This window comes from Monopterus albus, unplaced genomic scaffold, assembly GCF_001952655.1.
Source record: "Monopterus albus unplaced genomic scaffold, M_albus_1.0 scaffold470.1, whole genome shotgun sequence".
NCBI classification, from domain to species: domain Eukaryota; kingdom Metazoa; phylum Chordata; class Actinopteri; order Synbranchiformes; family Synbranchidae; genus Monopterus; species Monopterus albus.
In genome coordinates this window covers 5,741-73,759 of record NW_018128350.1, presented here as the reverse complement: position 1 = coordinate 73,759, position 68,019 = coordinate 5,741, and the positions used below count along the sequence as shown (strand labels likewise).

General features: G+C 40.6%; 5 protein-coding genes across 8 annotated transcripts in view; 3 read left to right on the top strand and 2 right to left on the bottom strand.

The window, feature by feature from the left end:
• Window positions 1–10,275, top strand: part of itfg2 (integrin alpha FG-GAP repeat containing 2) — a 13,633-nt gene extending 3,358 nt beyond the window's left edge. The window contains exons 6-13 of one of the 4 annotated variants that reach the window (XR_002273784.1): window positions 117–265; window positions 354–448; window positions 624–677; window positions 1,348–1,439; window positions 2,730–2,847; window positions 3,804–3,977; window positions 4,071–4,279; window positions 7,395–10,275. Coding sequence is in view for 3 of the 4 variants with exons in the window: in XM_020587658.1 (XP_020443314.1) it covers window positions 117–265; window positions 354–448; window positions 624–677; window positions 1,348–1,439; window positions 2,730–2,847; window positions 3,804–3,977; window positions 7,395–7,462 (750 nt within the window). In the remaining variant the exon portion in view is untranslated. The other 3 variants (XM_020587660.1, XM_020587658.1, XM_020587659.1) reach the window with 3 other exon arrangements.
• Window positions 10,276–18,034: 7,759 nt separating this feature from the next.
• nrip2 (nuclear receptor interacting protein 2) lies at window positions 18,035–38,279 on the bottom strand. The gene is made up of 7 exons (XM_020587663.1): window positions 38,078–38,279; window positions 37,670–37,942; window positions 26,267–26,578; window positions 23,682–23,764; window positions 23,075–23,181; window positions 20,252–20,304; window positions 18,035–18,769 (listed from the first exon to the last, which is right to left on the bottom strand). Exons 2-7 carry the CDS (start codon window positions 37,823–37,825, stop codon window positions 18,653–18,655), a joined length of 828 nt encoding a protein of 275 aa, XP_020443319.1. The 5' UTR covers window positions 37,826–37,942; window positions 38,078–38,279; the 3' UTR covers window positions 18,035–18,652.
• Window positions 38,280–39,867: 1,588 nt separating this feature from the next.
• klhl42 (kelch-like family, member 42) lies at window positions 39,868–43,943 on the bottom strand. Its single transcript, XM_020587664.1, has 3 exons — window positions 42,790–43,943; window positions 42,069–42,262; window positions 39,868–41,535 (listed from the first exon to the last, which is right to left on the bottom strand). Exons 1-3 carry the CDS (start codon window positions 43,551–43,553, stop codon window positions 41,081–41,083), a joined length of 1,413 nt encoding a protein of 470 aa, XP_020443320.1. The 5' UTR covers window positions 43,554–43,943; the 3' UTR covers window positions 39,868–41,080.
• A 943-nt stretch (window positions 43,944–44,886) lies between these two features.
• elapor2b (endosome-lysosome associated apoptosis and autophagy regulator family member 2b) lies at window positions 44,887–62,750 on the top strand. The gene is made up of 22 exons (XM_020587662.1): window positions 44,887–45,160; window positions 48,576–48,696; window positions 48,777–48,966; window positions 49,830–49,977; window positions 50,602–50,691; window positions 50,789–50,894; window positions 51,122–51,271; window positions 52,368–52,456; window positions 52,692–52,872; window positions 53,312–53,440; window positions 54,483–54,573; window positions 55,042–55,144; window positions 55,539–55,676; window positions 55,862–56,134; window positions 57,390–57,563; window positions 58,200–58,389; window positions 58,475–58,571; window positions 58,764–58,865; window positions 59,117–59,243; window positions 59,935–60,113; window positions 61,237–61,399; window positions 62,235–62,750. The coding sequence occupies exons 1-22, from the start codon at window positions 45,053–45,055 to the stop codon at window positions 62,304–62,306; spliced, it is 3,021 nt and encodes a 1,006-aa protein (XP_020443318.1). The 5' UTR covers window positions 44,887–45,052; the 3' UTR covers window positions 62,307–62,750.
• A 2,201-nt stretch (window positions 62,751–64,951) lies between these two features.
• LOC109952526 (tetraspanin-9) overlaps window positions 64,952–68,019 on the top strand; it is a 5,857-nt gene continuing 2,789 nt past the window's right edge. Inside the window, exons 1-4 of the mRNA XM_020587652.1 lie at window positions 64,952–65,150; window positions 65,747–65,790; window positions 66,608–66,649; window positions 67,859–67,936. Of these exons, the coding sequence (XP_020443308.1) occupies window positions 67,874–67,936 (63 nt within the window). The 5' untranslated portion in view covers window positions 64,952–65,150; window positions 65,747–65,790; window positions 66,608–66,649; window positions 67,859–67,873. The remainder of the gene's footprint in view (window positions 65,151–65,746; window positions 65,791–66,607; window positions 66,650–67,858; window positions 67,937–68,019) is intronic.

The window sequence follows — 68,019 nt, the reverse complement described above, 5'->3', positions numbered from 1 at the left end:
CCAATGTGCTAGAAAGAGCTCCCAGAAAGATAAATTCAGTTCGGCTGCCACATAGTTATCTATGCTTATAAAACTAAATAAAGCCACAGTGTATAATGCTAGTGCCTGTTTTGCAGGTTGACAGTCTGTCAGTGAACCCCGGTCCAGAGGGATTACCAGAGTTGATGGTTTCCCAGCCAGGCTGTGGCTATGCTATTCTGCTGTGTTCCTGGACACAACAAGACTCCAGCGGCTCTGGAGAAGACGGCCCTGCCACCCCCGGGAGGTACAGTACACAGCGTGATAGTACAAGAGGTATGAGTGTTAGAAAGTGAGATTTGTTATTCATGGCATGCTGACTTTTCTGCTTGCAGTGAGGGCCCCTCCAGAGATGTAGTTCTCCACCTGACCACTGGGCGGATACACAACAAGAACGTTTCCACTCATCTCATTGGAAGCATAAGCAAAGGTACACAACCATGTAAACCTTGTGTAAACGAGTCCTCTGGTTTTTCTTTACTAAATTCCACACTTTTTATGGGTAACTCATCATTTATAGCTTATAAAAACACAAGTGTAACCATAACTGAGCTCCAGATATTTTGGTAGATAAAGTTTGATAGATGGTCTCTGTCTTTCAACAGGCTCAAAAGAGGAATCATCTAAATGTGGACTGTTCGCTCTGTGTACTTTAGATGGTAAGCTCTAAAATTTACCATAGTGAAAACCTTTTCTGTCACAAGTCTTTAAAGCAGCGTTTGATGTTGTGAGATGCAGTTTTTGGACTGAACTCAGGGAGGAATTCATTAATTCATTCATTTCTTTTCTTAAAATCGCATTGGTCTATATTCTGGATTTGTGGTTTTGTATGCCTCTGTGCCAGTGATGGCTGTGGCCGGAGGCATTACGTTTTCTGATGATCCGTCTGTCCATCTGGCTCATTCTCATGAACGTGATATCTCAGAACCACCTCAAGGGAATTTTTTCAAATTTGGCACAAACACCCATTTGGGCTCAAATATGATTAGGTTTTGTGGCCATGTTTGTTCCATTCCTGTGAATTTGACTGGTTAGCAGAGGCATACAGCTGTGATGCCGTAATTCTAGTTGATTGTTGCTCTTTCCATTTTGACACAAAAATCTTACACTTAAATTATTTCATTTGTGAAAAGAGCCATGATAACAAACTTCTCAGAATTTGTGATGTTATCAGAAGCATGCGTGTTCAGAGTATTTCCTTTAATTTGTTGCTTAATTCTTTATATTAAACAGCAGTTTTAAAGTTAAAGGTCATTTGCTGACCAAATGGAATTGTCACAGCTATTCTTTAATTTTTCCATTTTCCCTTTTTCCTTTCACATGTTAAAGGGACCCTGAAGTTGATGGACAGCTCTGAGCAGCTGTTGTGGTCTGTCCAGGTGGATCATCAGCTCTTTGCTCTGCAGAAGCTCGATGTCACAGTCAGTTTGTGTGCATTTATGCAGGGCTTCAAATAAGTGTTGTTATCAGCTGATTCTGTTTTTCATCGAATCAACAAATCATTTACCGTATTTTCCGCACCATAAGGCGCACCGGATTATAAGGCGCAGTCTCAATTACGGGGTCTATTTCTGTACTTAACCCATACATAAGGCGCACCGTATTATAAGGCGCATGCTAAAACGTAACAGAAGCAAAACAGTGAGTTTAGTTGAATGTGCCTCGTAAGCATGTCTCTTCACTGGTGCCATTTTCGGGGGTCCTTAGACCGGTTTAGACTGGTTTATCGCTGCCAGCGTACGTAGTGTACGTATTACGTCCCTGTGTCAGCGGGAAATGGTCCGACAGTCAATCAAGCGGAGCGCTTACCAAAGTCGCACGACAACATTTTTACAGATTTTGGAACTCAGTGCACACATAAGGCGCACCGGATTATCAGGCGCACGGCCGATTTTTGAGAAAATTTAAGGCTCTTAGGTGCGCCTTATAGTGCGGAAAATACGGTAATTATATTAATGTAATAAAATGTTATTTATAACACACCTTTTAAAACAAAGTGCCTTTCATAGAAAAAAATCTGTTTTAACGCTACAGTTGAATAAAATCAGACACAAAGTGCGGAGCATAAAACAGTACAATAATAATCATTAATAAAATAAGAGCAACACAATGCCATAAACATAAGATGTTGTTATTTTAATGGTTTTCTTTATAGGGACACGTACGTAGCATAAACCAGTGCTACATACCACAGCTAATTTGCAGTGCCCATATCTAGGCCTTCAAATTACTCCATCTATCCCACGCAGGCACAGGGAAAACATGAAGACTCCACACAGAAAGACCCCGGGTCGGCCCGGGCTCGAACCTGGAATCTTGTTGTGAGGCGATAGTGCTAACCACTACGCCACGATGCTGCCCCCTTCAAAATACTGAACAATAAAATACAACAAAACAGCACTAAGAAATACACACGCACAGGTAAAATGACCATATACATATCTAAATAACCAGATAAATACCAGAAAAATAAAAAGGTCTTTTTAAAAATTAGGTTTTGTCAAGTGATTAATTCAAATCTCTTAAAATAAAACAGGATATAAAAGACTGAGAGACACAGCAGATATTTGACAGTGTTTGGCTTTTTGCTTGATATAAAGAGTTGTTTCTGGTGATTGGTCAATTGATCGATCAACTGTGTTTATGTATCCAGCACAGTGGAACATTTCCACTGATTTTAAGACTCTGTACCTGTGTTTGTTTCCCCCCAGGGTGACGGCAGAGAGGAGGTGGTAGCCTGCGCCTGGGACGGTCAAACCTACATCATCGACCACAATAGGACAGTAGTGCGGTTCCAGTTCGATGAGAATGTCAATGCCTTCTGTGCAGGTGAGAGGCCTTGAGTTTCTTTGTGGCTCCAAATGATGAACAGATTTTCCCCTGTATGCTCGCCTGCCCTCTCTCACTTTGGACCTTTTTTTGCACCTTGGATTATTTTAATGTTGGCAGTGATAATACAGGTTTCTAGCCATGTTCACCAATTATTTAAGTTTAGGTTCTATACGTGACTCTGTTTATCCTGCCATAACTAAAATAAGCATTGACAGGACTTAGGGAACAATAAAGTAACCAAGTGTGAAGTGGGTGAGTGTAAAAATGAAACCGGGAGCTAAAAGTTGATTCCATCTGCTCTACAGTGCTCTACAGTATTTCATAAAGGGCCTTGGCTAAATATGATTTAAAAAACTGGATCTCTGTATGATGTGGTGTCCTTCACACAGAACATTACTGTGTCAGTATATTGTTATCAGGAGGGTTATGGAGAGGGATCGGGAAAAACGCAGCACAGACTGCCACATTCAAGAAGAGTATTCTTCAGTAGGTGGCAGCATTGAGTTGACATTCACTCAGTCTTTTTATTGCCCTCCTCCTTTCTTCTTCTGCCCTTTCAAATGTTTCTGCAGTGTGGGAACAAGCCACAGTTTATTTGAGGGAGCTACTGTGGCATGGACAGTAGCAACTGGATTAGAAAAACATGCCTGATTTGCCTAATTGCCCTGAGTTTTGTTTCTTTGCACCCAGAGTGTGCATTTTTGTGGAAATAGTCTGCTCCTACCTTGCACTCTACTCCCTGCCTGCTCTGTGAGACCATTAAGACTGATAAGATCAGTTTCTGTCTCTGCCACAGAGGCACATATTCGTAGCCCTGCAGCAGACAATTCCTGATGTGTACATTGGGATTCACACTAAGGGCTCTATCACTTCACTGCCTGCCACATCTTGAGTAAAATTGTGTAATATATGCAGTTTGAGTGTTATTTCTGTGTTTGTGTGTGCGGTTGCAGGTCAGTATACATATAAGGAGGGTAAGAACAGCCCGTGCCTGGTGTATGTCAGCTTCAGTCAGAAAATCTACATCTACTGGAAGGTGGGGCTAGAGCGTATGGAGTCCACCAACCTGCTGCGGGTACTGGAGGAAAAACCTGAGTTTAAAAGCCACCTGAAGGTGCTGGGAGTTGGTGAGTACACCAGCTTAGAGACAGTGATTTAGAAGCTGATTCAGTTTGGATTGAATTCACACCGACATCTCCTGTGTTTGTTGTTGGAATCAGACAAGGGGCCGACTCTGCCATCCAGTTATAACACTCAGGCTTTGACATGAATACCAGCAAGAAGAGAAGAGAAGAATGATCCCAAGATGACAGTTTACTGCTAACAAGATTCTGCTTGCTGGAAAGTTTTTATGGCCTTTATGCAAGAATCACGGGTACAAACGTGATCTCAGGTGGCACATCAGAGCAGTTTAAGAGAACTTGTACAGGTACAAACAGAATTCACAAGCCAAGGGCAACTGGTGTATTTGTTTCATTTCATACAGTCTCCAGCGCTTCATGTAACCGCCCGCTGCTGCTTTGCAAAAACTGAAAATGATCCACGCAGGAAAAATGAATTTCTGATGAACTATTATGCTCACCATAAACCTCGGTGGCAAATACGTAGCAATTTCTGCTTCACAGTAAAAGCCACCCCACCAGTTGAATGATTGGAACGTGAAGCAGCAACAGTAAGAAATGTTGGTTTAACATTACAATAAATTAGTCCAACTCTGATATAGTGTGGCTGAAATCTAAAAGGCAGAGCTGGCTGTTTCAAACTGCACTTATATGAGCAAGAATATAAACAATAAATGAATCATATTGAACCTGAAGTCAGTTTGCAACAGCGAGGATCAAATCAGTGAATCCCTTCTTCTTAGAGGGGCGCTCTGAATACGGCACAGCTAAATATGAAGCAGATAATATATAAAGAGATAAATGCATAGCAGAAATCCACTGAATGGCTGTTGACCAGCTTTTGAAAAAAGGGACACTGACATGTAGATGAAAAGGACCAGGAGGAAACGGGTAGCCTCTAACGCAGCGCTGTCCTCTCTACATCCAGCTGTATATAAATCCAGTCTTAAACCAGTCCTGAAAAGACTCAAGTGTTTTAGAGGCTGTAGTCCAGCAGCAGACAGACTGCAGAAGCTGAGGACACTGCTCTCTGACTTCTTTTATTTTTTATCCTCAGCTCTTTGGAGAAGTGTATTGTTGCAGTCCAGGGGCTCTCCACACACAATGCACAATGCTTAACCAAGACAGTAACTTGAATGTGCACAGTGCTTACTTATTTTCTGTTAATTTTCTTTTTGACTCTCTATTTGCAGTAGAACATTAATCTCGCCTGTGTTCACGTGCAGTTTCAGCCTTCATGCATGCCATATCTAAAATTTTCATGCAAGCCACAGACGAGGCTGTACTTTGTCTGCATGACCAGCTAGTCAACCACTTGACATCACAAAATTATTGTGAAATGAGTGGAAACCTATTTGTTTAGGAAGACTCACAAACACATGATTAGCATGATCTGCTGGAGCCTTATGACTTCAGATGAAAACTCAGGTTCCGGCTGTTTCTTTTGAGGCCCTGTGGTGGTGAAGCATAGCTTCCTGCTGTCTGATGAAAACGCAGGTTCTGGCTGTTTCTCTTGAGGCCCTGTGGTGGTGAAGCATAGCTTCCTGCTGCCTGTGATAATAATTCAACCTCTGGGCCTGTTGTGTTTCTTCTGACAATGATTTCACAGGTGCGTAACCTAATGCACTGTGGAAAATGTCTGACATAGCAGCGTAGGGAGAGGAAAGAGAGAAGAGGGCAGACAACCGAGGTTTGACAATAGTGTAAAAATGTGTTTGATTCATAGAGTGTGGGGGACGGTCCACAGGAGAACATACATGTCAAATCTTTGTTTACTATGCAGGCTTTGTTTACCAGAGCGGCTTGACGTTCATTTAATTTCATTTGTGGTTTTACTCAAACATTTTATTATTAAACACTCAAAATGACAAACAGAAGTATAAAAGGAAAGGAGGAAAGGAAAGCTCTGCTGCAGGTGTTAGCTGCCTCGCCCTGACCTCCTCCAAATGTCAGCAGCAGCTCTCAGGCTCTTCCCTGCTGTTCATTCATCTTAATATCCGCCCTTTAGCCAAAGGGTGGTTATGTAGGGTCTGTCAGTTCTCCATCACAGCGTGGGAAGGCTTCTAAATATGGACAGTTCTTCCTACACGGCCGTTGCCTGTTGACTTGTATTTGAGGATTTCAATCACCAGCTAGTTTCCACTTAACAGAATAGCATGTTGCAGCCAGAGATAATGTTGAACAGAGCAAGTTAAGCGATATTTTGTTACACTGAGACAGAGACAGGTCTTGTAGGCAGTGGCTGATTATGAAATGAGGCTTTTGTGAATGAAATAAAGATCCAACCTTTCTAATTTCAGTAGTTAGCTCAGTTAGTTTGTAGCTGTTTCACAGTTAATATTTAATATTACCCTGCATAAAAGCCAGTTTTTCTTTTTTGGAAACCTGCATTTTTTGGGAGACTCTCGAAGGACCGCAACATGCAAACAGTCAGACGAAGGCAGCCCAGGAAGGTGGTCAGCGTTAGCTTCTTAACCAGACTCCAATCTTACCCTCACCCTAACCAGTTACCTCTGTTTAAACCCGAGCTGCACTTTGTAACAGTCCTTCTATAGTCTTGTGCATTGTGCATGTTTGTGTTAACTTGCTAGAGACTTCAGGAAAGGGGCTGATTGTTGCCTTTTATATTAAGTCTCTGAAATGCTTCAGCGAGGCTAAATTTGCATGTAAGTATAGGGATAGAGCTTACAAATAGACTCCTCAGTGTTAAACCATTGGAAGCAGCCGTTTGTTGTAGGAAGGCAGAGCAAGACACACTGGTGTGTGTAAGTGGACTGTTGCCAGTGGTTTATGAAGAAGACTACGAGTCTACGGCCATTCCAGCAGCTCTGTTAGACTGCATTTAGATGCAGCAGCACTTTGAGCATCAGCATGCTAACGCAGTTATATTCAAAATCTTAGCTTTTAGCATTGTCATTAGTTTTGCATATTTTATCATAAACCAAAATATAATTGACAAATAGAAATGATGATGGTACTAAATGAAGTTAGAGGATCAGTTCATCCCTGAATGTGAACCTCATGGTGGCACTAGAGGAAAAGTGAGTGTAAATGTTTGTATAAAATAGATATTTCGGTCTAGACCAGTGTAGACCAGATAATCGGTCCTTAGGGCATGACTGGAAAGAAATGTGGGAGCATTTGTGAGTGCTCCTCCTGTACTTATATGTGGCAATAGTTTGACTTCCTGATCTTTGACAACACTTGATCACTTTATCCTAATTATATGATTTTTACTGGATTAAGCTAAGATAATAAAAGCCTAGATATTTGACAGGGGAAAGCCAGTAGTTTGGTTTCTTAAATCAGTCCAGTGTGCTGAAGAATTGGTTTTCACTATTTAGAAAGCACTCGTGATATGTATGTGGTCACACTCTGGGTGTCCCTATTGGTCATTTGTACATCTGTATTTTCCCTTCACAGATGCTGAGGATCCAGCTGCAGTCAGAGCACTGGTGGCAAATGTTCTCTACAAGGATGCACAGTCATAGCACAGTGTCCCATCAGCACACTGCCGACTCCGTTTTCCTCCCTGACTGTAAACACTGTTCATCCTGACTGCCCGTCTCTCGTACTGTTGGTCTTGTTATTTGTGTTCACTGCGATTTCAGCTTCAGGATTCAGATCTACTCGCTGCTGGCTGTAATGTCAGATGTACACACTGCCTCTGTCTTTGCTATTCTGCCTGCTAAGGTTGCTTTTAACAAGGCTCAAAGAGGATGAAATCATCAAACACAATGCAGGAGAAATGCTATACTGTTTAATCTGCTGTATTCACTGGTGAGTGGATTTGTGAGCGAGGAGGATCTGCAGAGGCGTTATTCTGCTGTCAATCAGCACTGGCATGGTAATGAAAAGAGTTCTCACATCTTTCTTTTCATCCCGTGTAGTCTCTTAAAAATGTCTCGTATCTTAGATAATAAAACATTTGTTACATAATGAGATTTGCATGGCAGAAAGGTGACTGTTGTTTGTCAGTCGAGCAGCAAAGGGCCCACGGGGTGTAACGATTGGAGCTACTGGGGGAATCACCCACTGTTCCCTAAGGGAGGATCTTTTAACCACCTCTGCTGACTGCCTCTCTTTTTCTCATGCAATATAAATGTGCGCGTGTGTGTTTGTGTTGGGTTAAGCAAATGTGTTTGTGTGCCTAAGGATAAATACAGGCTCAGGTGTCCTCTCCTGTGTTTCTGCCCTTTGAGACTTTGCCTTCTCGTGTTTTTGTCAAGAAAAATCCGCTTCATCGAATTTTCTAACGAAATAGTTCTTGCAGATGTATTTTAAATTGTGTGGAAGTTTGGTTTTGTTTTTCCACACAGCTTTTCAAATATAGATGCGACACATGGCTAAAAGTACTGTGCATGGACTCTTGAACATTGCAGCTGTAGGTTTGGTGTATGTGGGATAGACTCAAAATAGTCATGTGTTCATGGTAAATAGGGAACACGTCATCCAGTGCATCCACAGTGCAGCTCTGTGGCACAGAGGAAATAATCTATTCCTTTAGTAGGCGTTATTGTTAGTTTTGGTCATTTCAAGGGATTTAGATGTAAGAAATTATAATTAGACCTCCTTTAATTTGTGCTAAGCAGTCTGGAGCCCAAACCGTGAGACCAGGACCCAGACAAAAAGTAGTACATGAAAGTAGGTGACGGTTTGTACGGGTCATGGTCTTACACCATATTTACAGTGCAGTTATCAGTAGTAATAACAGATGAAATTCATTGTGGACGTGGCATAAAAAACTTCCAGTATGTGCAGCCACTTCTCAGCAACTGCTATCATTGATCAAAAATTCACAAATTAGCTATCTGAACACGAAAAGCTAAGGTAAAGGGAAAGTGAGTACATTAAAAACTTAATAAAAACACTCATGCAATAAACATCACAGGCTGAACAGCCATCTAGGAACCTCTCTCTACATTACTTGATGTGTTTGCTTATTGAGTTTCTTGCTGAGAGTTAGACGACAAGATCAATACCACTCCTGTCTTTATCACTAATCTTGTGAATCATGAAGTTACAGCCTGTCAGTCTAGCATAACATTTGGAAACGTGAAACGTCCAAACCAGCTCCTTCCTAAATTTAATCTCCCTCCCAGCACCTCTGAAGTGCACTAATTAACACCCATGAGTTTTAGAGGTGCTGGCAAGTGGATTTTTGTTACTTTTGTTTCCAGGTTTTGTCCTGGTTTTAATGCTAAGCTAAGTATTTACTGTACAGACATGACATCTGTCTTGTCATCTAAATCCCTGCAAGAAAGCAAAAAAATGTTTCTCAAAATTTCCACTTCTGTTAATCTCCATCTACTTTTTCATTATTATCATTTTAATAAGGGGATTTCATTAGAGCTAACAACTTCCTCTTGTCAGCGCACATCATGAACATTTTAAAAAATGTAAGTTTTAGTATGACATCATGGCAAATGTGTGTTTATATCAAGCAGTCATTTTCAGTAATATAAGGCTCATGCTTATGTCGCTGTGTGCAGTGGCTGTTTGTCTTTATAAATTTGGAGCATTCCTGTGCTGCAAGCTCACACCGATCTATGCTCATGACCATTAATGGTTAAGCAGAACCAGGCTGATACGTTGTGTTGTTGTTCTTAGGGATCCTATCTGTTCTACATGGAGATAGTTCTTTTGGTTTGGACTCCATTATGATTTCCCAGTAAAATGTCAGCCTGGTTAGTATCCAGAGTCCCCCCTGGTTTCCACCGATGAATCCTGTGTGACTGTGACTTTTGCTCTGATATTTTCCCCTGGCAGGCTGGACATAAAATATGTCTCAAAACATCTGACCCCAGGACATGCCCACACAGGGTTAATGGCCATGTCCTGACCTAACTGACCCCATGTGTATTTGTGTGTGGTATGGGTTTGTCTGCGACTGTTTTAGCCACATCATTCCTTATATAAATTGCCCTTTTTTAGCAGAAAATTTGTTATCTGGAAGGGTTAGTGCCGTTAGTTTATCACACAAATCGGATCCATGTAGGACTTACATGTCCACGTCTATAGGTTATCATGGCACTAGAGCATATTTCAAGTAGACAACTGGCATCCAGTCCCAGTTACTGTGGACCCTATTACTGGGTCATCTGTATTATAGCTTTTTAATACTTCACAATTGGAGGAAACTGCTTTAGATGGAGGCATTTTAGATAGACAGACTTAGCTCTGTCACACCAGCTGGCCTCTAGTCCAGTGGTCGAATATTACACAATGCAAATGGAGTATAATATTTATAGTAAACTGTAGATTCTTATTTTATTACTTGTACTGTTTTTTTTCTTGTTCTAGATTTTATTTGTTTTCATTTAGCATATTTTGTGCTATATTTTTAGTGTTTTCTTAAAGCATTAATATAATTTTATTTATTGCTTTATCCATTAAATATCACAATTAAATAGGGAAAATTAAATTGTTTGCTGTCAAAGTTCAATTTCTGACATTTACTGTGAGATATAGCTTTGTTAATAGAGGCCACAAGCAAAAAAGGGCGAAACGTCAACATGTACTACAGTAATAAACCCCTCATGTGGAGCCCGTCTATAGAACCTGACAGCATGAAGCCACGCTCCCTCGAGGCTGCTCGCTACATGTTCTGTGAATGGATGCTGGAGCCTTGCAGTGTTGAGACAGGCTCAGTCATTTCTTCATCCATATTATTCTGTTTTCCTGCATTGTGAGGTGTAAATCTTAGCTTCTCTTCTCCCTTCCTGCCTGTTCACATGAGAGTCCCCTCACTCAGGGTGGCTCTGGCTCAGAAGGTAGAGTGAGTCACTCCTTAACAGGAGGGGCAGCAATTCTCCAGTCTACCTGTTGAAGTGTTCACTGAACCCCAAGTTGTTCCAGGTGATGTCTGTGTAAGCAAATGTGTGAACTGGCAAATTAGTGTTAAAGCGCTTTCAGTATGCTTCAGTGTATAGAAACGTGCTATATAAGTCCATTTTCTTTAGCTTTTGGCCGGCGCCCATGCTTGTTGCCAGTGGCACTGTGGGCAGCGGGTGTGGTGATGTGGATCCGATCCTGAATCACATCTGGACTCCCAGCCTCCAAAAAGGGGGGAGGACTTGACACGAACTCCATCACAAATCCAAGCCACTGAGGGGACTGACTCCACCGATTAACACCATCCAATTTCATCTGCGTCAAACTTAATTCTGCAGCATTTCATCATCCTCTCATACTTGCTGTGAGATAGCTGCAGGACCAACAGCACAACCGGCAGTTTTAATAGGCATGGGCTTTATCTCAGCAGTTGCAGAGAGGGTTGCAGTATAACTGGACACTTGATTAGACACAGCAGTCTCCGAGGGTTTGGTTTTTATGTATGGCTGCAGTTAAAAATCCTAACAGTGTACTTTACGTGTGACTGGCTAATGCTTCTTCTTGACACTCAGTCTGTTTGATACTAAGCATGGATGGTCCTGGAAGTGGGCTGCTTGGCTGCTAGACTAATTTGAGGGTCTAGGCATAGAGAGTTTTGTGATTTGTAATGTTGGGCAAGATATCTTAAAATGACTAGACTGACTTGTGCAGTTAGCTGATAACACAGTAGCTAATTTGTGGCATGCTACAATAGCCTAGGTGCCCACACTGTATGTATTTCTAACACCGAGTCTTGTCTGATTTTGAGCAGTTTATGATCCAGCAGAAACTGGATGATGGGTCACATAATCCCTCCTCCTTTGTGCCTGCTCTGTCTTTGCTAAGACAGTTTGTGATTTGTCAAACAGAATGAGCCATTTATACTGTCATATTTTATAATTTCATACATTAAAATACCTTTTGATCTAAGTGTTTTTGTGCTGAGCTCACATCATTTGAGATGGATGTTTCATTAGCAGAGGTTGTCATGTATATTACTTAAAAACATTCACATTCAACTGGTTAAGAGGTGTGAAGGGAATGTATGATGTGAACTGAATCAGAAAGGTCCTGAGGCATTTCATCTTGTTGTCAATGTTGTTACCAGTTGTTGCGTTATACAGTCGCCTTGCTCGTAAGTATGTGATGTAGAGCCACCGCTCATTCTACCTGAAGCCAGATAAGTCTAATTATATTTGAAAAAAGTATATGATAAACATGTCTGTGCAGATTCTCAGTCTTCCAGGTCATAATAAGCTGAAAAAACTCAAAATCAACTGGACTAGATTTCTAGGTGGAAGACGTTTCACCTCTCATCCAAGAGGCTTCATCATTGCCTATATCAGCACTTTCAGAAGTGTTGTTTCCTACTCACAGTTATGACTTACGTGTTGACATCAACAGTATTTACCATTTGGACAAATTTGAATTATCTTTAGTCCCACAGAACATATTTGTCCTGTTCCCTGCAGCCTAAAATGATAAACATTTCTCTGTTTGAATGTTAATTGCCCTGTGATTCATTTAAGTGTTTCCATTATCTTTTTTGAAACCCTGTCTGGAGGATCTCCCACTCACTGGTGCTGCGTGTTACATAACGGCTGCCTCACCACAGAGGACCTGGTCTGATCAGTATTCCCCTCACAGTATCACCAGCTCGTTGTCTCTGGGGTTCAGGCTTGTTGGTCATTCCCACTGAGTTACTAGAGCCTGCAGGGCTGCACTGTGTGTTGGTATCTTTCCCCAGGTGGATGCTATTGGAAGAAACGAAGGACAAAAAGAGGTAGAAGCCTATTTCAGTGACATGCAAAGTAAATCAATTCTTGTGTGCGCAGATTTGCAAACAGGAGGAGTGGGCTCTGTGCTTACATCACAGTTCTATGATAGAGGTTAAAACCAACAGTACACTGCAAACTAGACTTTCATGTACAAACTTAAAATCCTCTTGAAATGTTCTTGTTGCCAGTCGCACTGGTTGAGAACATTCTGCTTGTAAAAAAAAAAGATCTGTTTTCACTAAGTTGGAACTTGAAAATAGAACACAGATGTGTTAGGAAAGATTTAATACCACATATATCTTTGTTCTGCATTGTGAAGAATAAAAACTGTATACAGTTAACTGAGTGGCATTTTTGTTTTGTTTTAGGAAGTAACTCTTTCAGTTTGACATCTCAAGTGAAGACAGACTTTATTTATATAGTCCAATATCATAAATCTCAAATTTCCCTCAAAGGACTGGTGATATTTTGTTTTTCTTATTGTCAGCAAATTAATAAACCCACCACTGAACTGATCCATCTAACAAGTATTGTCTGCGTCACCCACACATAGTTCTTTTTCCTCTCCTGTCTTTTTGTCCCATATTAAACGTGTTTCTTCATTACTATGACAACACAGTTTCACATACACAGCCCTACTGACCCACATATTCATTAGAAGACCAAATGTATATTAATCTGCAGCTGAAAATAGTTCTCAACAATATTTTATTCTTGTTTCAGTAATGTTTGCTAAAATGACAGTGTGAAGGTGTTGTAGGAAATTATTAAACCCTTTTAATATCTTGACATTTTCAACAAAAATGAGGTCCATTGTTGTCCTGGAACTATTAGGAATACAGCACTATTGCATGTTTGCTAAAATGCCAGTGTGAAGGTGTTGTAGGAAATTATTAAACCCTTTTAATATCTTGACATTTTCAACAAAAATGAGGTCCATTGCTGAGCAGGAACTATTAGGAATACAGCACTATTGAACTGGATAAAGGTGGCACAGTGGAACAGTGGGTAGCGCTGCTGCTTCACAGCACGAAACGTCTGGGTTCGATCCTGGACCGACCTGGCGCCTTTCTGTGTGGAGTCTGCATGTTCTCCCTGTGCCTGCATGGGTTCTTTCCAGGTACTCTGGCTTCCTCCCACAATCCAAAGACGTGCATCTTATGTCGTATGGCGACTCTGAACTGCCCGTAGGAGTGTGTGTGGTTGTTTGCCTACATCTCAGCCCTGTGACAGACTGGCGACCTGTCCAGGGTGGACGTCGCCTATGGCCCAATCACAGCTGAGATTGGCTCCAGCTGTCAAAGTACTATGCACCAAATCTTTTCAGTCCACCACTGAAAATAGTCCACAGCAAATGCAGTTTATGCTGCTTGGCACTGAGAGCCACAGACAGACTAACGTTGTTTTTGCTGCTTCATGGGATTTATAAAAAATGAGATAAATATTTAATATCACCAGCTTTATCCTCTAAATATACAACCTTGAAACGATGGTAAAGATGAACCTTGACTGCATTATGTGTTTAATCACAAACCTCTGTCAATGCTAGAGGCACGGAGAGGTACAGAGTGAGCTGTTTGAGGACGTTCCTGTGATTTGCTCCTGCACCTGACCTTGCTTACCAATAATTATCTATAAATGTAATTACAGGGGTGGCTGAGCAAGCAGGCAGTTTATGTTGCCTGTGTAGCCTCCGAGAATGTATACCTCATGTGTGCTAAAACCCCAGGGATAGCACTATGTTACATTATGTTATTATTGTGTGTGTGCATTCCCTCCTCTCGGTGCAGATTTATATCACTCACATTCCACTGCAGATTTATGTGGCCCCTTGTGCTGCATTCTCTAGTCAAGATCTGCCCTCTAAATGAGAAGAGCCTCCACATGCATAGTGTATGAGAGGATGGGACACGTTGTTTTATGCACAACCTCTGCTACACAGCTTAAGGCTCAGCTTAAAGGTGGAAAAGTCTCTACACAGCTTAAGGCTCAGCTTAAAGGTTGAAAAGTCGACACACATCCTTTTTCTTGTTTCTTTTCATGACCAGTAACGTGATCGATCAGTGGTTTTGAGTCAAAGCATGTGCTTTGCATTTGTCTGGAGGTACTAATACAAAGACAAAAGTAAAACTACATTGTTGTCAGCGTGAATTCTTGACTAATGGTACTTTCCTACCAGACGTGTTACCTACTGGAGCATTAACAGGATGTGGTGTGCAAAGTGACTCATAACTAGGGAGGGGGCGGACTGAGGGGGATCTTCTCTAACAAGGTTTGTAGTAATTTTGTGTTTCTGTGATGTTCTTTGCCATGTTCCCTGGCTTAGCAGCACAGGAAACTGTCACACAGAGCGTTAAAAAAAGATAACAGGTGACAGCTCTGACAGGTTGAATGCAGTTTGCTATTTACTGAGAAAAAACTGTGTCAAACTAGAAATGAAACACTAATCTGATGCAGAATGTGTTCCAGGAAAAAAAATACAAATAGCAGTGGTTGATTTCTTTTCTTGTGACTGATTTTGTTAGACATTGATTTAACTGTGCAGCTCTAGGTTTGCCATCTACTCCCATTAGCTTTGCCATATAATAGTTAGTAATAAAGCGTGCAGCTGGGTTAGACTTGACTTGATATGTCACAAAAATGAGGACCTGATAAATTCCCAAGACAATAAGTAATAAACAAGACAGCAGCAGCCAGACGTTGCATTGCTGCAAAGCTTGAATTAGGCCCTCAACAAACACTTTTCATTGTAACTTTATCTGTTTAAAGTCTATAAAATGTTATACAATAGGGAAAACCTAAAAATATTCCATTTAAAATAGGGAGAAAAACAGCAAATTCTCATGTTTGAAAAGTTGGAAACAGTTAATTTATTATCAAAATTGTTGGTCTTTTTTTTGTAGTTTGATTAGTTTTCTAATTAGTTTAGCATTAGCTTGACTATTCAGTTATTAGGCCTGGCATCAAAATGACAGTTTTCATTTATGTATAATTTAAAAAAGGAATAATACAGCTGAAAGTAAAATGTTCAGGTGCATCATCATTTTGATCAGCCTTCAGAGAGAGTTTGCTTATGAAGCTATGACTTGCCCTTCAGGACAGACTTGGTGTGTTTCGTCTTCTGTCGGTGTCATGGAAGAAGGGCAGCACAGCAAGATGGGAGCCTTTAATGGTCAGAGGGTCAACTGTCAAAGCCAAGTGGTGTTGTGGGAACATCTGCTTTTACTGTTCTGCCATGGCAAGGTCCTTTATATAGCAGGATGTAACAGTGAGTGAAGGGCACATATGGGGGCGCTTTGCTAGTACAGATCATGGGAATCAGTGTGAGGTCTAATAAAACTAAAACTCAGCTGCTCTAGCTGTCTTCTCTAGTGGAGCCCTCCCACAACCAGTCTGCTGATTCTCATTATTCAGACAGATGGAGATTAAAATTTTAAACAGCTGCCCTTTCACCTAATGTTGCTCTTCGTTTCCAAATAGGCCTGTCTCTCCTCCAGGCTATGTGAGTTAATATTAAAGTTACGAATCCAAACAGAGCTAGCCAGAAATATGTATTTTATTAGGCAGAGAAAATACTGTTCAGAAGAAGAGAAACACCAAAAATAAATTTCTGTCATACATCGATTCCTCTCATACGACACAGGAAGGTCATAGACCACAGAGAGAGAAACATTGCCGTTCTATGTGTGGATGGCCTCCATGAAGAGGTCACGTGGATAGTGTAGCACAGTCAAAAGCACAGCACAGCTCAGGTCTTATTAAAGCAGAGCGCGATGGCTTCCAGTAAGCACATCTGTGGCAGTTTTTGATTCTCCACACTATGAAAGCACAGAGAGACGAGAGAGCAGGTGGCATTGTGGTGGGGGTTCTTTTGTTCTCTTCTGACAAGCAAACCACCAAACATGAGGCGTCAAAGTGAATAACATGAGCCAAAAGGTGGTAAATACACAAAGAAGGCTGGTCTTCTGTGTAAAGAGAAAGATGATCTTGAAAAAGGGCCTCGGCACAGAATATAGCCTCAGCCGAGTGATTAAAATCTCAGAGAGGGAAGGCAGTTGGGGTCGGCTTTTGGCAGCTTGCTCTGCGGATCTCAATGGGCCGGTGGGGGAAGATAGGTCCTTGCTTTCCCTTGAAACCAGAGCTATAACAAGGCATAACACCTTGCTCTGACTCCCAACACACATACATGCACACGAACTGACACACATGCAGCCCCTTCAGACTTTTCAATGTGACACAATGAGATAAGGACACACACATGCAGACAAGTACAAAGGCAGAACTTCACAAAGTCATGCAGATGGAATGTTTTGATATTTGTAGCTGAGTCTGACTCAAGCATGTTTGCCTGGCTGGCCTGAAGCCTATTTTTATTTCATTAGAAGGGATTTATGGGAACTACTGTAAGTCAGTGTAGGCCATCGTGACAGACTAGAGATGTGCTTCTGGAAAATTTAAGCACATCAGTCTTTTGTTAGGCAAAGAAAGAGCTAAGGGGCTTTACAAAGCTCAGTGTCACAAACTCTGGTATTTTCCTCACATCACTTTTAAAATTCTAGATGAGAACTGTTCCTTGTCTCTTATGGAGGCAGCCTGATCCCCATCCAATTACACAAGACTTCAAAATAACTTCAGGAAATAACGCTGGAGAGGGCATCCTATGCACTGACACTTTTTAAATGAGTCATGTCTTAAATTAGTAGTCTGGCATTTTGGGAAATGCGCTCATTCATATTCTTGATGATATGGAGAAGATCAATACCGCTTTCGTTACTGTCTGGTAAATATAAGGTGACAGCCACAGCTCTTAAGCTTTGCTGTAGCAAAATATGTGTATATACTGTACAGTAGTGTCTCGTTTGTTTAGTCTGATGATACTTCTACCCCAGGGAGTTAGTGGTATGATTATGGAGTACCTAAACTAATTACAGCGAACAAAAATTATATTTTATAAGGAAGAAAATATCCACTTCTTGAGTCTGTTGTATACCTGAACACTGTGTGCAAACTAACAAGTTAGCTGAGAAGTCAAAACAGGTAGTGGATCAACACCTGAAAAAGTTGGCTACAAGTAATTGATAAATGGCTGAAACAGATAGCAAAGTTAACAGATCAACTGTTGAAATCATTAGCTAAACGTAATGGATAAATTGTGGAATCAGTGTGTCTGATAAGTTTTGGGAAATGGCTAAAATACAGTTAAAAGTCCTGTATTAATGGAATCTTGTCATTTCAGGTGGTAGTAGTATAAATGGAAACAGATCTAAACATTAGTTCAGCTGTATGTAAAAACTGATTTTTATTCAAGCTAAATAACATCAAGTTTAAAATGTATTCAAATGAACACATTTAGGACATGATGGGTGGTGTAGATAGACTAAAACTGCAACTTGACATTTTCACATTTCAATGTTTTTAGTGACATTTGGGGATGTTGGCAGGCAGATATTGTTCTCTTTACACAGAGCCAGGCTAGCTGCTTTCTCCTGCTTCCAGTTCCTATGCTAAGCTGAGCAAACCAGCAGCTGGCTGTTTTCATATTTACTATACACACATGAAAGTGGCATTGATTTTCTCATCTAACCTTTGGCATGGAAATTATCAAGCATATGTGCCCCAAAATACTCATTTGTTCCTTAAACAAGATCGAAATGGAAATGGTTGTTGATTGATAGTATGCTTGAATTCACTTACTTGATGATTAAAGTAATTTTTGTACAGCCAAATCATAACATATTCCACTAATATCCACTTTAAATAGTTCTAATGGTTTCCCTCTTAAGAGAGCATCAGTGCACCCCAAGCAGCTCAACAGAGGAAGTGGTTTGAATATTCAGTACAGTGTAATTAAAAAGAATGGTTAGAAGATGTTGTAATTCTACAAACATAATGGTGTAACCTCAAGAACAATGGTGGTGAATGCTCATCAGTGTTCAGGCAGTGAGGCGTGCTGATTAGATGGTTCAGACAAATGTCATTACATCGCTGTAACCGGTCGAGTCGAGGGAGCAGTCATCGTCATCATCAAGCTCACAGGTTCTCATTGGTGTCGTGTTGGCACTGGCTGTCGGGCAAAGGGTTCAGGAAGGGCAACTCCTCGCCGCAGCCATGCAGCTTCAGGACCCGACTGCTCAGGTCCAAGCAGCACTGTGAGAGGATACACATGGCGGAACAAAATTAGTACACTAAATAATTAATTACAGGATTCCAGCTGGGGGTAGGGAGATGATTTACAGCATGGGAAATGATAAACATATATTCTGCAACATCAAAGCTTCTCTCAGGCTTTTCAATAATCCTTCACAATTTCTTGGTTCTTGGATGGTTTCACCTTTTGAGGCCTGAAAGAATTTCCCAAAAATGCGTATCTGAAGAGAGAAAACCAGTCTTTTAATAGCCTTGATACGGTGACAAGGGATCGTAAGTACAAGTGTATTTTATTGTTCATTGTGTGTGGAAGAGGTTCTGCCCTTCTGTCTTTGTTTTCTTTATGTTTATCCATTAAAGAGCTGAAAAGGTGAACCGAAATTTAACAAATAATGTTTATAATGAAACTCAGCTTTTAGCTAAATATAACAAGTTATGTAAGACATCACCTTGGGACCAAGCAATTAGCCAATCAGTCAGAAATAATAACAGCTTTAGACTAACTATTACATCCACAATATCTGTTCGGATATAACCTCTGCATCCTTCACACTAACCCTTAGTTGGCTGTTGCTGAGTATGCACTAAACACTAAGATCTGAAATCCTTTCTAGACAGCTGAATAATATCTTTGCATAGACCTGCATTAACTGATTTGTTTCACCAGTCACAGGTTGTTTATATGTCTGTCCACTTAGTTTAAACAATTTCAACAAATTTAGTTTCCAAAAGCAGACAAATGTTATTTTCCAGGTTGCTATGTAGATAAATAAGTTCATTTACTTCCCATATAAAATGCTGTAATGATTTATGATTACAATATGGATAAATAATCTCAGTAGTGATGACAGTCATCCAGGAAAAAGCAGCAATATGTTATAAGGCAGTTCCTCGAACAACATTTCAATAAATAAGTTGCTTAATAAAGATCTGCAGAGAAGAACAAGTACAGGAAAGATCTCGGAGGGAAATGTTCCACTTACATTACAGAGTCCTTAAGGGTTAATTTACTAAATTAGAGCTCATGTTCCTTTTATACTCTGAAGTCCCATTCTGATTAGATTTTTAGGACAATACTAGCCAGGCACAGCATCTGTAATGTCGGAATAAGAGCGAGCACTACCTCCAGATTGCCTCTAAATTACATTACTCAGATGTGCAAACTCAAATTTTCACATCACAGGATGTCCTCAGTTGGTTCTTATCTAGGTTTAACCTGCACAGCTGGCAGCTGATAGATAGCAGTACCACTAAAGTAACACTGCCCAGCTTTTCCCCTAGATCACGCTGCATATGCTACATCTATTTCTACGAGTTTCTGAGCCCTCGTCTTTTGTGCCAGGATGTTCTTTTTCCTACTAGCATTTATTTTTATTCTTCCCTTTTGCTTATTTAAATGCTTGTGACCATATCAGGGACCTGGGTTTTAGAAGAAAAACACTCCAAAATACACATGATCAGACAAAAGATTCAGGACCTTACTTTAAGTTCCAACAGAGTCTGAAGACCCAGGCACAGCTCAAACACCTCATCCTCTGAAAGTGAAAAAGATAAGGGTGAAGGGAAAGGGGGGGGAAAAGAGACTGAATGTTATAGCAGCCATATGAAAGCCACTCCTGATAAGACCCTCATCAGACTATGCATACTTTAGCCAGAATCCAGGTTAAATCATCAGCACAACTAAATGATTCCTTCTAGTGTTAATGAGCACTAATAGGCATATGTTCATGTGAGGGCGGGAGTGAGTTCTGTTGAGCAGTGTTTTGGAGTCGAGTGGAAATGTAATGTCCATAAAAGAGTCAGGCTCTGGTCTTAGGGTTTGAATTAAAGTCATTATTCACTGGTGAGGAGGACCTAAGGTGTAGGTTCAAATAGGAACCGCAGCATCTTTGTGGGATAACTGTCCTTGTAACAAGAGGAAGATCAGGCTAAATCTTAAAAGTTTAGGACATTTTAAGTCAAGTAAGGGCAAAATCATACACCCATAATTTTATGGTTTGGAGCTCTGGAAGTAAGAATTAACTTTGAAGGAGCAGTTAGACCATTTAGGAAATATAGGTAAGTGCCAAAATAATCAGATCAATAGCACATTCAGCTCTGACTTTTAAATAGTGTACGTAGTAGCTAGATCCATCTATAATGCTTATCCTGAAATGGGTCACTGGATCCAATCCAGCTGACACTGGGCAAGAGGCAGGGTACATACACCCTGGACAGGTCGCCAGTCTTTCACAGCGCTGACAACCACACACACCCCTACGGGCAATTCAAAGTCACCTAAGCTGCGTGGTTCTGAACTGTTGGAGGAAGCCAGAGTACCTAGAGAGAACGCATGTAGGCACAGGGAGAACATGCAAACTGCGCACAGAAAGGCACCAGGTCGGCCAGGGTTAAAACCTGGAACCTTCTTGCTGTGAGGTGACAGTGCTAACCACTGCGTCACTATGCCACCCTAATACTTAGTTAGTTCAGCTTATTAAAGAGTAGAAACAAGGGGAAACAGCTATCCTGGGTCTGTTCAGTGGTAATGAAATCCATCTTCCAGCTACTCCACAGCCCAGTAATTAACATATTATACTTGTTCTCTGTAATTAAATTAAAAACCAAAGTGTAAAAAGATTTTGTTACCATTTGTTTCCCACTGCTGATAATCTTTGTGCTAAGCTACCAGTCTGGCTGGCAGAGTGAGAGAATTACAGGAGTGAAACAAACACTCTCAAAGATGAAATGAATATATCTACAGCCTTACCGGTGGAGCTGACAAACTCTTGATGACACTTGACATTTTGGGTGTTTTTGAAGCAGTTTTTGTGTGTAGTAATAAAGTTCAGTGATGTACTATTAGCATAAACAGTAAACATCTCATCAAAATGACTGCAGGATAGGTGGTCTCTTGTGAATGTGTGGAGATTGCCCTAGGTGGGCGTTAGATCCCCGGCCTGAGTTATAACCCCCTTCCTGACTCCCCTCTGTTACTAACAGATACCTCAGGCAAAGCTAAATGTGACTTGTGTGGAGGAATGTAATGTGTGCAGTCCTAACACAGGACTTTCCCCTATGCATGCTTTTCCCCTCTCACTTAATATATGACTCATAAACTCATAAACTAGCGAGTGAGTCTACAGAAGAGCTAGACAGACTGAGGAGTGTGGTTCTCGGGTCCTGTTTGAATGCTATGCCACTGCTTGATTGTTACAAAGGCACTTTCTTGCAATTATTCAGAGTAAAACTACTGCTGAAGGCAGTATTGCTGTGCCGTGTGTTCATGGTTCTTGCTGAAAACTGTGACAGTCCACAGTACAGTGGTATAACTGGCACAGCTCTAAGCTCTATTCATGAAAGTGTTTACTCTTGCTGTTTATACCCACGAAGGAGTTTTTCTTCCCTGGATAAAATGTTCTCCAGCACAGGAAGTAATAGGTCTTACATAAGAAGAAAAGCACAAACATAGTGAAAAACCACCTGATGTTATTAGAACAGCAGATGTAAACACTTTCATAAAGAGTCTGTACAATACTGTACAACACATTTATTTGCCCAAATATTAATAGTTACTGCCTTAACCTATCGTCCTGCCTAGATGTCAGTTAGTTTAATGGTCATTTCTGCCTGAATGCGTCGAGAGGACAAGGCAGAGTGTACTGTCTGAATGTTAAGTACGGAGATGAGCATGTATCCAACTCAGTCTCTTTGAAAAGAATCACTGCAAAACAGACAGAGCTGGTGAACTCGTGTTGTTCTTCTAGAGTTGTGGCTGCATTTATGCACATCACCACATCATACATAGTGTTTTTAGCCATGCAAGCTGCAATATAAATGGATGGATTGTCATTAGGCAGAGAACAAACCATAAGGTTCACATCTGTGGTTTTAGAGAGAAATGTCTTGACAATTTACTAGACATGCTGCATCTCAACATTTACTGGATGGATTGACACAAAAATGTTTTAAAGCCCTTTATGGTTGTCAGATGATAAATATAACTGACTTTGGTGATGCCCAGTATTTTGGTTTATGTTCAAAAACCCACAAAACCAATTACATTCCTACAGCCTCAGATGTACTTTGTGTTTAGTGCTAATTCATAAATGTTAGCATGTTAACAGGCTAAACTATGATGGTAAACATTGTAAATGTAATACCTGCTAAACATCAGCATGCTGATGCTGTGAACATGTTAGCTGATGGTAGCATTGAGCTCAAAGTTCATCTGCGGCTAAGTACAGCCCCACAGAGCTGCTATAGTCTTGTTAACAACAAATTAAAAGCTTATTTTCCTGATCATTTTTGATTTGTTATTCTTACCTTTCACATAGGCTGAACACCGTACAGCCTGTTTGCCCAGCTGCAGCTGCAGACCCGTGACTGTGTTGCTCACACCACATGGTGAACTGTCCTGACTGGGCACCAGTCTTATAACACACAAAGAGACAGTCACAAAAATGTTATCTTCAATTGGGCCATTTAATTTAATTTGATAAAATATCTCCGAGGAACAGATTCCCTCTTTATTTGTCATTCTGTGATAAATTGCATCAGGTTTTTATTAAAATATCAATCCAAAGTTTGTGCAGCTGAGACTTTATTAACTAGGATTTCAAAGACAAACAGCAGATTAATTTTACAGCATCTGCTGTTTACCTGTCTGATTGCAAATTGAGATGACTCATAAGTCTGAGATGCCTCTGCCTTAAGAGCCTATAGTCTGTCAGTATCGAAATTCTCCTTACAATCAATGTTTTCCATTCAGTTTATTGCTATTAATTTATCTTTACCCTCTGTTTCTAAACTTTTCTTAAGACATCTTTTATCATTTTGTTCATTTGATTGTCTAACCACCACATTTTAAAAGGTGGCAGGTACAGATATGTGTTGCGGGTGTGTTTGCAGTTTAGAGCAGGGTGTTTCTTACCCCAGCCTCTGGCAGCAGGAGGTGGAGATGTGGTTATACTGGCTGCCAGTGTTGATGGACACCTTGACTTCAGTCTCATAGCACTGTGGAGGAGACAGAGGTGGGGGCAGGTTTTACTGTGGCAGTGTGATTCACCAACACCCCCCAACCCCTGTTCTTTATTATTGGCTGCTTCAGTTCAATTTGCTGACTACATTTCCTAACAAGATGCTGATTCTTTAGTTTGTTGAATGTACTTTGATTTTTGAACTTAATGAACTCAAATGCTTTACTAGTACATGAAAGATTAACCAAATGAGTCGGTAGAGACCAAAAACAGAGCTAAAAGTGAGTGAAGACTGGGCATTCATCAGATGACTGGAAACACAAATGTTTGCCTGTTTACTCCCCCAAAAATAAAGTAATGCAGGTTTAAAGCAGTGTTTATTTCCTTGTGTAGAATTAAATCTGAAGAATGATATCACTTTTGTTTCATTAGCCCAATTTGATGCTACCACCAGGAGGCAGTGACCTTATCTTCATTTAGTGAATAGACTGAGAGAAAGGTGGAATAATCTGGCTTAAAAAATGCTTCTAATAACACCTCTAAAGTTCAGAAATTAACATGTTATATGTAGTTTGTGTAAAAAGTGTCAAATCTGCTACCTAGTTCTGCCTTTTGCTAAGCTAAGCTCATGTATCCTCGCTGTAGCTTCCCTTCCCTTCATCTTTCACCTATCCCTCCCCCTCATTTATAGTAGAAATGCTAACAGGCAGCATCACCTACTTTCCACTGACATTTCTTCTCTTCCGCATCTCACAGTTGTTCGGCTGCCTGGAGGGCACTTCATGTCACAGACATGTTTCATCTCTAGTGCAGCAGATTGTCCTGGTTTATGGAAACTCTTGTCCTTATTGGCCTTTAGCTGTTCTCTTAGTTGTTGTCATGCAGCATGTACACAACATGGGAACATGTTTGTGGAAAGAGATTAAAGTAATAATGATGAATGTGTTCAGAACATATGGCAGCTCTGCAGGAATATTTTGTGCACTTTAAATAGATTTAAAGAGTTCAGAGCTGCAGCGACTGGTCAATTAATCCATTGCCCAAAATTTAATCCGCAGCATAGTTTTATAATCAATAATTGTTAAGGTTGTTTTTATCTTTTTTTTTTTTTTAATTGTTTCAGCTTCATAAATGTGAATATTTTTATTTGATTTTATTACTAATCTAAGATAATTTGCTTTAGGTTTTGAACTGTTAGTTGAACAATGCAAGGCATTTAAAAACATCACCATGGCTGCTGGGAAACGTTGATGGGCAGTTTCCACAATTTGCTGCTCACGCTTTAAAATGATCAATAGAATAATCAATACTAGTCATTATTTGCACCTATCCTGTCTCCCGAGGTCTGTATAACTTTCTCTTCACATCATCTCCTTCATAAGTTAATAGCTTATCCACTTGACCCAAGAATGTTTCCCCTCATGGAAATAAACACATTCAGTTTCCATGCACCTTGTTTTGATCCCTCACACTGTGCACAATCTGAGCTTTGTCCTCAGGCACATCGGCTTATCAGCAGGCCCACAACCCTGCTCCTTTGTCTCAGTCCTGGTGGTGCAAAAAACCCCTTGCTCTCCCTGAAGTTTAAAAATAGCAACTGAATGAGTAACAGAGGAACACTATGTATTTAATAAGTTGATGATAAAGCCCAGCAAAGCTCAATGAGTAATAGAGGGAAATGCTGATTCTACTAGAAAAGTGCATTACTGGTTATAAAAACACTCACACAGGATTCACAAAAGCTGTGCTACAAACCTTAAACAGGGACCAGGAGTTGTTTGATCACTGTTAAGGTTTCATTCAAATGGTGGAAAGTGGCTCTATGCTTCTCATACATGGCTTTAGCTCCTGGATGTTCAGTAGGTTTGATGGCTTGAAGCAGTTAGTGTAGATGTGTTTTCATTGCTTTTGAACAGAACATCTTACAAACTAATTCTGTTGGATCATAACCCGACACTGAAAAAGCTGATGCTGCTTACATTTTTATGCCTTTTTGCTGGTGATAGCTGTGGCTGGAGGCATTATGTTTTAGGGCTGGCCGGCCCATTCTCGTGAACGCAATGTTTCAGGGATATCTTGAGGGAATTTCGTCAAATTTGGCACAAATATCCACTTCATTTAATTGTGGTGGTCAAAGGTCAAGGTCACTGTATCCTCACATCTGTCCCATTCTTGTGAATACACTATAACTGGATGGTGGAGGCATACAACCGCAAAGTGGTAATTTTAGTTTTCCCTTGTTGTGCTCAGCCCCACATAGATTATCAATTTTAAGAGTGTGGTCGATTATCCCCCCGTAACATAAGATGGACTTGGAGCCATCATGACTCAGTTAACTGTTTGTCTGATCTAATCCAACAGCCGCTGGCTGCTCTTGGGCTTTTTATGTTTTACAAAGAGAATAAATGAAGAGTAGGCTTTAAATGATGAGTCATGAGAGCAGAATGGTGCTGTCTTTGTATCTTCTCTTGTTTTTGGTGTTTATGCAGTAGTGGAAAGTGTCCAAGCATTGAATGTTGGTGATGATAGGGTGCAGTACCTTGCATTGAACAACCAGAGCTGTGAGGAGGGTCGAGCTCTCCGTGCCCTCAGCCTTTTCAGTTGTCTGTCTTGCTCCGGCTTCGCTGCTGTCATCTTCCTCATCCGACCGTAGGCTTCTCTCACTTTCCTCCAGAGACTCCCGCTCCTCTGTGGAGTCATTGGCTGTGCTCTCGCTCCTCTCCTCATCAGTTGGTCCATCCTTGGTGTCAGCCAGTGGGGAGCGAGCTCTGTTGCCAGGATCCCAGGCCTCCCCGCGCAACCGCGTAATGTTTCCCTCCAGCAAGCGGCGCTGGACAATGCTGTGAGGTTGCTAGAGGGGGGAGACACACAGGAAATAGATGTCAGCTGACAGGGCTTGGATTTTATCATGTTGAAAAGATAAATAGTTATCTTTTATCTTTTAGTCTCATAAAAAACAAGAGCACGACATGCAGAGTGTGTTAATTAAACATGTCAGCGTAAGTCTTGTGGCCCAGGAGAAGTGTATCTGTTCAGCTGGAATATTTGTAAGATTTGCTTACTTTTCCAAACTATAGAGGTAATTGCAACTGTGAATGCTGAAGTTTAAGCACACATAGCACTGGTTGTGGCACTTCAGAGGTTTCTATGTTATTCCTTTTCATCCAGTAGCTTTCCAAACTTTCTGAAATGAAAGTCATATGATGTTATGAAAGCCAATTCAAGAGATATGTTCCCACTGTTATCACTGCCAGCTCACATAAAAGCATTTCTGCAATGATATTTTCTTTGGCCCAGAAGCCCAGTGGCCATATTTTGTGCTAGAATGCACCTTTTTGGGCATCACTGGGAATTTTTCAAAAGATGAAGGCAGCTGTAAATTCAGTGCACAAAGCACTAGAGTGTTCTTTATACTTCCAGAAACACGTTCACGCTTTAGGATAAAATGTGTATGTTGCTATATACTGTACAGTTAGTATGCTGATTTTAATTAATGCCAGATATCCACTGTTTCAGAATAACGTCTTTCTGCCTCATATTAAAAGTTGTTCTACCAGTGCTCAGTCTGGGTGCAGCCTTTCAGACATCATGCTTTTGTAAAGAGCAGGTCACTGCATTAATAAAAGATGTTCAAATGAACAAATGTGTATCATATAAACAGCCTATGAGTCATTATACAGAGTGTTAAAAGAGCCAAGCATACAGAGATTTTAGTAATTAAAAACTGTGGCATCAAAATAGTTTATTGGTTTTAAATGCTGTCCTTGCTAATTGGTTTATATTAGCTCTGTAAAGGCCAAAAAGATCCACAGTACATTAGTTTCACATAGTTTGGAATCAAATAGCCTGTTTGGTAGTAAAGCTGGTCTGAGCCTGTGTTGTGTAACACCCAAACTGTGTAAAACAAATGTTGTATATTAGCAATATTCTCAAAGTATAGCCAAAACTGCAAGGAATTCAGTTGTTAGTTTTAGAGGTATCTCGAAGTATTAGAATGTTTTATCTTTTTGTCAGTCAAGAAATCACCCAAGTCAATATTTCTTTACCAAATGTCCTGCTCTGGACCGCAGTCCTGGAACAACAGACCGAATAACCGCCATACCAGCCAACACTGGCATCTGTAGAGCCATAAAGTTGCAGGTTAAGTATCTTGGGTGAATGCCAGTTTCATAAAGGACATTCCCATCTGTCTACCTGTTGGTCGCACATGCTTTGTATTATTCTGTCAAACAGCCTTGGATTTCCACATCCAGTTGTAGGCGCCTCCCTCCATGCTGTGCCTTCATTCTCACTCTCACGGAAATTGGTTTGTCTGTCTACTTCACAGTTTTTTATTGGATAAAAAAAACACACTAATTGTGAATTGTGATACACATTCCGTGCCAAATGACTTTTATCAAAGGTACAAACATCTAATGGGAAATTCCTCATTTCTTAGCGTATGATAACATGATGGCTGAATGGAGACATTTTTGAGAGCAGTATGAACAAGACTGGATGTGTGATTTGGTTTTTGATGACACATTCTGGATGACAGCGGTCACAAAAGCAAAGGTTGATTACAAAAACTGCCCTTGCTGAAGGAGCTTCATCCAGCAGGCGATTGTCTGGCTCAGACCCCAATCATACATGCCTACAGCCTACATGGAAAAATTGCAATAGAAAAAATAGACCTGCTATTTCAGTATTTGATATTCTACCCTGATTAACATGCACATAGCAGTGCCAGATTCTGCTGTTAAAGTATTCCTGACCAGAATTTGAATGAGGACGATTTCATGGGCCGAAGAAGACAAATAGAATAGGTAGACAGAAAAATAAATAAGAAAAGGTATCAAGGCCCAAAACACTGAGGCTGCATACCCTTAGCTGTTATAATCGTATCACATGCCTGGCACTGTCCAAGTGTCTTTGGCCTCGCTCTATGTGAAGAGTATTTATCCACTGCTAAAAAAGTCAAATACTGTAAAAAAGAAAAACAACATAGGTTTCCTGTAGTAGATTGAGTCTGAACTGCAGCTGTGTGGCTGAGCAGCATTTAGCGGAGTGATAAACAGACAGATGATGGCCTCTCTCCTCTCCTCATTCCCTTCATTACCTTTCATTCTTTTTTCCATCCAACTCCTTTTTTTCATTATCATTTTTACTTTCATTTCATTCTGTTTTTTTCCATTGCCTTTCATTCATTACCTTTCCTTTTTGATTTCCCTTTCCTTCCATTTCCTCTCTCCATTTCCTTCCATTCTCCTTCCATCCATCATTTTCTTTCGTGTCCTTTCTTCGTTCTATTTCCTTTCCTCGTTTCTCCTCTCCTTTTCTTTCATCAGCCTATAATCTTTCTGTCCATTTATTTCTCTTCCATTTCCTTTTCTTTCAGTCTTTTCTCTTCTTACCCATCTTCTCCACTCTCAATCTGTCTTTCAATGGAGTCAGTGAAACTGCCTGCCTTCCACTGATTAGATTTATTCACTAAACCAACCTAAACTCAGAGTAATCCCAGTTTTAAAAGACATTGTCCTCTGGCCTTGCTGTTTGTTCTAACAATATTTTCCATATCAGCGGATGTCTTTCCCACCTCACCTATATTACACATTTATTACCAGAAATTATTTCCAAATATGCAACACAGTGCATTAATAGGGGTGCAAACTGTGAGAGATCAAGATTTATTTGCATCTGCTAGAGTATGAGTCAGCAAAAGCATGCCCATTTTTATTTTAATGAGGTTGCTTATGAAGTCTGGTGCGTACCACAGTGTTTTTATTAGGTGAGGGGGAAGATTGAGAGTTTGATTTAGGGTTGGTTCTCTGAGAAATGTTTTCCATATCTGTGCTCTCATCAGCCTGCAGGGAAGCAAAAGCCTGAAACTGAAAGACAATGAACAAAATGTAACATCAGCTATCTTTCTCATCATGTTTCTCATCATGTTTTTTGTGATGGCTGGCACCTTTTTCCGTGGATCCCTGACTACTCAGGGGTCAGCTCTGGAGCAAATCATCTCTGCAACAGCAAGCTGCTAGCAGGCGACATGTGGTGTTGCCTCATGTGCCCTTGGTTGTGTTTTACACTTCAGGGGTGAGAGGTATTTGTAGTGCACTTGATTTAATACAGTGCAGAGGTGTTTAAACTGTGAGCCAGTAGAGCTGAAAGGGACTGTGGAGATGATGAGGTGAACTCTTAAACATCCCAAGTCTGTACATCCATGAGAGGAACTGCTAATTCGGCATGCAACATTTTAACATACTGTATACAGTCAGCTGAAATGGGCCCCAGCATACCTCTCTGAATCCAAAACAACAGTATACCTTCTGTTTACATCCCCCAACACATCATGGGAACCATGGCTCCATGATGTGTTCCCCAAACTGAATTGAGACAAACAATATTAGGAAAAACAAAACACATTACTATTAATACTTTTTGCTGTACTTTTTGACAGTGCTAATTGAGGTGAGCCCCACGGTGTCTGGCTTTGAAAACCCACTTACTACAAACTAAACTGTGTGGACAGTCTCTTCCTTTGTGACACATTTAAAGATTTTAGCACATTTTTCTCCTCACTGTCCTGCCTGCTTGTTACCGGCTGAGAATATTTGAATCAGCATCAATCACGTGGCCTCCTCGTGGAGTAATGTCATAAAATCTAATAATGGCAGCAGGCAGCATCGACAGAGTTTATCTAGATGGAGTTTATCATTATGCCACCTGCTGCTGCGCTTCATTCGCCAATGAATGTTTTCATTGTTGAAGTAGCTGAGGTGACATGGCTGAGGTATAATCTGTTCATTTTTTACAGCATGCAGTGATTTTGGATGATATCAGTTTGAACATTTATTGCTCCTGATGTGTCAGAGATATTGTGGCAAGTGAAGAACGGTTTTGCTGTGGTTCAATATGCTTAATTGATGATAATGATTTAATATAAAGTCCATCAGTCTTTCTTTTCTTTATAAGAGGTTCTACTCCACCTAAACCCTTTTCACTAATTTTGCTCTCAGGGCATATTTTAATGAACCAGTAATGAATTAGGATTCAATATTTAGACTCGGTAGCTTGTGAGAAATAGTGTATCATATTAAGTAGGCTATCTTTGTTAGATTCATATTACATACACATCAGCTTAAGTTGCAAAATGACACTTATTCATGCTTTGTGCTTCAAAAGAGTTTTTTGTTTTCTGGCTGAAGGGTAAAACTTCATATAAACGTGATCAGCTATCTCACAGACAAGGTGTTCCTTTGTGTCTTTTCACATGTGACCTGTTGCTGATGTGCATCATGTAGTAATCCCTGAACACTGACCAGTCAAACCCATCTCCTCCCAGTGGGACAGATAGACAACTGTTATTTTATGACGCCACCGGTCCTCCTTCTCCTCCTCAGTTCCTTCTTCTCTGCGTTTCTCTCTGTGAGACAGATTAGAGGCTAATTGCCATGTGGACTAATTATCTGACTGCAACAGGCTTCTCTCTCTCATCCGTGAGCTTTCTAATGCCCTCTTTCTCATTCTGATGGCGGTCCCCAGTGACTGACTTCCTGTTCCACCAACCAGGAGGCTCCAGCTGCTTCACATCTGCTGCCTGCCTGTACCTCTTCCTCTTATTTCCTATTTTACTGTGCTGTCCTTTTTCATTTGTCTTCTTTCTTACATCATTCAGTGGCCACCAGTAGTGCCTGTTTAAAGCCTGTTTGATGTTTTGATCAAATAGGAAGGGTATTTATTGTAATGCTGATATTACTAGTCAGTTGATCGTACATTATTGATTACTCAACAGAAAATCAACAGTTTTTATTGTAATTCGATTGTTTGTTTGTCTGTAGCTCGTCTGTCTACAATAAATCAGTACCGTTCTGATATCTGTCTGCTAAATATACACAGCTAACTGGGTGATTACTGAGAGTGAGTTTTAGAGGTGCTCGCTGGCAGATTCTGAGCTTTGGGCAGAGCCAGGCTACCTGCTTTCCACTGGTTCTAGTCTTTATGCTAAGCTAGGCTAACCAGCTGCTGCCTGTGGTTTCATATTTACTGTACAGACATGAGAGTGGTATTGGTTTTCTTATTTCTTAGCAAAGAAAAGAGTAAGCAGATTTTCCAAAATGTCAAATTATTTCTTTAAGGCAAATGTTACTATCTTGGAAATTCACATTTTACAAAATGTAGATTTTTTTAGGAAAGTAACTATAAATTATCCTACTGCTCCCAGAACTGAATTAATCATCAAAAGTCAGATGCTGAAGTGATTTTTTTAAATAAATATTTGCTGTTTCATCTATTTTTTGCCACATTACATACTTGAAGGGTAATCACTTGTCAATAATGAATCACTAATAAAACTAGCCATTAGTTTCAACCCTGGCCATTCATCTTTGACCCCAAACCACAGCCAAATCCAATTTGGATGCTCCCCTGCATGTCTTTTTCACTTATAGGTTTTGCTTCCATATCTCACATTTAAACGTGTCACACCTCGGCATACCCAACAAAAGCTTCTCCCTTCTTCTCCTGCTTCCACTCTCTCAGTATTGTGCATTGTCCCCTCCTCTGTTGTTGGGGTTGTTTAGTCATTTTTGTTTTTGTCGGGTATTTTTAGCCTCCTGCATTCCCTCCACAGCACTGAGGGAGCAGCTGAGGAAGTGTTACCGCCCATCCAAAGCTCCACTTGACACAGAGAGACAGGTTCACACTAACCTCTCTCCAACCCACCTAATTGTCCTGGAGTGAATAATAAATCTTGTATCTGAACCGATTTAACATGGTTTGTTTTGGATGAAAGAGACACAGGAAAAGGCAACATCCCAAGAGGCCGATAATCACCCTAACCGACATTGTCGTGTTTGCTCTTCACTTTGAAGTGCTACTCTGCCTTCTAGGCAAAATAAACAGCTGAATTCAGAGAGTGAATCAGGATCCATGTGAATATAGGAACCTGCTCCAGAGTGAGATGCACAGTGCACAAACTGCTTGCACAAATTCATGACCTTTTGAAAGGACACCAAATTAAAACATGTGGTTTTAAACCATCTTGGAAATGTGTTAACAAGGTGTATTGACTAAAATGAGTCTCAGCGTTTAATAAACCAGAACTGAAGATGCATTTAAGGGACAACAAAGGAACTGGTCATGTTTTCCAGCTCCTGCTGTACCACAGTTCTACATTCAGGCCAAGTTTTGTAGCTTTTGATTATCCTCAGAAGTACATGGAGACTCCAATCAGTCCCTATAATGTAAGTAATACAAAGGCACACACACACACACACACACACACACACACACACAGGCTTCAGGCTCACTCATCTGTAAAAGGAACATGAGCAAACAGACAGCTGAGCTGCAGGTCTGTGTGGCTTAGGCACTAATGAAGAACCTACGATTATACCGATATTTAGCTGACTTTAAAAGCAGGTTGTAGCAGCAGACCATTCATTTCAGTATTTAAGGACTAATTTGACATTTGGAAATCTAATTTATCTGCTTTCCTACTGAATCGTTAGTTAGAATAGCAGTGTCAATAGTGAGCTTTAGAGGTGATTGTAGGGAGACTTTGTTACCTTTGGACTGAGTAAGAGTCACTTGTTATCCCTTGTTGAAACTTTTTTGTCAGTTGAAATCAATTTGGGTGAAATGGACCTTTATAACCAGCTTTAAACTGCATCGACTTGTCATCAAAAGCTGCAAAGAAAGAATAAGATTTCAATGAGTTTCACTCAGTTTGATAACCTAAATCGCAAAAGGCCTTTCTAAACCGACAGGACTAAAATTCAAGGAAACAAGTGAAATTGGAAAGATATACAAAAAGCTTCATCATAAAAGTAATGCAGTTGGCCTTTAAAATGTCTTATGGATATACTCTGCAGCAAAAGCTAGCTTTGCTGCTTTAAAATGTTTCTTCTGAATTTTCTCCCTCATAGTTACATGTGTACAGTGGAAAACAGTGAGGTTACTCAGTATCTACACCGTAATCTGATCCATGTGAGCTCAGGTGTTGATGTAATTAGGCTGAGATGTTTCCAGCACAATCCCTCAAACAAATATATACTATATGTGCTCATTCTCTCTGGTTTGCTCTCAAATTTTGCTCCCGTGTATCTGTTCAAAGCCTTACATTGTGTTACATAAAACAGCACAACTAAACTACATATCCTTCCTGACCCCATCTCCAGTCATCTCTTTCCTTCCCTGCTATCCTTCTTGCATTAGAGCAGTGGATGTTGCCCTTTTCATGCTCACTGCTCCCCTCACTCTGCAACACAGCGTGGCTGGAGTGATGCTGCTGCTGTTGAGAGGACCTCAGGCTAGAGAGCAGCAAAACAAATTCACTCTTACATAACAGGCTCTTCTGGTGAATAACACACTGGGCAGGACAGGCCAGCCAGCAGAAATTAAGATAGAGAAGACAAGCTTACAAATAAAATGTCTGACTGGAGCTCAGGCACTAACAAAAATGTCTCAAACCCTACAATTGTACAAAATTTGTACAGATTTTAAAAGTAGGGTGTCACAGTAGACCATTAATTTGAAAAGAGAACAAATGATTTGACATTTATAAATCTGCCTTCTTTGCTTTCTGACGGAGCGTTGGCTGATAATATAATACCACTATGAAACAGTTGGCGTGTAAAATTATGTAAAATGGCCAGTTGTTGATTAGAAGATATAAATAAAAAAACAGCATATTTAATAAACATATTTCATCTAGAGCTGGGAGGCAGTTCGCTTAGCTTAGCATACATACTAGAGCCAAGGAAAAACAGCTAGCTTGGGTATTAGCAAAAAAAAAGAAGCAAATATTAGCACCTTTAAATTTCACTAATTAACATTTCTAGTATAATTTGTACATAAACAGAAATGTATAAAGGAGCTATATGGTGTTACTATTTTGTGATGAATAACTAATATATTAATCTGTTCAACATTTACAAGTTGACGGTTTGTTAAAAACACCCAGCTAAATCTAAGTCATTGTAATAGAATAGTTTGTTGTAAATCCTCCTTCCTGAACGTGATAATGTTCATTTTTTTGTTCAAATGGTTTAATAGACATGTTGATTCAACTGTAGTTGACTGTAGTTTGTGCTACTGTTGTACTGTACTGCATTATACAGACAGAGGTTTTAATTGTTGTGTTATATCAATGAGGTTAGGCTAAATAATAAATAGTTCAGACTATAAAATGTCAGAAAATGTTCTCATAATCCAAGCTAGTATCTTCGAATTGCTTGTTATGTTTGACCAACAGTACAAATGGAAACATATTCAACTCCAAATGTAGAAAGCAGGTCAAAGCAGCAAATGTTCACACGTGAGAAGCTTCAACCAGAGAAAGTTTGACATTTTAGCTTAAGAAATTATTTCATTTTACTTTAAATACCTAAGATAATAGATTTTACTTCTGAATTAACACATGCTTACATCTGTCCAGCAATGAATCCTATAAATGAGCTAAACAATGATAAAAAAGAAAACAATAGTCTATTTAAGTACGACCTTTGTTTGTGGAGGCCACATATCAAATAGTAAAATAGTAATTCCTCAAGTCCTCATTGTAATTAGATAATAAATACTAGGACCTACATAGTAAAAAGCAAAGACTGATTTATAGCAAGATGGCCTACAGACAAACAAACAAGTCTGACAGCCTTATTCAGAAGATTGCATCTTTCATCTGATTGGCATGTGAGCCACCTCAGAAACACATTGTTTCTGAAGCCATCCATGTCTGTTTGGACGACTCTAAATTGCCGTAGGAGTGAGTGTGGGTGTGTGTGGTTGTCTATCTCTATGTGTCAGCCTAGTGACAGATCGGCAACCTGTCTGTCACGGACCCTGCCTCTCTCCTCGTGTCAGCTGGGATTGACTCCAGGGCCCCACGTCCCTCTTTAGGATAAATGGTATAGATAATGGATGGATGTCTGTTCAGAGCCTGAATGTTGGTGCAGAAAACAGATACAGCCAGTGATGGAGAACTGCTGGCATTTCCCACTCCTCCCTCAAGTTGCCAAAGTTATTCCAGCAATGAAAATCATTTGGTGCAGATGCTATGCAAGTTGCACTGTGCTCCCTGTGGCCATGTGTGCACCACAGATTGTGTTTTCAATCAGATGAGCTTCATTCTGCCTTAAAGGAGAAGATAATTAGCATTATGGTTAGAAGGTTTTCAGGCCCCTGCAGGGGTTGTTGAGTCACCTGCTGCCAGTGGATGACTTGTACATTAAAATCCTTGAATTTAGTAGATGGATAGACTTGGGAATCATATCTTGACATTATTTTATCATGGCCTCATCAATCAATGAATCCTGTTATTTTATCAGACAAATTATTTTTAAAAAATCAATTTATTGTGACAGATCTCACATTTATAGTTTGACCTTTGTTTATGGAGACCACGAGCTACAAAATAAAATAATTGTGGTTCTATAGTTTATCATGTTAGCATGCTAATATTTTATAGTTGGCACTAAACAGTGTGATGACTTCAGATTACTCAAAAATATTCAATATCGACTGATATAAAAACAAAGAATCTTATTTATTCAAGTGAAAAGACTGGGCGCTCTGCAGCTTAGCATGTTAGCATGCTGCATTTACATTTGACGCATTAACTTTGAATGGATGTAAGAAGGAGAACGGGAGAGAAGAGCAGGAGTGTGGATTGTTTTTGTAGCAGCAAATGTTGGCATTAAAAGCTGGCGTGCATAAATGGATCACAGTGTGATATTTACAGAGCACTGCTAGTTCTGCTTCCCAGTGCCAGAGTGATTGTGTCGAGGTTCTTGGAGAGCTCTGGGAGATCTGACAGGCTGTCAAACCAGAACTGTGTCAGAGGAGAGGTCGAGTAATAAATCGTTAAGATTGTTACAGGGAGTTCCCCCAGAGTGTATAGAACTGCTTCGGTTTATGCTTCTGGGGGGAGAGAAGGTATAGAGGTGGACATGTCCCCTTCTGCAGAACAGTTTTTTATCCTATATGTCAACCCTAAAATGTGTATGTCTCCCTGAATGCCCTACACCGAGCACTTTAACCATCTCTGACTTGACGTTCCCTCCTCTGTATGCAGAGAGCAGGACTGAGTCTTTCATGACCCTTTATACAACTAATTAGCTTTTCAAATCTACTCTTTATGGCAGCAGTAATGCATTAATACAAAAAGCATAATGGTGGTCGTAGCATGCTCATCTGTTCGGAGCTTATGCTTATCGCTGACAATGAATTGTTTCATTCAAATTTTAACCAAAAATAACAAAGAACTTAATAGTTACAGTTTATTTAATGTGATCAGATGAAATAGGACATTTGAGGACAATCCCTCAGACTCTGGTAAATGGGATAGACACTTTTTAATATTTTCTGACACTATAAATTTAATTGGTTGATTATGTGAGCAGATAATGAGCAGAATACTTGATCAGAGGGATAGGGTGATTGATCAGCAGAATAATCCCCTGCAACAATAAGGAGAATAATGGCTGACAAGATGGCAGTAAGATGATTAAAAGAACGCTCCATCATTTTTCCACACCAAAATTTGTTTACAAATCTTGGGAAGTGCTATTGCATATGTGAAATGTTTTAAAGCCTTGCACAAAATCTGATAAACTACGAGCATAGCACACCCAGCTCTCCAGCTTAACAGTCAGCAGGTAGAGAAGCAATGTGGTTGATGTATGTTAGAGATTTGTCAAGAAAGACAAATGCCTGATTCTGCTGCATCGGTTGTTTTTAACTGTACATCATGGTGTTATGGAAGTGCAGAGCTAAACAAGTGGAGTACTCTTTTAAATATGACTTTAACACCTTGCACTGTTTCTTTCAAATGCTGTCAGATGTGTTAATAGATCCCGTACAATTCTGACACTTTTTTCCCACCTAAACAACTGCTAAGTACCTGGCAACACACAGTAAATTATCAAGCGATTGTCTCAGGTGCTCACTGAGATTCACTCACCAAGTCTTTGGACGTGCCCAGTCTCTTCAGCCCATCCAGGGGCAGGAGGTCAGCTGAGTCCTTATGTGTGAACTGGGTGGCCTGTTTCAGACGCCTCTGCTGGTGCAGGATGGCTTTATCCTGAATGGCTAGCTCACCTTTCTTTGCCTCACTCATAGTCTTGGACTATAAAGCAGTCTTTTCTGGTGCTGTACACAGAAGCACAGAGACTGTAACCTCACAGCAGCAGCACTGGGAGCTCTCTGCAGACACCAGGATGTCCCTGTGCAGAGACTAGGAGAAACCCCAAAAGGCAGCTTCTTAGAGTTCCTGTTTAGGTCCTTTTTAAGGATCTTAGCAACTGAATAAATCAGCAAATGTTGCCTCTTCCACCCCGTTTGGCCCTCACTGAAATGCTGCTGTTCTTACCTCTGGGCTTGCTGAGCTATCTCTCTTGTAGTCCTTGTCATGTATTTGTCTCAGCAGCTTTAGGAGCTATTGTCCTGCCCTGATACTCCTCTGATGTGCACATGCATCTTCTTCAGAATATGAAGATCTGTTCTGTCTCCTACAGAGGCTATGTGAGACTGTGGGGTAGGTGTGACTGAGATGTGTTCTCCCCTCCCCTCAGTGCCGTCTGTCCTTGGATCTCTCTCTCTCTCTCTCTCTCTCTCTCTCACTCATATCTCTGCCTTCAGGACTGTATTCTCTCTCTCTTTCTCTCTCTCTCTATCCTTTGAGCCCTCCTCTTTCCATCATACACTCAACACAGAGGAATGATCACCTCCGAATATAGAGTACGTTTTCTCAGCTGACTCTCAGCACGGGAAACACAAGAAGCAATGTAGCTCCAGTACAGCGTCACATCAGACATATCCTTTGTGCTGTGATGTTGCAACACACAAACACAACCACCCTCTGTGTCCCCACTGTGGAGGTATGAAATGGATCACTGTGATCTGACCCTAAACACAGGATCAGTCTGGACCGCTGATGGCTGCAATTGATTTCCTCTGCCACCCCTGTGGCATCCATCCATCCCAACAGAAACTATAAATATCCATCTGTGTTTGACCTCTAGATGACGACACATTTCTGTAACAGTGATGAATCAACCTTTAGGCATCAAAGGGCCCATGCAATAGAATGCATTCTGCTCATTTCTTACCTGTTGGGACATTTAATGAGTTGATTTTATTTTCCAGAAAATGCATGTAAATATAAAAAGAAATGGAAGAGCACTTTTAGAAAATGTGTAATATTTTTTGTGGGGAGCAGTCCTTATGAAGGTGAAGTGGATAATACAGTTTGTCTACTGAGATACAGTATTTAACGTTTAAAAAGCATGTGCTGCCCCCTGCTGGTCGCTTCTTGTCTCTTCGCTTGAATGTTTCAGCCTCAGCCTCACAATATTTTTCAGGGATTTAAACGTTATCTTTGTAAATATTCCAAACATACAAACAATACTATAAGTATACCAAAAAGAGAATTATATTTGATGATTTGGACACATGCGGGAGGGTATATCAGTCTCCACACACTTTCCATATATATCAGTACAACTCTAGAAAAATGAGTTTAAAATTAAAATGAGCTAATTAAATTATAGAGCAAAATTATTTTCATGTGTTTTATTGTATACAGGAAAAAGTTTTCATTTTAATTATTTAACATTATTATTTATGTATGCACTGAGTTATGTTTTTAACTTGTCTGATAACCTTTTACTACTTTTTGACAGTTTCTCAGTCTCTGATTTTTCCACATGTGGAGATTTTGGGACAAAAAGGAACCTCTTGATCCTCACCTACAGGATCACAGGACAACTGTGCACCCCCTCCACCTAACCTGTTTGTGCATGTCACCTCTCTGACAAGTGTAACCTCTCCAACTCCTTACAGGGGCAACATAATGTGGAGAACCAACAGGCATCCCCATGGGGGGTACAGATCGGCTGGGTCATTTGAGCCAGGTTTTCCCAGGAGGACTGGAGCACAGTGACCTACAAAGGCAGGACTTACTCCTAAGTCATGTTCTTGGTCACATGGGCCAATAATGTTTTGGAAAGACATGATAATCACAGATTATCTATGTGATGAATGGCCTATGCTCTCAGTTGATTTGGAATTTATTTAAAAAAAAAGACACCAAACAAGCAGACTGTGGAGTAATAACAGTACAAAGTTAGTAAAGTTGATTCAAAAACAGGACATCAAACAGACCCCTGAACATCATCTTTATTATCATGACCAAAACTTCCAAACTGTCAAACAAATGCAGAGAGAAGCTGAAATTCACCAAGTCAAGTGCTGTGTTTAACCAAAACTTCACAAGTTTCAGAAAAAAATGCTGCTTTGAGGCTGAGTTCTTAAGCCTGCACACCCAAAGAACTGAAAAGTGCCTTAATGAAAATAAAATCTGCTTCAGCAGAGAGAAAAAAAACAAACAGCAGCTTTGGTCGGTTGCTGGCAATGTAACAAAGTCTTGCATTTTGTGCTTTTTTTAAATATTAAGTTTCTATCAACTGAGTTTGCAGAAGGCACATGTGCATCATTAGTCTCATAGAATTGCTCTTTAAGCTTTACTTAGTGTATTTGTGGAAATAAGACAAGTGTGCAAGTGTACATAAAACACACAAAGCTCCCTCTGAGCTGCTTCACATCCCAAACAAGGGGATCAAGGAACCTATAATTCCCATAAAACTGGCAGTGTAAAACCAAAGCCATTTATCCTGCTATAACATAAAGTTGAGAAATGTGTTTTGTTTCTGAGATAGTTTGAGGTTTACAATGAATTATAGATAATCTTGTACACCAGTGCCATTTTTGGAGTGTAAACATTAGGAATATTGTGGCCCATAGATTTAAAAGCAAGCTGTCATGTAGCCACAGTTTTGCCTCTAACGTATTAGTCACTGTGGCAGCCATCAAGCATAATTAGCGACACTGTTTATAGTACCCAGAAAGCCAATAAACAACCCACATCACTGCTCTGTTGCTATTTGCGGAATACTAGAAAACTCCAAATTTGTTTCCTAACCCAAACAAAGATGGCACCTGGACACAGCATGAATAATACTTTCCATTCTAATGACTGAAAGAGTCTTTTAGGATTCTGGAAATAACTTAGGAATGACAATACTTGTGTTAATGCTAACACGTGAGAAGCACAAACTGGGGCTAGTTGTTGATCGCTTTCATACGTGTTATTGTAGCTTTTCTGCTTGTATCCACAGCTGTTGCATACATTGTAGTGTGTTTTTTTGTTTGTTTGTTTTTTGTAGGCACAGAGGTCACAAGGCATTCAACCTAGCAACCAGACACTGTTCCCAAAGGGCACCATTCTGTGCAAGAAAAAGAAAGCGACACCTATATTAATGCTGCAATGGCTCCACTGTCTGTTCATGGAAGTCTTTCCCATCAGCCCTCTCAGTCAGAGCACGTTGGGGAGGTACAGCGAACAGAGTAGCATGTTCTGCCCCAGAGCTGGGAAGCGTCTGAAGGCCTCCCAGGCGTCGGAGAAGATGTTGTATTTGAGAAAGACGCGGTGCTCCAGGCTGGTGGGCAGGCTGACATCCCGGCTCATGATGTAGATGCCGTCGTTGTGCAGCGTGCACGTCAGGTTCAGGCCTGACTTGGACGTGTTCTCCTTTAGCTGGATCCACTCCCCTGTGGTGATGTTGTATGACTGCACCGTTAGGACGTCCTCTGTCTGACTGGGACGCCGCTGCCGCCGGCCTGCCTCCAGCTCGTGAGTGTATCCACCCACCAGGTAGATGGTGTCCTCCACCGAGAGCATCTGCTGCTTGCGTATGTGTGCTGAACAAGACTTAAACACCATCCAGGTGTCTGAGGTGGGGCAGTAGCAGAGGACGTTTGTGTTCCTATCTATCAGACACAGGATACACATGTTAAGCTCAAAGAAGCAGCAGTTCAATGACTTGTTTCTTTCTCCTGTAGGAATACAATTCATTGATCACTAAAAACAAAAAATATCAAAACATTAATTAGGCTACTTCTAACATCCTGTGCACCCACCAAAGCCAAAGCCCTTATAATTGATTTGATATATGTGCTAACGCATGTGATGCTAAAGCAGTGATTGCACATTACTGTTGATTTAGCTGTAGCTTCTACACTGCTGTGTAGTACAGTCTAGATATAATCACTAAAAATACTCTATTTTGGGTTTAGAAACAGCTAATAGATTGTTGGATTTTACTGTTTCAAGTCATTTTTCAAGCCACAAAGTCCAACATTTTGTGTTTCCAACTTCTTCGCTGTGAGGATTTGCAATTTATTTCTGTTGTCCATCTTTGTAATTCAGTACCTTTCTGTTTGGGATTACCGAATGGACAAAACAGGACTCAAACCACCAGCCCTGTCCATTGTAACTTCAGTAACCGCTGACTTATACAAACCTCTTGCAGTGTATCCACCCATGACATAGATCATTCCTTGGCATTCGCAGGCAGAAAATTCAGCCAGCGGGTCAGGCATCGAGGACACACAGGCCCACCAGTCCTGCTCTGGGCTGTAACACTCCACTGTTCCCAGACATTGGCCTCCCACAGCATACAGCTTCCCTTGTGCTGCCAGCAGCTTGAAGTTGGACCTGAAGAAGATGACACGGGAAGTGAAACAATTACTGACAGACAACTCACCCCTTACAGAAAGTATGTACAGGACAGTGCAGAAGCTTTAGACACTAAAAGCAAAGTGAGGATACTTTTCAAAAATAATGCTATGAATAGATTTTTATCAATGAACTTAATACAAAGTGCAATAAACAGAGAAAATCTCAGTCCTAACCCAGGTTTTGTAAGGAACTTGGCAGGTAGGTTGTTCCAAGCATCTTGGAGAATTTCTTTCTCAGTGTCTTCTGTCTCTTCATGTAATCCCACACTGATTCCCTGATGCTAAGACCAGAGCTCTGTTAGGGCCACATCACCTGTTGCAGTACTGTTCTGCTTGGCTGAAGAATGCTTTTAATGACTCTGGCTGTATGTGTGGTCTCATCATACCACAGAATAAATTTGTTGCTGATCCGATACCTCACTGATGCAACTGCATGAAGAAATAAGAATCTACACATGTTAAAGTGCCTAAAACTTTTGCACAGTACTGTAGCCCTGGACTTACCTTTTCTGGTTGAGTGGAGCCACCAGGTTCCACTCGTTCCTACAGGGGTTGTAGCAGTGCACAGCAGAGATCTCCTGACTTGTCATCCTGTATCCACCGGCTATGAACAGATAGTTATCGAGAACAGCTGATCCATATCCTCTGACGTTGATCATGTCTGGTGGCAAGTTGTTTGCGAGTGGTTTCCAGCGCTGCTCCACCTCTCCATACCTCAGCATGGACCAGGGTTCATCCTGATCAGGCACATCCAGGGACAGGCAGGTGAAGTCTCCGATGGCCACCAGGGTGGCGGTGCCTTTCATACGCATCTCCCTGACTTGGTCTTTGACAGCAGAGGGCAGGCTGCTGAACTCAGGCCGCCTCAGCATGGGATGATAGTAGCAGGTCATGTATTTGAGGCACGCATTATGCAGATCATGAGTCCCATAAATTTCAGAGAGGCTGTACAGCTCCACGCAGTTGTCCAGCCGGATTTCCGAGGTGAGGAGTTTGAGGATGGAGGTGACCTGTAAGAAGGAGGCGGTCTCAATCAAGTCCTCCAGAGTCTCGTTGACAATCTGAACTTTGGAGGTGTTGATGAACTCCAGGACCAGCTCCAGGCCAAGGACACTGAGCCCCTGCAGCTGCACCGAGTCCTCTGTGGACTCCCTCATGCCAGAGCTATACAGTGCACGGAAGTAGTCGCTTTTCTCTATCAGCTTCTTTTTATTCACCTCGTAGATTTTGTCATCCATGACGATGGCAATAATCTGGTCAGATGACATGCTGAAGCCAGCGCGCTAGTGTTTTCTCTTCCAGGCTGAGTTTTGTTTTTGCTTGCCCTTTGTCAGCGACATACAGTTTACATTTCACCAGCGAGGGAGCTCTGTGGCCGGTCTATATATGGTAATGTTCAGCCCACATATAGCCATGGAGCAACTTTCTTTAGCCGAGGAGCTAACCAGCTAGCTAGAGTGGAGCTCCTACAGCTACTAGATGAACTAGCCAAAAAACAGAGCCCTTTCCTCGAGTTAGCATGTCTCGACAGTCCAATAAACGTTGCCCCGGTCTCCAGAGTCGTTATCTACATAGTGTAGTTTATTTTTAACACTGGCAGTAACATTTTCCATTGCATTTTATTAGCATTCTGCGGGACATTATCGAGCTGTCAAGTTTTGACTGTTTTGATTTCGCTTTTACGTCATATCCGAGATATATTCTTCTTCGTGTTTTTTTTTTACAGACCTGCCGTATGCTGCCTCTACTACTGCCACCTACAGGTAAAGGAACAAATAGTTACTTCCTATTTGAAAATCCCCCAAACCGAGAAAAGAAAACCAAAAAATACCGATTGGTTGCATAATGGCAAGGAATATAGCATTGAAGAATCCTAACAGTTTATACTTCCAAAACCAGTAAAGACTGATACACGGGCTACATTACAGACTTAAATAAAAGTTATGACATGCATATTTAATGTTTCATACTTTATACAATTATACATACATTCACTCATTTCAGCTTTTTCATTTATTTTAATAGTTATTTTTATTGCATTTATAAACAGCTACACATAAAGAAAAATAAATGTTACAAAGAGAAAACAACAAATTATATAAATAAATAAATCCAATAAATCGTTTTCTAAGTACACATTTCAAACAGATTGCCTCCTCAACCTAACTCTCACGTTGTCTCCTTTTCTCGCAGTGAGGAACAACACAGTTTTATTTTAGCCATACCATGAAACTGTACATAAGTGTAAAATCATCTTCATACAGGTGAGTGACATTGTGAGCACATACGATTTACTTTAGACAGTGAATTCATTACCAAAATAGTTGCCCACCAAGTTTATGTCTAATCGATTAATCAGATCATTTGTTAGACAATATCCATGCTGGTTTAGTAGCTATAAGTCACAAAACATATTAAAATTCTCACTAGAATCATACATTGAGAAAAATATAAGGTCTTCCGTACAAATGTTTGCAAAGTAAAAAAAAAAACAAAAAAAAAAGTCATTTAAAATACAGGAAAGGATGACAATGGTAATCAATAATGATAGGAAACGGGAGCATTTTTATTTTGAAATCCTGGGCCGGAAATGCTATTAATGAACTGTGTGGATTAACAGTGGTGTGGGTGGAGGAGAGTGCGTCAAGGAGACGGACAAACAGGTGCATCAATGACAGGGTCAGCACACATACCCTCAGCACTCTGCCTGTTTCATGGTTCTGGCTCTAGGCAGCGGACAGCCGGCTGTTCGTGATCCGAGCTGAGGATGCGGGAGCAGGTGTTGGCCTCCTGGTTCCCCCGCTGCCTTCTACTCATCATCACCGCGCACACATCATCAGTGTCCGCCGACAGAGACCTGCGGCCGTGCGATGAAGTGAGTGCTCTACTGTTTATTGGCTCTATCTCCTAATATCCCGATACAGCATCACAACACAAATGTGCTTATAAAAGGCAACATGTGTATTTGTGTCTTTTTAATCAACATTCTCATATATTTTACATGTTTATCACCTATTTTAAAGCGATGATCAAGTCAAGAAAATGGCTCTACATACAGCAATACGCATCCAGATTAGAGCCAAAGGGTTCTCCAAATGCGCCATAAAATCACAAATTACAGTGTTTTTTCATCTTTAAATTGGCTCAGTAGTGTGTGGATTTAGTGTTTACGGTCCTCTTCACGCTGATCGCCTTAAAATGAGGTTCATGTTGGCCGTAAACGCGCTCCATAACGAGAGGACACTGTCTGCTGGCCTCCATCCTTCCTCTGAGAAGTCTGCAGCCGTCCAGCCGGGCTGTGTGGTGTCAGGCCGTTGTGTTATCCAAGCAAACAGGGCTACGCCAATTACAGTAGAAGTAGCTTGCAGTATCACATAGGTTGTGCGTAATTTACATCAACTGAAATTGCGGATCCAGGTATTTCCAGAACTCCCAGGAGGTTTTTCTTGTCGCTCCAAGGCCAAGTGACGACGTCACAGACGGGCTGCTATTACAAATTTTACTACCTTATTTTCCATACTAGAATGTAGACTATAGGTTAGCTCAATATTAAATTTGCAGCCCATTTAAACTGAATTGTATGGCATTGTGGAATATAAGGTCTTGCCAGAAGGTAGATGAAAACATCTGTTACACTTTATGATGAGACTTCATATGTTGTAGCCAAATAATTTGTTTCACAGATCAATTATGAGCCAATAGTAACAGCTTTGGGTTGCCAGGTTGTGGAGAATCCGCCTCCAGCACTTTGCTCGCTTTTAAAGAGCCGCCACGTCTGCAGTTTTAAATGTTACTAATAAAGGGTAATGAATTTCAGCAACAGTTAGTCACCTGTAAATAAATAATATATATAAAGTTATATAATAACCTGTAAATGTTATACATAATATGCACATAATAACATAATTTGTTAGATTTGTAGCTATACTGTAAATGTTAATAAGCAGTTTATAAACAAAATTTGGTCCAGATGTGCAGCCTTTTTCAAACAGTTTCCCTAATGAAACAAAGCACTACGTAAAAATACAAAAGTGTCATTGCTGGAGGGGGGGGTTCCACAGCCTGGCAACCCAGTAGTTATTATTAATGGCTTTTAACTGAGTTATCAACGATGATGTTGACCATTAATTACATCTTATAAGCCCATTTAAAAAGTTTGTATCCATTGGTATTTTGACATGCACTTTCCTCTCTTACTCCATGGATGTGCTGTGCTTTCTCTTGTGTTTGTTAATAAGCAACTTATTTAAATTTCCACAAAATCACTTTCCAGTTAAATGCAATTCTTGTAAAAAATCAAGGCACCAACAGCTGCAATTATAGTTTGCTGTGTACTTTCAATGCAATTCCAGAATGCAAAGCCTTGCTCTGGCACATACCCAGATCTCCTCCCCCAAACCTGCTGTTCAGCTGGGCAAACAATCCAGCAGCAGGCTGCAGCAGAACAGCACATCGAAGTACTGTAGCAGCCAATTAAACTGGAATAATCACAGAAATGACCTGCAATGTATGCACTGGGAAATTAATGGCAGATGTTCAAATACTTCCAAGTCATTTGAAATGACTAATCACTTGTCCATGGCAACAAACATGGCCATTCATGCTGAGCACAAACAAACAAACATACAAATAGTGGATTTCCATGTTAACATGTAGCACTGTAGAGCCAGCCTCTTTCTGTGTAAATGGACAAACAAGGTTTGGCTCCTGCACTAATGTTTTGACAGTGGGGGAAGAGATAAGGCTGATTAAAAAGGACACGGGCTGATGTGATTCGCTGGTCTCCTGGGTGAATCACACTGGTTGTCATGGAGACCTATCAGAAGCAGAGAGAGGGGATAGGGGATAAAATTCAGTGGCATGACAAGCCAGCCTTTGAGTCAGGAGCCTGTGGGACTAGATGTTTCAGGATTATTGCAGACATCAGGAGAGATTCATCCTTTTGGTCTGACACTTGAGTGAATGCCAAAAACTGTCTTAAAACATCCAGAACATGTTTAAAAATTCCACCACAAATTTTATTCTTTGTCAGAGTGGAAAGTGTCCTGCATTTAGACCATCACTAGACAAACTCACTAAAAGCTGTTGATTTTAGTCCCTGCATCAAACAGATGTTAAAAATCAGCCTTTTTTAAAATGTAATTTTGGGAACTTGACCATAATTAAATTGTAATTGTGATACATGTAAAACAGTTTAGCACAAAAGAAGGACGATTCTTCATTAGGACAATGCATATCTCAAAATCCACCATGATACTGCAAGAAACTTGAGCTGAAGCTTCTAGGCTCAGTTGTCTTCTGTTCAGTCAATCCAAATGATGAGCATAATGCCATGAACAAGTAGTCCCTGGAAAGAAGCGACTGTACAGCTGGACCATTAGTGCTCCAGCGGTTGGTTACTGTGGTGACCAGGGTCGGCCCCTTCCTCCACTGTTCCCTCTCAGCTGGCTCCTATTCTCTGATCAGCTTCTGTTTCCATTAATATGGCAGTTCATGCCCGCACCAAAGCATGTGTGTCCAGTGTTGTTTCCTGGAGGAACTGGTTTTCCAGGTGAACTGGAGATGTAGGGTCACTATGAGGGTTGTGTTGTGTTTACATCTGTGGTTTTAGTCATGACTAGTGAGAGTAAACAGGACTGTTGCCCTCTGCGTGTGTGTGCCTTTAACCCTTCAGAGTGTCATGTTGTAAGTTAATTCACACAAATGCAGGCTATTTTTTGCATATTCATGTCCTGATTGGATAGCAATATAAAGAGTCTACAGCCTCCAATTTGCCATCTTAGTTTAGCAGGTTAGCATTTGCTAATTGGAAGTAAACACATTTCCCACAGCTGAAGCTGGGGGGAATGCCATTAATTTAGCAGGATTTGGTCATAAACTAATGCTGATGGTCACACTAGATGAAAAGCCAGAGGACTGTCAAACTTATTTATCTTGAAGGGGCAATAATGCCAAATTTCATTGCAGTCCATTTCAATAGTTGTTTGTCTCATCTCTCTCAAAAGGACACAGTCCTTTTTGCAAATCTGTTTAGAATTAGATGTTGACTTATTTCACAGGAAAACCTTGTCCTGCTGGTGGTGCTAGATGAAAACTCTGAGACCAGCTGCAGTACAGTTTGTTCAGTGGGAACCATTAATGTCTGTCCATCATTTCATAACAGTCCAGTAGTTGTTGGACCAAACATTGGTAACCCTAGAGCAAGTCCAGCCACTTGCTACCAGCATGGCTAAAAACACAGATTTATGACGGTGTATTGAGCTTTGTATTAATCTGTGTGTGCTCTGCAGACTGACTACTACTACCAGTACACGGAGTGTGACAGCACAGGGTCACGATGGAGGGTCGCCATCCCTCTAAGTCCAGGCTCCTGCTCAGACCTTCCACCTCCAACCAGAGGAACAGACTGCTGTGAGTATTGCCTGTGTGTGTGTTGGGGGGGGGGTTCTGTATATTCTCATATTAATATGACTCTCTCCCCCATTGCACAGCTTTCTCCTGTCCGGCTGGAAAGTTTTTAGAGATGTCCACTCAGCAGTGCACACCGTGTGCAGCGGGCTCCTACTCTCTGGGCAGTGGACTTCGTTTTGACCAGTGGGACACCATCCCTGCAGGCTTCACCAGCCTGACCAGCTTCCTGGACCCTGGGCTGAATGGAGATGACATTCAGGCCTGTAACAGGTGGCACACACACTGCCATTCCCACACATTAGACAGAAAAGCATATTTTATTTAGTTTGAATTTAATTTATTTGTTTATATAGCGCTTTTTAACACCTGAGGGCACTCAAAGTGCTTCACAGCAAAACATATTACAAATTACTTGTCTGCGGGACAACCAGAGACAAATGCTCAGAGGAAGGCAGCGCTCTGATCGGGGTATGAATAGTTAAAAGATCAGTCAAATAGGCTGCAGCATGGCCATTAATGACCTTGAACACGAACAATAAACCTTAAAATCAATTCTATACTGTGCTGGAAGCCAGTGAAGAGAGTGAAGGACAGGGGTGATGTGAGCATACTTTGGAGTATTTGACAGAAGGTGAGCAGTGTTCTGTAGGAGTTGGAGCCTACAGAGGAGAGACTGGTTAATTCCAATATAGCACTAGTCAAGTCACGAGCTAATGAAAGCATGTATGGCTTTTTCTAGGTCGACTCGAGATAAAAAGGGCTTTACCTTTGCTAAGAGCCTCAGTTGAAAGAAGCTTATTTTGACCACAGAGCTAATCTGCTTGTCAAATTTGAGGCTGCTATCAAATAACACTCCTAGATATTTCACAGTTTGAGTGAATAAAGAGGTTGAAACTCCTAGGCCAGGTACAATGTGAGTAGAGTCTGGGCTAAAAGCGATGTATTCAGTCTTCCCCTCATTCAAATGAAGGAAGTCCTGTGAGAGCCACTGTTTAATTTCACGCAGACATCTGTACAAGGGAGCTAGTGCATTGTCATCAGTATAGATCAGTACAGATTAATTAAATTACAAAATTATGATACACAGCCTTTTTGGTTTTTGCTGTTTTGCTGAGTGTGTTTTGCTGTTGCAGCTCATCGTGGACGCCACAGGGTGTGTATCTGGAGTCAAACCGTGATGAATGTACAGTATCTTTGGTTTACGCTGTCCATCTTGAGAAACAGGGCTCTGTCTCCTTCACCTACCAGTACCCTGACAACAACATCTTTTTTGAGTTTTACGTAAGCATCTCTCACTGCATCCTACAAAATAATATGTCCTAACATAAATTTAACAATACATGAAGCTGATAAAGGCTTCCTCCGACATTCCTCATTTGCAGTTAGTAAATGTTGTTTCATGCAAAATATCCCAGAGGATTTTCCAGAACAGTCTGAAATTGTTGCAGTAAAATTAAGGTACTTAATTTATGAAGTTTCTCTTTCTGTTTCAAGGGATTTTACATCATAAAAGACAGAATAAATTAATATTTTGGAAAATACATGATCACTCTCATGGCTAAGCTAAAGGTGAGGTGACAGCCAGCAGCTAACGGGGCAGGGGCTGGTTCTGTTCAAAGTTACCAGCACATCTGCAGTTCACAAATTACCATGTAATATAAGGTGGATATGAAAACGGTATCAATCTGCTCATCTGATTTCCCAAAATCTTGAACTAAACTTCACATTTTTTAGAGCTTGAAGAATTAAAGATACTGTTTTTTAACTTAGAATATCCTCTAGCTGCAGCTTTTGCCTTAAAAAAATTGATATATCCTGTGATGAACCAGCATATTAGTTAGTAGGAGTTACTGTGGGTGAGTGAGGAGCAGCAGCTGTCGCTAAAACCACTACGTTTGTGTTCAGGTCCAGAATGAGCAGTGTCAGGAAATGGCCCAGGCCGATGACCAGAAGTGGATTAAAGTCACCATCAATGGAGAATGGGACACACACACAGTAATTCTGCTTGATTCTGTTTGTGTTGGTAGGAATCCTTTGTGTGTGTGTGTGTGTGTGTGTTTTTTACTGGGTGCATGTCATTTGTTGTCTTCAGGTGAATCTGAAGTCTGGTATGAACATCCTGTACTGGAGAACCACTGGCATCCTGGTGGGAGGGAAGATGGTCAAACCTGTGCTGCTCAAGAACATCCAGATAGAGGGTAAAGCACTGAAACACAAAACAAGACATTCACAAACTGAGCTAAACTGCGTTACATTTGCTGTGGATGTACTGAATTTAAAGAAATCTGAAAAATTCATTCTCAGTTGTTAATTGTTTGAAACTGTACAAGAGTTATCCCTAGTTCAAAAGGATAAAAATGATTGTTTTGTGTGTGTGTGGTTTTGTCCATGTATGCTGCTGCTGTGTGCCCACACACATGTCCAGGTGTGGCCTACACATCAGAGTGCTTTCCCTGCCGACCTGGCTGGTTCAGCCCGACCCCTGGCTCTTCATCCTGCCAGCCGTGCCCCAGCAACAGCTTCTCCATAAAGGGGGCGTCCTTCTGTACGCGCTGCCCTGAACACTACTATTCGCGTACGTACGCATGTTAGAACAGCAGCTATCAGATCATAAAAGCACATCCTCAGGTAGATGTCTCAGTCACTGCACTCTTACAAACTGTGGTTGTGTTGTTGTTGACTGAATTATGTCAAAAATGGTCAAGACAGAGGTGGGTAGATTTTATCTAGAAAGGTCTAACAGCAAAATTAAATTTTGTTTTAATACTCACCTACCTAACAGTAGTTTGATGGTGCATAATAAAGCAGTGTCATATGGGATTTTTGTGGTTAATACCATGAGAAACTGGAAGATGTTATGTGGTCCTGTCTGAAACTTGTAATTCTCAGGTCTCCCTTGAAAAAGAGGTTTGACAGCCTCAATGGGACTCACCTGGTTAAATAAAGGTTACAAACATTAAAAAAGAAAACAGTTGTACACAGGACATATATTCTATATTATAGGCCTAAATATTCTTATATTCTATATTACAACTATATTACTATATTGTGATTTATTTCTGTATTATCATGCATTATCCTGTGGGACACATCATACCGTTTATTAAATGTTTATATAATCCATATAAAAGCTAATCGTGGTTATTAAAAATAAAATATACTTTACCATACATCAGAATAATAAAACTACCAACAATGCCACATAATCAAGGCCAAGCTAAAAACCATGATTAAAATAACTGACTGTTCACTGTCATAATAACTGTAAATATAACATGCTAGGACATTTTATACAGTAAACTTAACTGGAAATGGACCCATTAAAAATAACAAATATATATTTTAAATTGATTAAAAGCACAGTATAGCCTGCAGTAGAAGTCACTAGAAACACTGCGGCCAATAGATTTTCAGTAACCTAAGTCAGTCAATTGCCCTCTGTGCTCTCATCATTTCAAATGATGGACAACCTTCACGTTTTTCCATTATTATTAGAGACATTCTGTCAATGACAAAAAAATATTCAGTTAAGGTAATTTTTTATATTTATATTAGGTACAAGGCCAAAAAGCTGATTTAGCCAGTGTCACATCTCTCCCTGCCGGTGGATGTGCTGCATATTGCATATACTGTTTTATTTCTTTGTGCTCTGTGTTTGATTCCTCTCTCAGATGAGGGCTGGGCAGAGTGTAAGGTGCGGCCGCCGTGCTCAGAGAAGGATTACTTCCAGATCCACACAGCCTGCGACAGCGAGGGGAAGGTCAGCGGCATCTCACATATCACACACACATACCCTCACAAGGACAAACACACCCTCTTTCTCATGGGGTTTACTTTAGATAAACATACAAAACAATTCAACAGCATTTTAAGGTTGTATTCAATAAGACTTTTGACAGTACAACTACAAATATTTAATATTTACCAAGTGATCAGCATGAAAAAGTCCCTCTGTTCTCTCATAATATGAATCTACTTGACTGTGTCGGTTGCAGACGGAGGTGTTATATCGTTGGGTGGAACCAAAGATTTGTGTGGAAAACATCACCGGGGCTGTAGAGCTGCCCCCAACAGGGCAGAGAGAGCCCTGCCCTCCCTGCAACCCTGGCTACTACAACAGCAATGACTCCACCTGTTTGCCCTGCCCTCCAGGAACCCACTCTGATGGCACCTATGGTAAATGTGCACACATCTGCCAATTATTTTCTTGATGAATTGACTGATCAGCTGGATAGACATTGGATAGATGTATACAGGTGTCTTGACCAAAAGTTTAGAGCCCAAAGATATTTAGTTCACTGTCATATGAGGCAAAGAAAAGCAGCAAATCCTCACATTTAAAAATTTTAGAACCACAAAACTGAAGACTATTGTGTCACCTTCAGCTTTCTCTGTCCAAAGTTCCACTCCCTCATAGTATCATTTTAATTCATAGTAATCATATGTTCTGAAAAGCCTCTTCACCTGGCCACATAATGAGCTCCAGAAAATGCCACTGTGTTATCTAAATAAAATTTTTGTGTGTGCGTGTGTGTGCATGCCAGTTTGTGTCAATAATGAGCTCCAGAAAATGCCACTGTAATATCTAAATAAAATGTTTGTGTGTGCATGCCAGTTTGTGTTGAGTGCCCTGCAGGTACAGAGCCAGTGTTAGGCTATAATTACAAATGGTGGAATGTGCTGCCTCCCAACATGAAGACTTCCTGTTTCAACGTGGGCAACTCCAAATGTGACGACATGAACGGTGAGCACACCCTGTGTTCCTGAGGCACAGAGAATATTGCATTACTGCAGAAGCTGCACCGATCCGCCTGTCAATCTCCCGTTCCATCCTTCCCTCACTCGTGAACAAGACCCCAAGATACTTGAACTCCTCCACTTGAGGCAGGAACTCTCCACCAACCTGAAGGGAACAAGCCACCCTTTTCCTATCACATGGTCATAAGTATTCAGACCCTTTGCTCAGTATTTAGTAGAAGCAGCCTTTTGAGCTAATACAGCCATGAGTTTTTTTGGGAATGATGCAACAAGTTTTTCACAGCTGCATTTGGGGATCCTCTGCCATTCCTCCTTGCAGATCCTCTCCAGTTCTGTCAGGTTGGATGGTAAACGTTGGTGGACAGCCATTTTCAGGTCTCTCCAGAGATGCTCAATTGGGTTTAAGTCAGGGCTCTGGCTGGGCCATTCAAGAACAGTCACAGAGTTGTTGTGAAGCCACTCTTTCGTTATTTTAGCTGTGTGCTTAGGGTCGTTGTCTTGTTGGAAGGTGAACCTTCGGCCCCGTCTGAGGTCCTGAGCACTCTGGAGAAGGTTTTCGTCCAGGATATCCCTGTACTTGGCCGCATTCATCCTTCCCTCGATTGCAACCAGTCGTCCTGTCCCTGCAGCTGAAAAACACCCCCATAGCATGATGCTGCCACCACCATGCTTCACTGTTGGGACTGTATTGGACAGGTGATGAGCAGTGCCTGGAACAATTTTAGCATGTGATATTTCAGTTTTTCTTTTTTTAATAAATCTGCAAAAATGTCAAACATTCTGTGTTTTTCTGTCAATATGGGGTGCTGTGTGTACATTAATGAGGAAAAAAATGAACTTAAATGATTTTAGCATATGGCTGCAATATAACAAAGAGTGAAACATTTAAGGGGGTCTGAATACTTTCTGTACCCACTGTACATATACACACAAATACATAAATAAATAATTATTTTAAACTATGCAGTTTAAAACACCATATATATACAGATGTGTAATGCAGAACTAACTTGGTGTGTGTTCATCAGGATGGGAGGTGGCAGGGGACCACATTCGCAGTGGAGCTGGCAGTTCAGATAATGATTATCTTATTCTCAGCCTGCATGTGCCTGGCTTCAAGTAAGTACAGGTGCTTTCTTGGAAACTGGAGAGACCTGGTTATTTTTGGAAGAATTTTGATTTGTCTGTCCTTGATTGAACACCACAGAAAGAGAAACTCAAGAGATCTCAGCACTTCTCAGTTGTCTCAACAGAGAAAATATAGAGAGTACTGTAGCTGCTAAAATTGTTCCTAATATTCTGGCCCTCTCATGTTTGTAGTTGGAGAGGACAAAAATATAGACACACCTCCAAAGATAATGTAGACCAGTACAACACCACCTGGTGAAATAACAATTTCACCAAAAACGGAAACATTCTGAGTTTCATAAACACAGATGTTAAGGCAGATGTGTTGCATTGAATTGCATAATTGTACAGGCGTACCTAATAAAGTGGCCTGTGAATGTATATTTCTATGTGAACAATGTGGGATCATGTTCAAGTGTATGTACTACATCTCTGCCTGTGTTTCTGTGTCTGTGGCAGGGTCCCAGCCTCACTGTCTGGTATGACCGCCAGTGAGTTTGGCCAGATAACCTTCGTGTTCGAGACCATCTGCTCTGCCGACTGTGAGCTCTACTTCATGATGGTGTGTCCTTGGTTGTGTGTAGAACATAGTAATTAGGTGACTAATTTCACCAGCAAGCAAGAATAGTCATGTTGTCCCACTGAGGTTTATTACAGTGTTCTGCATATGTGCATTGTGGGGCATCTGTGGTTCAGTGGGTAGAGCGGTCGTCTCCCAACTGGAGGGTTAGAGGTTCGAATCACGGTCCCTGCAGTTCGCACGTCCTTGACACTGAACCCCCAAGTTGCCCCCAATGGTTAGAGCCATCGGTTGAGTTGGGGCCACAGATGGCTGCCATCGGTTCTGTACCAGAAACAAATTCCTTGTGTGTAACATACTTGGCCAAATAAAGGTGATTATCCTTATATTGTTGTTTTCTTCCCATCTGTTTGTTTTGCTATGATGCCCCCTGCAGGATGTGAACAGGAAGAGCACCACAGTGGTGGAGTCGTGGGAAGGCAGCAAGGGGAAACAGTCGTATTCACACAGCATGACCAGGAACGCCTCTGTCACATTCACGTGGGCTTTCCAGAGGACTAACCATGCTCTCGATGTGCGTGAAAGCACACACAATAGTGGCAACACATCATGGCTTCAGCCCAGTGAAATATCTCAGCAACTATTTGACAACTTGCTGTGACATTTTGCATACACAGTCATCACCCCAGAGGATAAATCCTAAAGCTTTAGTGAGCAAGTCAGCATATGTTTGTTCTTTTCCTGTGTGTATGTTTGTAGGTGCGTCGGTATGTCAGTGACACGGTGAAGCTGTACTCCATCAGTGTGACAAACGTGCTGGACGGGGTGGCGTCAGCCTGTCGGGCCTGCGCTCTGGTTCCCCAGAACTCCCAGCACGCTGGCTCTTCATGTGTTCCCTGCCCTGCTGGGTTTTACATCGACAGAGACACCAACCGCTGCCAGGAGTGCCCGCCCAACACACACCTGACAGGGCGACACACCTACGGCCAGGATGCGTGTGTTACATGTGGCCCTGGAAGCATTAGCAACAAGGCACCTCCTCTACATTTTTGATACATTATGTTGAGAAATATAAATTGGTTTTTCTACAAAATGTTGGGGCGTACTCACACTAGACACGGTTGCCTGAATATTATGCCTGAACACAACTGCTCCCCTACCCCCCACTGGATATTGGCGGGTGGGGGGGTACTGAATGCGTGGTCATTTGTTTAAGCCAGCCCCTTACACACTACCTTTTCAAGGCGGGATTGGCGCGCTTCTATTCCGACTCATTTTCTGTGTTACACGCAAAGCCAGAATTTTCGTTCCACCTCTGGTTCACCTTGGGAGGTAGTACCAGAGGTGGAACAAAGGGGAGAGATGCTCTGTGTAGAAAGGGTGAGCCGGCAGTCCGGGACCAAGTCCTATGTATTGGCGACATAATATGTACGTGACACTGTCACCGGCGTCTCGCCTCTGGTGCAGAATGTTGGCCTACTGTCTGAGTTCACAGGCCAGCTCATGATTATAGTGCCCTTAGCGGTGTAATAGTGCAGGATCTCAGTATAAAAATGACTATTGCTTCTCAACTATGGGGTTTTGGAAGTGTAAGCGGGGCCACAGTAAATTACTAAGAATTACTGCTATAAAGAGTTTACACCCTTGTATGTTCATAAACATCAGAAGTTTTCCTCAGAGCACTAGTAACACTGGACCCTCTTTTCCCCTCTGTGTGAACACACTGTGTTTAGCTCCTGGCCCCCTTCCCTAAAAGCCCAGTCTGCTCTGATTGGTCAACTCCCACAGCGCTGACCAGGTGCCGCCTGGCCAACTCCAAGCTGTGTCATAGATTCCAGACTGCTCTTTTCTCGTGTTTTGTGTTTCTCTACACACGCCAGAGACCCCTGTGAATGTCATAAAAAGTTCTAGGAGTAAATCTAGAATAATATGCGTCCTTTAAAATATATTTTAAAAAGTGGTCATGATGATTTGGGGATAAATATGTAGTGTCATGAGCCAGATAAGGTTTATAAACGTCCTTTTTCAGGTCCTGAGCCACTAAAGAATTGATTTGGACATGAAATATATTTTCAAGAACAAAAACCCTGTTAACTTAGTAAAGATGTCTGTAAATTTCACAGCTGGATACTGCTTTCATAAAGCACAGATAACTAATGTTACATTAGACAAATTTAAAAAATCACAACCTGCTTAGACAAAAATGTTACATAGCAAATGAATAATGAATATTGTGTTTGTAATTAACAGCCAGTGGTTTGAGATTCCGTGTTTCCTTTTCTTTCAGGAGCACTCCCGCTGCTACAGCGACTGCTCCTTCTCGCACACGGAGAACAACAGCACACTGACCTTTGACCTCAGCACTCTGAGCGACATGGCCTCGCTCACCATCGGGCCCAGTTTCACCTCCAAAGGCACAAAGTACCTTCACCTGTTCAACATCAGCCTGTGTGGCCATGAGGTAATTCACACACGTCCAGTTTCATCCAGACATCGCTCTCACTTTTTTATAAATACATCCTTTTTGTGGCTGGATTTGTTTGTGTCACCATTACTCAGACGTTCGTACAACTACTGTATGAATGAGTGTGGTCACTGACACAAACTCGTAGAATTATTCAGACACATGAATCAGCAACAAAGGAATATTCCTCAGTATAATTACTTTGAAAAGCAGTGATTTAAATACATAAACACAGCCTACACATAAAAATCCCAATGACCTTAGTTTTAGCCTCATAAGAAAACTTATATTGTTAGGCTGGTATTTGTACTAAATAGTTTTTTCTTCATGTTCTAGGCTTTAGAATTATATTCTGCAAATGCAAAAACATGATCAAAAAAGTGCTGTATTAAGTTAACGGTCATGTATTGTGGCTGTATTTCCACCAGGCTACATTAAATATTCCAGTTACAGTATAAATTGACAATTTTCATTTCTTGTTTTGAAGATCAATTAGAAACTGTAAATAGAAATCAGGCTTTATCACAGACAGTCCCGTCACCTCAGTGGGATAAAATGATAAGCTGCAGGAAAAATATCAAGCCTAACTACAGCAACTAACAGATCATTTACACGTTTGCATGTCTGCTACAGGGCAAGAGAGCTGCTGTCTGCAAAGATAACGTAACTGATGTGTCCAGCAAAGATGACCACAGCAACTCGGCTCAGTTTGTAAACTCAGTGGACAGCTTCATCTGTCAATCAACCATCATACCAGCAGATGGGCGGGGTTTCAGGATGGCCATTTCCTCTCAGTCCATCAGCCTTGCAGACACTTTCATTGGTACGCTGCCTGTTAACTTGCAGAATGGGGCCCTATGATCAACAGTGCTGTTTTTAACATGTGTGTCTCTGTTTTCTTTTTCTAGGAGCGACAGTAGACACCGTCCTGAACGGTGTGAACGCAAAGCCAGATCTTTTCCCAGAAAACTCGAAGGCTGTTCCAGACATTAACTTCTTCTACAGGTGCAGTATAAAAGATTCAAGATTTTTACTTGCCATTTATGCATAAACAGACATATAGGAATTATTGTGCAGGGCTCTCCTGGAGTCAAATAAAGAGTTTAAAGCCAAAAGAATGAACACCGGGTCTAAATATAGGTTCACCCAAGAATACAAAAGGCAGAGTTAAGTCCTGACAAAACGTTTTCCCTTCAGGTCAACCCAGGCAACAGCATCATGTGATCAGGGTCGGAGTTCAGTCATTACTGTTCGCTGTAACCCAGAGAAGTCTGAACGTGGTGACCTCTCTGTGCCCAGGCAAGTCATAATGATCTGTTCTTAAGTACTTTGATACAAGCGTGACTATAGTACAACCACAGTATTATATAAATGAAAATACAGGTTTTTATTGCACCTCTGCAGGGTTCAGAAAATGATAAATAACATGAAAGTAGAACATAATGGGACAAAAATAATATGAAAATGCTACAAGCCATAAAACATGAGAAATAAGATCATGTAAGAAGATGAAAATAAAGTCTGCGAGATATTCTCTGTGTCTTGTGCAGCTCCTGTCCTGCAGGAACATGTGACGGATGCACATTTCACTTCTTGTGGGAAAGTGTCAGCGCTTGTCCACGCTGCACCGAGGACAACTACCACCAGATAGAGGGAGCATGCAAGGGAGGCGTGCAGGTATCACAGCACACATACACTTCACACCTGGTTTTCTCCAGATGAACAGCTCAATACTGTGTCTCTGGGGGCACAATAAGAAGATAATGATAAGCTAAATAACAGTGAATCACACACACATACAGACATTAGTATTACAGTACTTGTATCTAACATTACCTTAACCTTCAGATGATCAAGTGTACAAGCTGTGCAGAGAGTCACTTGGATAATAACTAATGTAATCTAAGATATCTTGTTAATTAACTAATGTAACTAAAAAGCGATAGGTTTGATAAGAGATTGATTATTAATTATGTTTGATGTGCAGCTTCAATTCTCAGACTGTACACGAAATCCAATATAAAGCTACCAAACTCCAGAACAATATCCAGAAGTACTGTTTAGATTTTTTTTATGTGCCCTTGGGTCAATAATTACATGCATAAACAAAGTTAATTGAGTCAACCCACACTAACTTGTCTTTCATGGCTAAAACTAAATCACAGTCAGCTGAAAAATTAATAGTGTCCCCAAAGCCTAAACTGAGTTTGTTCTTCCACTTTACTGGATATTACTCATCAGACCCAAATAACCTCGTCTGCATAGAAATGGAACAGAAGACCCATCAGATATCCTTAAGCTTCATTTGAGTTTTGCTGTTTAAACAAAGAAGATGCAGATAGTTTCCATTTGTCTCCTCTCTCTCCAGGAGATTCTGTATGTGTGGAACGAGCCAAAGCTGTGCACCAAAGGAGTGTCATTGCCTCCTCGGAGCTCGTCCCCTTGTGAGGCCATCGCCCTGTGGCTGAAGGTCGGGGTTGGAGGCGGAGCCTTCGTGGCCGTGCTGCTCATCTCCCTAACCTGCTATTTCTGGAAGAAAAACAAGAGGTCAGAGGCACCTGCCAATTAGACAGGATCACTCTCAGGCCAGAACAACATAGTTGAATTGTTGTTTATAGGTAAAGCAGCTGTTTGTCAGTGGCAGTAAAGACCGACTCAGCTATTTTAAGAAAGAACGTTACGCACACATGAATAATACTCCATGTTTTTCTAGATTTTGATGACTGAGTCATGTTTTTCTTTTTTTGTGTGTGTGTGTTTAGCCTTATGATCCTGAGTTTTAACAGGTGTCTGAAGCAAAGTTTACTTGTGGCCTTTTGTGGTTATGGCCTGCATAAAACACAAGTTGAATAATTAGTTTGCTTTGAAGGAGGTTCAGAGGCCTGAAGAAGTGAAAACCTTTCCTTTTATCTCCCTAATTATCTTGTGACTCCTCAGAATACTTGGTCTAAATGCTGCTTCAGAAGAGGAAAGGTCTGGAAGAATCATTTTGATTTTTCATTTAGGGCCACTGATGCCAAACATTTATGAGAAAATATTGAGAAATAAAAACTGAGGAAAAAGTCATAATATTAGAAGTTGGAAAGCTTTAATGTTTTAGAAACATTTTTCTAGAATAAAGTGGAAAGTTTAAGAGAAAAAATAGTCATATTAAAGAAAATTAAATTTGAAATTTTATGACAAAATTTTTAAAGTGAAAATATTTTGAGGGGTAAAAAACACAGGGTTGCATTTTCTCTGGAATAAAGTCAGAAGATGTCAAGAAAAAAGTAGCTGTACATTTTCTAAAAAAAAAAGCTGAAATTAGGAGGAAAAAATTCATAATGTTTCTAGAATGAAAGAGTTTTTTTTAGAAGTGATAATATTCTCAGAAAGAAGCCATAATGTTAAAAGAGTCAGCTTTAACCTAAAGAAATGGCTGATCTTGGTGTCCTGAAGTTAGAGGTTTCACCAGTAAGATTTTATCACTGCAGATTTTAGGATATTGAAATGAAAGTGAACATGGTACATGACATGAAGCAGCAGCTGGAGAGACAGCAGAACCTATCTGGTTTTCAGACAGATGAACCAAAGAGCTCATCAGAATGAAGTTCTGAATGTAGTAACTGTCTTCACGCATCTAAACAAGATGCTGTCTATGCTAAAAAAAAAGTCTGTGGTCTGTGGTCAGGCTGGAGTACAAGTACTCTCGTCTGGTGATGTCTGCCAACAAAGAGTGTGAGCTGCCAGCTGCAGACAGCTGTGCTCTGGCTGAAGGGGAGGAGCCTGATGACGATGTGGTCTACGCCCAGAAACCCTCCCTGCTGGGAAAACTCCGGGCCATCGCCAACAAGGTCAGTATAAACCGTATTTAGGAACGTTGACTACTTTACCTCACAGTTTGCTTGTACTCAGACACACCCTCTGCCTCCAGATGTTCCCAGCAGATGCTCCAAAGCACATCTGTCATAGTCTTCTCACGGGTCCTTTATTCTCACAGCTTCAGTCAAGCCCCAGGTTTTCTGTTAGTGTTATAGATACAGAGAGTCTTGGACCTACATTGGGGGGGCTATAATAAATCATAGTGGATGGAACAAGTAACAATAAAATGCCTGCCCAAACTACTGTTTTATTCATTTTGATAAAATCACATTTTAGGTGTTATTGATGAACTACATGACAAATTTGTTCTGCAGTGTAATCTATTGCCGTCCTATTAGCAAGTACAGTATAAGACTCTTAGTAAAATTAATTCTATCATATGTGCTTATTTATATCAGTAGTAATAGCGGTGTCTTTTTAATGCAACAGACATGTAGAGGGCTTCCAGCTTGGCCAACTGCCTTAAAGGTAGCCCAGATGTTTTTATTTCCTATGTCCAAATGTATATTCTGTTGCTGAATAAGGATGCAATGCTATGTCTTCTTTTAATAATATGTTTAGTTGTTAGAGCGAGCTGCACCATGTTGTGTGGGTAACCTTACATTAAATGTCCTCACTTATACGAACAGCTTTTAGAGCAATGGCGGTTTGAATTATGACTAGAAAAAAGATTCATTCTAGCTTTAATGAATTAAAACGTACACCAGTACTGTAATACTGCTTCAGGGCTACAACTGTCAGACATGTAAGATTTGTAGTACAGTGACTGATTTACCAACTAACATCTATAATATGTATGTATTTCAGCACGGGGATGGAGAGAGCAGTGAATCAGTGCAGTTGAACTCATCCCAGCCTGATAGATGGGTCCTGGGGTAAACCAGCAGAATATAATGTAGGAGTGTGACTGTCTACCTCCTTATGTGTCCTTTAAGCCCTCACTTCATTGTTGGGGGCACCAATCCAGGCCCCAGTTTTCACGGGAGAATGGTTGCCACTATGATGCTGGTAAAAACTGGCTTTTACTCCTCGATCCCTGAAGACAGGAAACACTCCTGCTTTAACAGAAGCCAATGGGTGGCAACTGACAAACACACTTTTAATGTTTTTTGTATATTTTGTATTTTGATTTGGTATTTTCTGTTCACAGTCATGTATTTATATCAATGTTATAATGAGGGACCTTTATTAAAGCTCTGTTTGGCTTTGGAATTTGTGTGTGGATGTTTAGAATTCACGTACATGTCATGTGCGACAGGTACAATATGGGCCTTTTTCAAAGAAGGCCCACTGAAGAAAAAGCACAGATATAAGTAATAAAATGAACGAGCGTGGTGGTTTGTTGTTAACTGTACTGTCTTCCATCATAGCCAGATTAAAAGCAATAGTCTGCACAGGTGACCAGCAAGCTACTTGCCAGCTTCTCAGTCCAAGATTTTCCATGTCATTTAGTCTCTTATAATTGAATAAAAGACACACTTATAGAAATATGCACGATAAACAAAAAAATACAGTCTTAACAATGGATTTTGACTCACTACTCCTCTTCAAGACAGGGCCACACAGTTAGCTATAGGGGCCTGGTGGGTTTAGGCACTGACAGTCACACTAGGATCCTGTGCTGACCCTTGTCATTCCCTATGTCTCCACAGCTGGCTACCAAGTACAGTATATATCTCAGAAATCAGCTGATAATAGGATCTAGTTCATGTTGTACTTAAGTGGCACAAGCTCACTAACAAATGTGCAGTTAATCTAATTACCAAAACCAATCGATGTGCAAAGAAGCCGGGTTAGTTGGGGTGTCTGGGGCAGATACTTCCATTGAGGTCTATGAGGTTGTGTTGTAGACTGCACTATTTGGCCAAAAGACTTGAGTTGTCACATCAATTTGTCTCCATAAGTTTGATTCAGCCTGACAGACTGTTGTTTTATGGCATGGTGTTGCCCTGAGGCAACAAACCAGTATTTTGGCCCACACATCGTCCCTTGAAATGTTTTTAAAGTAAAAATCACATTAAAAGCCTGATGATAAGTCTGTGACCAATGAAATTTGAGGTGGGGGTGAATTTGACCTTTCCTCTGGAGGTGGAACAGTACTTTTTGGGACCATAGCCAGCTTGGACACACTGCTAGCAGAAGGTAAGGTAAATTTTACTTTTTAACATGTTTAAATTTAAATAACTTTGTATAAATAATATCTGTGACGTGCATGGATATGTGAAGAAGCATATTTGAGTAAAGACATCTTTTGTCTTTATTTATATACTAAAATGGTAGTTTTTCATTCGTTGTCTCAGGGCAACATTGTGTAGTTAGACCACTTTTGTGTGAACAATAACATGCTAATGAATGGAGATGTGCAGGGATGCATAGTTATCACCATAGACAATTTTTTGCTGTACTATTTACTATTACTCACAGGAAATGGGTGCATGAACATTTTATGGGTGTAAGGAACATGATCGAGCAGTTAGGCTCATTCCTACCAACAGTGAGGACAGTGAGCTTGAGGAGAGTGGCAGTGAGGAGGAGTGGACCCCAGAATCAGGTTTGAGGGAGAGTTAGGAGTTCAGGGTTCAGTCAGTAGAGTAACATACTGTATGTAATGAACGTGTGTGTGTGTGTGTGTGTGTGTGTGTGTGTGTGTGCATCAGTGGGTGAAGAGAGGTATATGACCTATTCTAATCTTATGCTTCCTGGTTTCTTTTGAAAACAGATTGTCTGATGACAACCGGCTGATGTTCCACTTCATTGACATGATCATCGTGACTACCTGGCTGCTCTACAAGACTGCAGCAGCACTCCGATGAGAAAAGAGGAACAGATGAAGCTTCATATGTTCAAGTTGTATATTGTTCTTTTGAAAACAGATTGTCTGATGACAACCGGCTGATGTTCCACTTCATTGACATGATCATCGTGACTACCTGGCTGCTCTACAAGACTGCAGCAGCACTCCGATGAGAAAAGAGGAACAGATGAAGCTTCATATGTTCAAGTTGTATATTGCATACAGAATAATACAGACTGTGCTTTGTAAAAAAAAAAGAGAAACAGTACTCCACAGGAACACACATTCAGTAACACAAACACACACTGCAGCTAATCTCTAAGCCACTGACTGATAAACCATTTATGGCTGATGTTTGTTGAAAGGTAGGTACTTTGCAGTGAGGAAATTTCTGAATTTTTTAAATCAAACTTGTTGGAATTGTTGTTGTTGTTGTTGAAATAAAACATCTTCTAATGTATTTATTGCTTGTTTGTTCCTCATCCCACTTATTATATAATATAGAAAACCTTGGTGTTTTAGTACCCTTATAGCATTTTATGATTGATATATTATCAGGGACCCCCAAGCTCCCAAAAACTAGAGTGAAATATTTGTTTCCTCCTAAAATAAAAATTCCTGCCATAGAGGGTTAACAGTTACATTCCGCACACGGGGTCTTTGCCCAGCCGGTCTCTCTCTACCCTACCGACCGCATTCTGGCTCCGCCCCCATGTGCTCCACCTTCTCCAGAAGCTTTTTCCCCACCGAAGAAGACCTCCATTTCCTGTCGTCCAGCCGTGGACAAAATTTCAGCGCTGACTTCACATTTTAAAACTGTCGGATTCACCTAATGCTGTGAGAAAGCAGCAAGAGCCGGAATGTGAAATCTTCTGCCCGTGAAACGCGAAGAGATTAGCGGGAAGATGAGCTCCAGCTCTTAATCAAAGGTAGGAAACTATCCATGTTTTTTTCCTTGTGTCCTTTCTGGAGGCATGGACATGAAAACAATCACGGTCTGAGCCGTTGTGAAGTGGTTCAATCGTCTGGAGGCGAGCACCAACGTCTTGTGTTATCAATAAAATACAAGTTAGTGGATTTAACACGCACGCTTGTGTGTATTTTGTTAGTTTCTTTTTAGTGCAAACTTTTGTAAAACCGCGGACCGAAGTCTAGAGCAGTTACGTCACGTCTAGACCTGAAGCGCACGCTTGTGTGTATTTTGTTAGTTTCTTTTTAGTGCAAACTTTTGTAAAACCGCGGACCGAAGTCTAAAGCAGTGACGTCACGTCTAGACCAGAAGAGTGATTGGTTTGTAGTCCGGTAGTGTCGTTTTGTAGTTGTTTTGTGGCCGTTTTTACTTCTTTTGAATGACTTTGTAGTATTTTGTACTTGTTTTCTGTTTTTTGTTGCTTTGCATTAGTTTTAGGGTTTTTTTTATTTTCTTTCCATTTGTTTGTATTTTGTAACCTTTTTATATTATTCTCGTGGTTTTGCTGCCTGTTATCATTCTCTGTTTCTCTAATCATTTTGTGTCTCTCTTTAGTGGTTTCGTGGCATTTGGCAGTTTCTGGCCTCCGCTTCTCAGAAGTGAGGAGATACTGATTTTTTTATCTACTGAATAGCTGACAAATAAGCAGAAATATGACTTTAAAAAAATCTCAAAAAGTAACCAGGAAAACTCCTTAATTACAGAGCCTGTATCTGTTCTATTCAGGAACGTATGTTACTATGGTTCATTTAGTATTTTTACCTCAATTTTTTTTTTATACAACAGGGAAAAAGGGTCATATGGTGTGACTGACTGGTTTTCCTCCAAAAATATAATGGATTCCTACTTTTCTGCTTAAGGCACACAGCATAGTGCTATTTAAACAATCTAAAATCACCCTTTAATTAGTTACATTTAGTTTTTTACAGGGGTGAAATTGACAACTTTAAAAGTATTACCAACACAGACTCCATTCGACATAATATTTTAGGTTAACTCAATAATACCAAAGCATAAAAGGTAGAAGATACAGTAATGTAATGTCTTTGGTTTTTGGACTGTTGGATAATAATAGCAGTTTAAAGACGTCACCTTGGCATCTGGGAAAGCATGATAAACATTTTCCCTGTTTATTGACACACAACTAATCAGATAACCAAGAAAATAGTCAACAGACTAATCACTGATGAAAGTAATTGCTAGTGTTTTCTGTTTTAGCCCTTTCTGTGAGTTCATGGGGCATTGTTGTGTCAATCAAGTCCAAATTTGCATCTAAAAATTTTCTTATAAATGGCAGTAAAATTAATATGATGCAAAGGAATCATCTCCATGTATATGTGTTAAGTTTAAACTAATAAGATTCAGCAGAGCTTGTTTTTATTATTTAATATACAATATTAACACTTGGTGTTGCAGGTGTTCCAGTACAGCATCTCCAGTCTCCTGCTTGTTGAAGTGGTAAGTCTATCTCTTCCTTGTTGTGATGAGATTGCAGCCTGAGTCTCCAGAAAGAAAACTGTGAGCATTTCATGTGACATGATGGGAAACAAAGTGGTTTGTGAACTATGATGTCTCATTTTGGGATCTGTGTGACACAAACACCCTTTATTAGATGGAGAATGTTTCCAAAAAACCCTCAATCCTAGCCAGTTATGATTTATAATGTAATTTATAGTATTACGTCGTATGAGAAAACACACACACACACACACACATACACACACACACACACACAGAAATGCAAACCAATGCAAATCCATCCAAATCAAAACATGGCACACAACCTGTCTTCAGTACTTTGCACTTTATGCATGTTTTCACACATCTTGCCTTCGTTGGGGTGATGTCTTTGGGTTATTTCCAGATGCCTTATATACAGCCATGATCAGCATTTCACCTTAAATATCTGTCCTTCACATTAGAATGGACTTTTCATCTCAGTAAATACAAAAAAGTCATGGATATGGAAGTATTCTGGATTTTATGTGTGACAGTATAAAGGCTTCCTATCTCAAAAAAGTTGGTTGAATTGGAAGGTCAAAGTGAACAGAGGAGCTAAATAAAAATTTGAAATTATACTTGTAGCAGTTTATAAAAAATATAATTGTATGAAAAAGGCAGGTAATATCAATCTCAGGCCCCTGAATCAAATCAAAACCACTTTTTTTTTTCCTGAAGTATTGGCAAACATCAGATTCCTGGCAGAGATTTGATAAAGGATCGTATCATGATGACGCTGGTGTTTAACACCTCTACCTGATGTGGCACATAAATCAGTGAGAGGTACTGACTTGTTTTATCATCATTATTATTAAATATTAGGCCCATAGCCATAACTGTTTTACCTGTCATGTTTGGTGACATGTTGATCACATATTGTATGCAGTTTAAGGAAAATGGAAACAACTTGAAGACATTACCCAGATGGATGGAAGCTAGGTGAAAATGTTCACTGAATAAAGCCTGATGTACTGGAGAATAGTTGTATGATGTGTTTTGGTTTAGATTTACATGATTTTAGTCAGAAATCATACTTTATTTCTGCATAATGTTTGACCACAGATGATAACGTATGTGAATCATCAGCTGCGATATAAATATACAGGCAGTGTTGCATTTCATTTTTCATCAAGACCATTTATTAAACTTGCATGTTGCTTTTTGTAGCATGTCGATTCAGTCATGGCCCGTGGTTGCATCTGCTGCGTGAAATACATGCTGTTCCTCTTCAACCTGCTCTTCTGGGTAATTATTCCACACATTGTGTCAGAAAACATTCTTGGGTATAAAAAAATCAGTGTACCATTTAAAGCTCTTAGTCCTTAAAT

Bases quoted from the DNA above. Each gene is read 5' to 3' on its own strand.
- klhl42 (XM_020587664.1), bottom strand. From the start codon at position 43,553: ATGTCATCTGACCAGATTATTGCCATCGTCATGGATGACAAAATCTAC. The intron at 42,263-42,789 runs GTAAGTCCAGGG...CATCTTCTTCAG, and splicing joins GCTCCACTCAACCAGAAAAG to GTCCAACTTCAAGCTGCTGG. The intron at 41,536-42,068 runs GTTTGTATAAGT...TGTGTCTGATAG, and splicing joins GGGTGGATACACTGCAAGAG to ATAGGAACACAAACGTCCTC.
- nrip2 (XM_020587663.1), bottom strand. From the start codon at position 37,825: ATGAGTGAGGCAAAGAAAGGTGAGCTAGCCATTCAGGATAAAGCCATC. The intron at 26,579-37,669 runs GTGAGTGAATCT...TCCCCCCTCTAG, and splicing joins TGGGCACGTCCAAAGACTTG to CAACCTCACAGCATTGTCCA. The intron at 23,765-26,266 runs GTACTGCACCCT...TCTCCTCCACAG, and splicing joins CTCTGGTTGTTCAATGCAAG to TGCTATGAGACTGAAGTCAA.
- elapor2b (XM_020587662.1), top strand. From the start codon at position 45,053: ATGCGGGAGCAGGTGTTGGCCTCCTGGTTCCCCCGCTGCCTTCTACTC. The intron at 52,457-52,691 runs GTCAGCGGCATC...TGTCGGTTGCAG, and splicing joins CCTGCGACAGCGAGGGGAAG to ACGGAGGTGTTATATCGTTG. The intron at 56,135-57,389 runs GCACCTCCTCTA...CTTTTCTTTCAG, and splicing joins CTGGAAGCATTAGCAACAAG to GAGCACTCCCGCTGCTACAG.